Consider the following 72,089-nt stretch of genomic DNA (forward strand, 5'->3'; position numbering starts at 1 on the left):
TGAGACATGTTTTATACTCGAGGACGTGATATTTGGCTATTATATTAGATTAAATAAAATATATATCAATTGATCACTGAGTAAATGTAGCATAAAGTTAAATAATTATTTACCCAAAGCATGGACACCGCGCGCGGGAAGGGTAGCGGCGCGGCGCGGTGTTTCTTTGATAGCCGCGCCGCCGCGCCGCGCCGGCCGCATAGTATGCCTACTTGCCTAGCCGCGTAATTTATTTAGTGTACATGATTTATTTATTTAAAGGGAAAGTCGAAAAAATTAAGTACCTAATTTAATTACATAATTATCATGAGAATCAATCAAAATCAAAATTGTTTTATTTCTGAATAAATTTAAAATAAATGTTTTCAGAATGTCCTACATGATGCCTACCACCGGTTCGGGAATCGACTACAATCGAATACAGAGTTCTCCTTATTGAATATGTCTCACCAGTCATATTGTATTCTAATCTTGATGAAAATTAGACTACAGTGAGAATACATAGAGAATACAGTGAGTACGACTTTAACGACTCAGGCATTGTTGATTTTCATAAAATAATGTTGTTTCATCTACTTGAATACAAATAAATAAATAAATGTTAAATACTAGCTGTCCCGTTGAACTTCGTGTCACTTTCAAACCTTCCCTAGACTTCTACGAATATTTTAAGACTAAGATTAGCCCAATCCGTTCAACCGTTTTCAAGTTTCAGCGTTACTAACACAATTGAAAATCCATTTTTATATATATATATATATATATATATATATATAGTTAAAAACAAAAACATAACTATCCACAGCCGACCTAAAACCTCGTAGAACCTCCACTGTTTTTTAAAGCAGGTTGAAAAGCTTTAAATATTTTTGTTTTCTTTTAATGAAATAAAGGGGGCAAACGAGCAAACGGGTCACATGATGGAAAGCAACTTCCGTCGCCCATGGACACTCGCAGCATCAGAAGAGCTGCAGGTGCGTTGCCGGCCTTTAAATAGGAAATAGGGTAAAAGGGGAGAGAAGGAAAGGGAATAGGGGATGGTAGGGAAGGAAATATGGGAGGGTAGGGAAGGGAAAAGGGTAGGGGATTAGCCTCCGGTAAACTCACTCACTCAGCGAAACACAGAGCAAGCGCTGTTTCACGCCGGTTTTCTGTGAGCTCGTGGTATTTCTCCGGTCGAGCTGGCCCATTCGTGCCGAAGCATGGCTCTCCCACGTCAATAACTTACAAGAAATTAATTTGTTCGTCAGTTGGAAACATCAACACATTCGTTTACTTTAACATGTGCACTCTCATTTTTGGAGAGATACAAAGTGTTCGGACGAGCAACACAAAGAAGTGTGGATCTCAAAGAAACATGAGAGAAAACACGCGATGAATGCTTAACGCCTTGTTAGTTGTTAGTGAGATTAAAGACGTTAGTCTTGATATGTCTTTGCGAAAATTCCGGTCCTCGCGGTACGCGACTACGTCCGTCGAAAATGCCATATTATGTCGGCACTACATATAGGCGAACGCGTTGGCCGACGCGTTGGCGGGCGCGCTGGCACAATGTGTAGAACGGGCATTCGCGCGTTGGCGGTAGGTATTTCGCCTGTTCTACACATTGTGCCAGCGCGCCCGCCAACGCGTCGGCCAACGGGTTCGCCTATATGTAGTGTCGACTTTAATTTAGCGACCGAAGCCGCCACTGCTTTAGAATGGTGTAGAGAAAAATGAAACCTATAACCAAGGTCTTAAGTCGTAAAGCCACATTTACACTCCGGGAGTGCCAGCAGAAGTAGAAACTAATAAAATACATAAAAAATAGATATTCCAAGTCGGAAGTCTACTAGTAGTACGGAAGTCGGAAGTCGGATCTAACGCGAGTGTAATTTTTTTTACCCGTCTCAAAAAAATTACATGAACACTAAAACATCTTCACTTCAAAAATAAAAAATATGAAAAATGTTTAAATTGTCTGAAAAGGACTAGTCATATTCGAATAGTATTATGTTTCTCATTGCATAGTAATTATGGTACATAATATTACATAATAGTCGGGGTTCCGTAGAACAATTTTTTTTAAACTCAAACTTAATTTTTTTTATTCAGAATAAATTTTTGCAAATGTTCTCTGGAAGTCTACATGATGCCTACCACCGGTTATGGAACTAGCCCGGCGAGAAAAACCGGCATAAGGAACTCGCACGGGGCCCACTTTTTTACCAAAAAAGTGAGAAAAAAATTAATCTTATAAAATAAGGTTTACAATGTTGTAACTTAAAATTATACAATTTATTACTATCTAGCTAATTTTTTGTGAGTAACATCATTTTGGTAAGACGAGGAACATTTTTATTTGCGAAAAATCTCGAAAGTGGTAGCTAACTTTAATCGGTTCTGTAATCAACAAAATTTGACTTCGAAACCTTAAAACGGAACCCTAACCAGCAGATTTTTTTGCATATTGATAGGTTATTAGTTAAATTATAATTTGAGAAAAACATTGTCCTGCAAATAGAACAATCTATATTTTAGGACCATCAAATCAAAGTATGAAATCCTTCTATCTCTGTTAGCTACCACTTTCGTGATTTTTTGCAAATGAATATAATATTGTTGTGCGTCTTATCAAAAAATTAACTTGATAGTAATAAAAAAAAAACTATAAAGCCCACTGGTATCTAAGGAATTGAAAAAAAGTTTTCTACTTGCAATGTCTATCATTTTTTGATTAGCATTTTACAAACATTTATGTATGTATAATGTAATAGCTTTTTCGTAACCTCCCTACGAATTTTGTAGTAGGTCTACGAATTTCGTAGCAGGTCTACGAATTCTGTAGCAGGTCTATGAATTTCGTAGCAGGTCTACGAATTCTGTAGCAGGTCTACGAATTTCGTAGTAGATCTACGAATTATGTAGCAGGTCTACGAATTTCGTAGCAGGTCTACGAATTCTGTAGCTGGTCTACGAATTTCGTGGCAGGTCTACGAATTCTGTAGCAGTTCTATAAATTTCGTAGCAGGTCTACAAATTTTGTAATTGGTCTACGAATAATTCTTTAGCAAGTCTACGAATTTCGTAGCAGCTCTACGAATAGTGTACTAGATCTGCGAATTTCGTAGCAGCTCTACGAATAGTGTACTAGATCTGCGAATTTCGTAGCAGCTCTACGAATAGTGTACTAGATCTGCGAATTTCGTAGCAGCTCTACAAATTATGTAGCAGGTCTACGAATTACACAATTATATTACAAACGAATAACAGTGCCTTCACAATAAGTCGCCAGTAGTGCGGCAGCAGCGCGACTTCTATACTAAAAAGAGCCGCGCGGCTGTTTTTAGTATTGAAGGCGCGCTGCTGACACACCCCTGGCGACTGAATATGAAGGCACTCTTATTGTGTAATTCGAAACGAATTATACAAAAAAAATTCGTAGACCTGCTACACACGAGGTCTACGAATTGTGTAGCAGCTCTACGAATTGTGTAGCAGGTCTACTAATTTCGTAGCAGCTCTACGAATTGTGTAGCAGGTCTACGAATCTTGTAGCAGCTCTACGAATTGTGTAGCAGCTCTATGAATTGTGTAGCAGCTCTACGAATTGTGTAGCAGGTCTACTAATTTTGTAGCAGGTCTACGAATTGTGTAGCAGCTCTACGAATTGTGTAGCAGGTCTACTAATTTTGTAGCAGCTCTACGAATTGTGTAGCAGCTCTACGAATTGTGTAGCAGGTCTACTAATTTTGTAGCAGCTCTACGAATTGTGTAGCAGCTCTACGAATTGTGTAGCAAGTCTACAAATCTTGTAGCAGCTCTACGAATTGTGTAGCAAGTCTACGAATCTTGTAGCAGCTCTACGAATTGTGTAGCAAGTCTACAAATCTTGTAGCAGCTCTACGAATTGTGTAGCAAGTCTACGAATCTTGTAGCAGCTCTACGAATTGTGTAGCAGCTCTACGAATTGTGTAGCAGGTCTACTAATTTTGTAGCAGGTCTACGAATTATGTAGTGAGGTCACTAAGATATTTTTTTGAGGTTGTAATCATAATATTGACTAAAAATTCTCTTGATTTGTGTAGAAATTACGTTATTGTTAAATTGTAAAAAACTTAAGTTGATAAATTATATACCATTCTCTCAGACATTTTTACATTATTTCTAAATTATAAATCTAAGCTACCTGTTGCCCGCGACTTTGTCCACCTCAGTTTCTGTAATTATGATCGAGTGATTAAGATTATTAAATTTTTTTTCAATCCAGTGCGATTAAGAATCGGACTAGATCGAAATTTCTTAATGGGGCAAGATTCAATGTATTGAAATTGTAGGGGTAGTTATCACTCATTTTACTTCTATAATATTATGATGTCTGAAGTCCCAACTTTGGTTATACATCATTGTTAAGCTGTAATATAACTCATGTTTCGGGCCCCGTGAGTTGTAATAAATTGTCTAAAACTTTTGTTTATTCTGTCCAACTTTTGTTTAACTTTGCCTTCGAATTGATTTTATTAGCATTCTTCCGAAATCATTATCTTCCATCAATTTATGGGACCCTGGTAGCAATAATAATAGTTGTTGTGTGAATAAGAAATATGATTTTTATAAGACCCTGGTAGCAAAGTTTATGTCGTGATAAAAATATTATATAAATCTTTTTATGAAGTCCATGCAACCCACGAAAACGCACCCCACCACTTTTTGGGTGAGCCACCCTTTGACTGTGACGCTTTTTCTTAATTAGTCTATTTATTGTAGTGTGCGGGTGCACATTAGTGTGTATCGATTACACATTGGTAAAAGCTTGCACACATAATAGCCTATTGGCCGATACACCGCGAGTTGACAAGCAAATATATGTAACAAAAATATATATTCAAAAATGTAACTATATTATTTTCAAAATATAGTCATTTTCATACTAATTTTTGTGATGTTTGTTATTTTACATTAATTAAAAAAGACTTTGGTGTTATAATAAGGGTTATATGAGTTATTATTTAACAAGCGCTTAGGTAGAGTTTACCTAAGCGCTTGTCATCATCATTATGTTATTCAGACCGTACACATGTTTTTTGTTTTTCAATTTTTTAAATTAACACGGAAACAAAAAAAACAAAACTTCAAAATACAAAGGATACATTTTTGGCAACTAAATGTTGCCCTGTCACATCGTACGTCAGATCAAACGTAATTTATTTATGATCCTCATAAAAAGTGTGAAATTGTCACGGTCTTTACAAAATGTGAATTTATTTTACAATATTTTATACATTTTTCGGGGAGCATCTTTTACATTTGGGACTTTATGGGCCCGAAATGTAAATATTGTATTTACATCATCATAAACCTTTCATCCCGTAAGGCGGACCCGCGGAATCCTACCGTTTTATGATTTCCTAATTATCATTTACGACATAGGCTGGTTTGATGGTCATAATTTTGAAATATCTTCTTCTTATTGTGTTAAATAGAACTAATTTTTTTAAAGTAACGTTATGCAGAGCAGCTCTTTATTTTTTATTTAAATCGTATAGGTAGTATCTTGGCCCATATTATAATATTATATGCCTTATAAACTAACATACATAACATATTTTATACTAAAACTAACACTAAGCACTAACACGTATTGTCTGCGACGTGGGGCGCGACGTGTTCGGAAGTCGTCCTCGGAATCCCTGTAGACGACTCCAATCGGCAAAACTCCTCCTTCTCGAAGGTCGGTAGATGATGCGTCCCGCCCTCACCACAAAGGAGCTAAAATTGACTTTGTGGCGAGACGGGCTTCGCTGCGTAGTATCTTGTTACTGTAATTTTTACATGTTTTTCGTTCAAAGTAAATTCATTTTTGTATTGCTTTAAAATTACAACGCTGTGTCGTATATTACTTCAGTATACGTATACAGGTTGTAACAAAACTAAGTACTTTAGGGTACTGAAAAAAATGCTCTTTTAGCACTGCTACTTTCACAGTGAACTCTATATAAAGAACCCATACATAACCTAATGTATTATCACTTACTTTTTTACACCTTGTATGATATATACAAGATGTTAGTGTAAACATCGTTATTCTTTGAACCATCAAATGAGCCCTGTCAAAATGAACAACTTTTTCTATGAGAACAATGCTGGGAACTCAAAAAAATCCTTCTTCATACAAACTTCCGATCCGGGCCTCCGTATGGGTATGAAGACAGCTTTTTTTTAGTTTCCAGCATTGTTCTCATAGAAAAAGTTTTTCGTTTTGACGGTCTCATTTGATGGTTTCAAGGATAATGGTGTTTACACAAGCTACTCCAAGACTAATCTAGGTATTCCGAACGGAAAAAACCTGATGTGTGTGGTATTTGTACGGAATTTTTCATGATACGGTTTCCGAATCAGGAAAACTGATGTATGCCTTTACACACTGTCCCCGCGTTCCATTTGATGTTAAAAACGATCAAAACGCTAAAAATAGGAGGCATTTTAAGCGTTTTAATCGTTTTTAACATCAAATGGAACGTGGGGTGTATACTGTGTAATACAAAAAATTTAATAAGCGTGTAAAATTAAAAAGAAAATATTTCAATCAAACCCTCTTTGTTCTTGCTTTAATCAAATATTTTAAACAAACAAACACGCGGGCAACAGAAAGTGTCAGGAGTTAAATGGTATTTACATCGTTAAGTTTAATTGCTCGAAACAATGGGTCTTGTTACGGTGAGATAGGGTCGAGATTGGCGTGGCGCGGCGTGCGTCGCCAGTGGACGCCCGTTTCCAGTTCATTTCCAAATAAACTCCACTGAAGTAATAACAAAGTTTGCTTCGAGTAATATTCTGTACAACAAGGTATGATTGTTGGATGTGCGAAATAGAAATAAATACTACGAAAGACATAAATCCTCATTCATTATGATTACTTAACGACTAGTTTAAAAGAAAATGTAAACCATAATAGGTCTAGCTCACAGACATAGATCAAGATAGATACCGCATGTCCCTCCATTTATACGAAAACGAGCGTGCCACTTTTTTCCTACCTATTGTGACGTACCGAAGATAAGAAACGTGTCCATTATCAAGGCCAACGTTTCTATTTGAATGTCTACAGCTCAATACGGCACTTTTAGACATTTAGGCATTTTTAAAATTCCAGTACATACACATGCGGCATCTATCTTGATCTATGTCTGTGGTCTAGCTTATTTAAGGTGGGTATTCTAACAAGTTGCATTCAATAATTTCATCAGTGAATTTTTAAATTAATTATAGGATTTAACATGATGCATCGCAAGCGTCTCACTTAGCAATCCCATATTTTTATTATTTGTTTTGTACCCTGGACCATATATTTTATGAATCTATTTACAAAAGCCGTTGAGGCACTTCAATATCACAATACATACGTCACGTTAAATTCTCTTTTTGTCAGATAATTAAACTGCCATATCCATATCTCCTTACAAGATGCCTTGCTCACCATAGCATAATTTTATACACGTAGTTTATGAGGTTACTCTACGGTCATAACTCACCAACGATCTTCATTATAAACTTCCTCTGAACGAAATTAAAACGTCCAACCTGATATATTAATGAATTTTATTGGCCGAGGGAAACTTATTGACCTGCGCTACACGAACTCCTGCCCTTTTTTGTAGCCCTGGTAAATATTTTTGTTTTACAAGATGTTCATCAAAAGTTGCTGAAGAGATTCCATAAGAACCATACACTTTTTCTTGATGAAAAATAATGTTTCTTTCGTCATTGTCTATATTTTTGACCATCAACCCAGTATTTAGAGGCCTTTTCGATACAAATAAACTGAAAGTAAAACAAAACGCGCCAAAATTGATGAGACTTTTACTACTTGTTACTTTCTTCAGAAAATAAAGTACTTTTGCCCCTGAATAAATTTATGGCTTTCACTTGAGTGAATGTTCATTCGTATAAATGCTTCACTTTTCTTTGAATACAAGTTATGTTTCATTTTATGTTAAGATGCATCACCTGAATAAAAGATGCTGAATGAATGAAAATGAACCAAAAATTAACCTATAATCTAAAATAAAATGAAAAAAAAACAGAGCTTAAGACATTTTAAAACTCGCTCTACGCTGTACACAAACTTTTAATTAAAATATCAAGTCAAATGAAATAAAAATTGAATAAAATTATCAACAGAATCCACAAACTTGAGTATCTTTCAACGGCTGAATTAAATTTTTCCCAACAAAAGGAAAGAGAGTTGTTTTAATTAATACTATTTTATCAGAGTAAGCCAAACTTAAGCTGAGTTAAAACCCGGTAGCTGTTTGCACAGTTTTTAAATTGATAAACTGGTCCGGCAAACTCTGTTTTGTCATATCAAACTTTATAGAAATATGCTTGAGAGTTGAGACTCATAAGAAATTCTTCTGAGCGAGGAGTTTCAGGCCTAGATAAGCACAGAGAAAACCTGTGACGCCTCAAATGTGAAAAAAAATCTTAATTCAACAAAGAATTAAAATTATTATTAAGCAATATACCAAAAATGTGGCAATTCATGAGAAACGCGCTATTAAATAAACATACACACAGGAATCGCCGCGCACGTTAATGGAAGCCATTAAACCCACATCACACTTACATCCCCGACAAGTTTGAAGCGGTGTAAGAAACTAGGTTCAGTAGCTCTATTTTTAATGAAAAAATACCAGAAATATTATACTCGACTATATACAACAAATTTATACATGGGAGAGCCATGCTTCGGCACGAATGGGCCGGCTTGACCGGATAAATACCACGTTCTCACAGAAAACCGGCGTAAAACAGCGCTTGCGCTGTGTTTCGCCGAGTGAGTGAGTTTACCGGAGGCCCAATCCCCTAACCCCTACCCTATTCCCTTCCCTACTCTCAACTTTTCCCTTCCCTTCCCTTCCCTACCCACCCCTATTACCCTATTCCCTCTTAAAAGGCCGGCAACGTACTTGCAGCTCTTCTGATGCTGCGAGTGTCCATGGGCGACGGAAGTTGCTTTCCATCAAGTGACCCGTTTGCTCGTTTGCCCCCTTATTTCATAAAAAAAAAAAACAACATCGTCAATCTTGTATACTGTAGAGAAAAGATATTTTGTATGACAGTTCCTCTTTTTCTAATAAATTATTATTCATATTAACATAATTATCCTTTAATACAAAATAAAATAATAAATAGTGCCTAGTAAAACTAGAAGTTTCGAACTAACCATAAATAATATTAGCAAGAAATAACAGTTATTTCTTGCTGTTTATGTTACTTTTAAAAAAACATACTGATTTCAATTGGTAAAGAATGAGAACATAATTATATTATTTCTCAACCTAGATGAAGAAAGTCGCAACACCAAATTATGGTGTTTTTCTGAAACTTTATTTTTTATTTCACAACGGAACCCTAATTTTCTTCAATATTGTTATTGATTCCATCAACGTGGGGTTAATACAGGCCGTAAATATTTCACTCCCGAACACTCGCACTAGTGGTATTCCCCAGCGTCTGCTTTGATCAAGGCGCGTGCTCTGATAAAAAAAAAACCTGTTGCACTCGGGGACTGCCGCGGTAAAGCATAGCATTTTTTATCAACTTATGCAATTATAATTCGCATACGTCTAGTCACAACCACACAAACAAGTTAGACGATGCACGGCTTTCAACGCCGCACCGCTGTGTTGATCGGAGTGGGGGTGTTAGGTTTATTTTCGTTACGGTATAAAAGCTATGCAATAACTTAAAAACCCTTGCAATCCGGAAGTCCCTGGTAGAAATGAAAACAGAACGGTAGAAGACGCGCGGTAGAAAGAGAGAAGATAAAATTATTTAATATCTTACGCCACGTGGTAGGAAGATAGAGAATATCCACCGTCTTACGATTTTTCGAACAGGTCACGTTTTTTGACGAAAGTTAACAATAACACTCATATAAAAAATGCACAAATACTCTAAAGAAGTTTTCAATTCAATAAGTTCAGCCCTTATTTTACAGACGTTTATATAATTTATAGGCTCTATAACATTTTACAGCTCAGGTGACCATAACGATAACTATACCTTTATTACTGTTTTCATATCTTCATTTACTGCAGATGTGATGTGTCTTTTTCACTTTTTTTTTTTATGATACGTAGGTCCCCCATCTGTCTAGGAATCAACTTCTGTGATAGTACATTCAGTTCGATACTAATTAATCTAATTATTAACATTTTAACGGACGGGCTCAGGGACATAATTATTTTTGTGATTACTTATCTATAAGTTAATGACGATTTTGACATAATATTAAACTTCATACATTTACTGTCAAACTCTTGATTATTATTCTTTTTTTTTTTTATGAAATAAGGGGGGCAAACGAGCAAACGGGTCACCTGATGGAAAGCAACTTCCGTCGCCCATGGACACTCGCAGCATCAGAGAGCTGCAGGTGCGTTGCCGGCCTTTTAATAGGAAATAGGGTAATAGGGGAGGGTAGGGAAGGGAAGGGAATAGGGGAGGGTATGGAAGGGAATAGGGTAGGGGATTGGGCCTCCGGTAAACTCACTCACTTGGCGAAACACAGCGCAAGCGCTGTTTCACGCCGGTTTTCTGTGAGGACGTGGTATTTCTCTTCTCCGGTCGAGCCGGCCCATTCGTGCTGAAGCATGGCTCTCCCACGTGCTTATAATAATTAATAAATGCGGATGAGTAAAAAGTACTGAGACATAATTATTATATTACTTGATGGAGCCCGCTACTCCATTTGCGCCAAAATTCGTTTATTGTGCGAGAACTATATATTTTTTGGTGATGAAAAGTATCACACGTCCTTTCCCGGGATTCATAATATGTCCATGCCGAATTTCAGTAAAATCGGTTTAGCGGTTTGGGCGTGAAGAGGTAACAGACAGACAGACAGACGCACTCTCGCATTGATAATGTTAGTGTGGATTATTTTCTATACCTACCATTCTTGCATGCTGGCCAAGTTCCGTGCTCAAAGGTCCCTCGTCCCGCACCGCCGCGAATTATGCATCATTAACTAATAATGTACAGGGTGGTACATAAGATTCTCCATACTCGTCGATCTATAAAAACAATTATCGGGGGTTAAAAATGAATTTTAAATTTTGTTAGTCTCGCTACAAAGCGAGGACGGCTGAACCGATTTGGCTCATTTTAGTCTTAAAATATTCGTGAAAGTCCAGGGAATTTGGTAGCTTTATATTAATTATTATGGGGAAGACACTTTTAATAATTTTTTGCTAGCATCGATCCAAAACAACTGGACTTTGAAAGGCATAGGCGCAATAGAAAAAGCATTTTTTGAATGTCGATATCAGTCATAAAGTTAATATACCTAGCGGAATAGAGCAACAATCTCGAGCTGTCAAACGAAACCGAAATTGGTTTCACTGTGTGTAAAAATATGTGTACGTATACACTTACACAAGCATGATTGAACATTATTTCTATGAGATTAAATTGTTAACGTGCGGCACGTGCCGACTGGACGTCAAAAAAAGAGTTCTGCTGTCATGTATCACACGTCTCTTTTTACCACGCAGTGTTACTGATAGTGGCATCTCTCTTGCTCAAGCCTTTGTTTCTCTATTCCGCTAGGTATATTAACTGATTCCAGAGCCCGTTTACATTATTCCAGTAGTAATCTAGAGCTCAATTGGAAAATTTTAAACCATAGCGATGATGCTAATAAATAAAAAAATATAATCATATAAATATTTTCAAAGTATTATACTAGCAAACGTGAAACACCCTATACGAGGTGTTACAAATTATAATAGCATTAATTTATAACGCCGATAAAATCGAAATATGGTTCCCTCGGAAATGAAAATTTAACCAATACATGATTTATGCACACTACATAAAAGGATATATTTTGTTTGCACAAAATTATCAGTTTTCGCTTGAAAACATTACTATCAAATGCAATAGGGTATTCCTATTTAATATAAATCACCTTACTACATATTATATTTCCCGCCAATCCGGAGACCGTACCTTTATATTTTAGGGATCTAATCTAAATTGAAAAAAAACTTGAGAGGTGTCAAGGGACACCCGAATGGAACGAAGTTATTTCTTATGTTCAAAAAACCTGTAAACACACTCAAAAAAAATATTTAAAAAAAACGCCATCTAGTTGACGCACAGAAATACTTACTATCAACGCCCTCTGCCTCAACGCCTTCTGCCCCTAACATGCAGGTACTAATAAAAAAGTTTCAAGGTCAAATACCGTTCTTCTAGCCTTCAGATTTACGCCGAACGCGCGATAAGGAACTTCGTTCCAAATGGTAGAGTTAGGTACAGTCTCAATAAAGGACACAGGATAGTTTTATAATAAAATCTGAAATAAATGAATTTGAATTTTAATAATGGCGAATTAAAAACAGTTCCCTCGTGATAGTAGACTTTCAGTCAAAAAGTCTGTTACAAAAATATCCATTCTAATATAATAAAATATGCAAAAATGTGTTTATCTGTTACGTCTTCGAAACGATTTTGCTGAAATGAAGATAATTTTAGTCCTGGGAAATGACATAGGATACTTTTTATTCCGGTAAAAATGTACGGTTCTCACGCGATAAATGAATTTTGGCACATTGGTGCTGCGGGTGTAATCAGCGGGGCTAAAATGGTCGCTTTGAAGAATCATAATATGAATCATATCATCATTCATTTTTCAAAAATTAAAAATGCAACTCTGCTTGCAATTCATTTTTGCAAGCAGAGTTGCATTTTTAATTTTTGAAAAATACTGTTTTGACACTGAAGTACTGATTTGACATTTGTCAGTTTGACAGTTTTAACAATTCATTTGCTGAATTGATTGAGAGGAATTGCTAAATGTGACCATTTTTTAGCAGGTCTAGTACATAATATACACGAAAAATATAAACTTTTTTCTATCACAGTGGGGTCAAAAATCTACAAAATATACACCACGCTTTACCAGGGGGAGATATGAACTCCCCCTAAACCAGACCCCCCCCGAGTCTTAACTCTTGAAGCTTTTTCTTTATACCTGCTTAGGGATTTATATTCATAACTTTTGAGAGCGAAAAAATATAAAGTTTTTGTATGTATCATAGCGAGCAAGTTTTACGTTGGTTTTTAGAGTTCCGTACCCAAAGGATAAAAACGGGACCCTATTACTGAGACTTCGATGTCTGTCTATCCGTCTGACTGTCCGTCTGGCTGTCCATCTCCAGGCTGTATCTCAAGAACCGCTATAGCTAGGTTTTTTGAAATTTTCACAGTTTGTGTATATATGTTGCCGCTATATCAACAAATACTAAAAACAAAATTAATTAAATATTTAAGGGGGGCTCCCATACAACAAACGTATTTTTTTTGCTATTTTTTGCTCGATATCAATAATGGTAATAGGAAGCCACTTGAAATATTCACAGAATACTCAGTTTTATTTATACTTTAATAATTAATAATAAAATTTTAATAAAATAAATAATTAAGATGGGCTCTCATACAAAAACTAATTTTTACCCATTTTTCCTCTATAATGGTACGGAACCCTTCGTGCGCGAGTCCAACTCGCATTTTTTGCTTTCATATTCACTATACAATACTAGCTTTAGCGCGCGGCTTCAAACACGTTTTAAAGAGGTCTTACCTTACCGATTGAAAATAGCGTCCCTTGCGTTATACTCTTTAACATTAAAATCGGTGTAGTTAATGACCGTCCCAGGTAAATAGCATTTACTAAAAAGTAAATGTAAGATTTTGTAATACTAGTTGACCTGAATTCAGTATCATAAATTCAGCAAGTTATATTTAGGGTCCTAAAACAGGCCCCTAAATTCAGGCAACTAAATTTAGGATCCTAACGTTAGGATCCTAAATCTGGATCATAAATTCAGGCACCTAAGTTTAGGATTCTGAATAATTCAGATTCCTAAGTTCAGGATCCTACATTCAGGATTTCAAACAGGAGTTTAAATGTAGGATCCTAAATCTGGATCAAAAATTCAGTATCCTTAATTCAGGGATGTCTGAATTGAGTGTAAATTCATAACAGATTTTAGGATCATAGAAAATCTAGGAACCTTTTCGGGAAGCTAAATAGGTCGCCCAAATTTAGTTGTCTATGAGCAAGAGTGGACTATTTCAAGCCCTCAAAACCCCTTTTGACAAACAAAAAAGACTTTGGTATTTACAATGTAGTGATGATAGTAGTAAAGTTAATAGACACAATAATAAGAGTAGATCTGTTTTATTACTAAAATAGAACGCTGGAGAAAATTCCAGAAGCCATCCAGACGGGTACCAATTAACTGAGCGAATGTAACTGGAAGTTTGCATATTCCTTGTTTAGCTCCAATCTTGCAGAATTTCGATATTGCAAAATGCGGACTCGCTCTAGCTGCTAATGTCAGAGCCTTTAGCCAAATTGGCTACGATAGTTTCGATAGCGAAGGGCGAAATAAGCTGGCGATGCTTTAAACTGGAACTCTAAATCATTTGCAAATCAAAATTGTTTCAGCATTTGAGCCACTTGAACTAAGAAACAAAAATAAATCGGCCACGCGAGCTGAACTCGCGCACGAAGGGTTCCGTACGTCGTAGAACAAAAATAGGCGAAAAATTGTTTTGAATGTATAACCCTTAAAATATTACAATAATTATTATTTTTAAACAAAAAATTTAAACCGACTTCCATAGTAAACTGCCTCTAAAAAGTATGAAATAATAATTCTTACTCTATTTAAGTGCCCTTTATAGGATTGGCCTAAATATCTTTACTCAATCTTTATCACTTTGAAGTCGGTATGTAGCTATGTCAAGAATCGCAGAAATTTTAGGAGCTGGTATCGACTTCAAAATTATAAAGATTGAGTAAAGATATAGTTGAGGCTTAGGCCAATCCTATAAAGGGCACTTAAATAGAGTAAAAATTATTATTTCATACTTTTTAGAGGCAGTTTACTATGGAAGTCGGTTTAAATTTTTTGTTTAAAAATAATTGTTTATCTCTTTTTAGCTATCTCCATTAAGCATATTATTACGTAGTCACTGGTGGATTTTATTTTATATTCTACTAGCTGTCCCGGCAAATTTGCCATAAAATGATTTTCTCTGTTTTCCTGTTTTTTTCTAAAAGTTTTTTCAGAATTTTTTTTCTACAGACCTCACGGAGCCCAAGACGTTTCCAACGAATGCAAAACCGTGGCAATCGGTTCGTGCGTTCTGGAGTTATAGCGTCACGAAGGAAAGCCCGACTTATTTTTATATATGAGACTAGCTGTTGCGCAACTACGTCCGCGTTAGCATAGTATAATAACGGAGATGGATAAATTTGTCCTTTTTATAGTCCCATTATGTAATAAGCAACATTTGCAGAATGTGGGGGGGGGGGATCTTGGTGGGGCTGCGCCCCCCCAAATAATGCGGGGGGTAAGGTCAGCACTAACGACGTGACAGCATTTACAAGAAGAAGGGGAGGGGGTTGGGGGGGCTCAGCCCCCCCAAGTTCAGCCTAGGGCGAAGCGAAGATATACACTGGTGCAAAATGTTACTTTTTGAAAGCGTAATCCTTCAGAAAAAGTTTAAATCACTAGATATTTCCATATAAATTGCAAGGAGTCATCTCGATTCCTCATGGATTGCATCATCAGATCACCACTTTGGTGACCATGGTACCAAATCACGGCTGTATCCTATACAACAACAAAAGAATTTTGAAAATCGGTCCACAAACGGCGGAGATATCTGCGAACAAACATAAAAAAAGAACATATATACGGTCGAATTGAGTAACCTTCTCCTTTTTGGAAGTCGGTTGAAAACAATTTATTTAATTTTAATCTTATCATTAATCTATATATTAAAACGCAAGCGAAAAACTTTGTATCCCTTTTGACAAAAAATGCGGAATCGTAGGTGAATGAAATTTTGCACAGTTATAGTTTATATGGTGAAGGAGTGCATCGAGCTAATATTATTTTGAAATAATGCTTTTATCACACATTTTTTTAACAAATAAAACATTACACATACTACAAGAGTGACAAACCTATACATACGAATTATACTCTTTTATTTATGGTTGAAGTCTGTTGACAACAAGTTGACAAATTGAAAATGGATTATAATTTATAGGTTTTTTTCACAGACTTAAGTTTTTTTATTGAACCTTAGATATGTATTATTAGACAATGCTTACACGGCCAGTCGGAGATCCGCTGAGTCCCTGAGAGTAGAGTTGAAAATATATGATAAAGTCAATATTTTTTACAAAATATAGGTAGTAGTCCTAATGTCGTTGGAACTAATGTCGAACTTCGACCATTGGGCGATCTCTAGTTCTAATTAAATGAAAAATATAAGCAGTATTTTGTGAATATTTCAATTTGCCATTATGCCATTAATAATTACGGGCTAAAGGGGCCAAAAAATGACTTTTACTACATGGGAGAGTATTAGTAAATTCCCTCTTCCCTTCCCCCTTCAAATCCCTTAAATATTATTTTTATTTTGGTTTTAGTATTTGTTGATATAGCGGCAACAGAAATACACAATCTGTAGTTTCGTGAGCGGTAACTAAGCGGTACTTGAGATACGGCTTGATGACAGACAGACCGACAGACAGCGAAGTCTTAGGCGGTACTTACTAGGGTCCCGTTTTATTATTTGGGTACGAAACGGGATAAGTATCTTTAACACAAAGTAAACGATTATATTCAGATTTCAGATATAAAGTTATATACAAAGTCTATATTATTTTAGTACAAACACTGTTTGGCACATTATCCTCCCGTGTCCCGTGTGACATCGGAAGACATCAGACCCGCTCGTGAGATAACCAAAATATGTATATTCACTATTCAGTAATCTTGTATACAAACTATGGATTTGTACCATAAAGTTAATATACCTAGCGGAAAAGAGCAACAATCTCGAGATGTCAAATGAAACCGAAATTGGTTTACATCTCTGTGTGAAAATATGTGTACGTATACATTTACACAAGCATTGAACATTATTAATTCTATGAGATTAAATTGTCAACGCGCCGATAAGTGCCGACTGGACGTCAAAAAAGAGTTCTGCTGTCATGACTCATGTATCATACGTCTCTTTTTGCCACGCAGTGTTACTGATAGTGACATCTCGCTTGCTCAGGCCTTTGTTTCTCTATTCCGCTAGGTAGGTATATTAACTTTATGGTTTTTACAATATTATCTAGAACTACTCAACGACGCCATAGTAATATTATTGTCGCTTAACGCCTCCGTGGTCTAGTGGTATATAGCGCGGCTCTTGATTCGGAGGTCGTGGGTTCGATTCCCGCGTTGGAAACATGTTATTTCCAAGTTTGGTTCTTAGGACAATGCAGGCTGATCACCTGATTGTCTAACAAGTAAGATGATCCATGCGTCGGATGGGCATGTAAAAAGTTGGTCCTGCGCCTGCACTCTCTCGCCGGTCGTGTCGGTCTTCCGTCCCACTGGGTTATGAGAGTAAAGGAATAGAGAGTGCTCTTGTGTACTGCGCACACACTTGGGCACTATAAAATTACTCCTGCGTAGCTAGCCTGGTTTCAATGAAACCGGCCACCGTCACCGAAACCGGTGTGGGAGCTATTATTATTGTCGCTTTATATTAATTTGTTTGGTACATTGCGCATGATACACTTCATGCTCCAATCCGTTAAAATCTTGTTGAAATAATACTAAACAATGCAGTGCAGAGCGTCAAGTCTTGTTATGAATTAATCAAGTATTTTAATGAAACACGCGAGAAATAAAAGCAAACGAGTTAAAAACTTACGGAATGTCATTAAAACAACGACAAATTCTTCATTGAAAAACTTTCCGTGCATTTTATTTAAAGGAAAAAATATGAATAGCATTACTCTTTAAGAAAATGATGCTCGGGCGAGGAGCGGTAATAATGTCGTGCTCTTCCATTTTTTCTCAATTCGTTTCTTAATATTAAAAGCTGGAAATTATGAGGTTATGTTGAAACGAGTTATATACCTGTTTCGTTCTTTAAGTTTTTTATTTGTGCAAAATCAAAAGCTGCTTATCAGAAGGACAGGAGTTTATCTCTTCAACAGCGGTTTATTCGTTGCTAGATGAGGACCACAACTCCGTTGCGCCAAAATTGGTTTATCGTGCGGGAACCGTACATTTTTATATTTTAATTTACAAGGACAATGCAGGCTGATCACCTGACTGTCTGACAAGTAAGATGATCCATGCGTCGGATGGGCATGTAAAAAGTCGGTCCTGCGCCTGATTTCTCGCCGGTCGTGTCGGTCTTCCGTCCCACTGGGTTATGAGAGTGAAAGGAATAGAGAGTACTCTTGTGTACTGCGCACATACTTGGGCAATATAAAATTACTCCTGCGTCTGGCATGGTTTCAATGAAACCAGCCACCGTCACCGAAACCGGTGTAGGTTTTATTATACCCAGCAAAAGTTCAGCCGTAACAGACAGACAGACAGACATACTTTCGCATTTATAATATTAGTATGGATTGGTTAATATAATTTAGACATTAGGACTACTGAATAGATAACCATTAATAAAAAAAACTCAGAAACCAAGTTTTATATGCGTGACACATTATAATTGACAATAGTAGGGAAGTTACCCAACAAAAATTAATCGATAATTTAAAAATATCGAATCAATTCGTAAAGGAATTGCAATCGAAATTATCGATTTCGTACTGACATTTCAGTGGTGCCGGCGATTTAAGATGGCCGCCCTTTTTTTAATCGATTTAATTTCGATTCAACAGTGTCAATCTCTATTGACATAGGTTCCGTTTCATGCATCTGACAATGTTCAAATGTTTTCGTAACAATAATTTTATACTCCTATTTCATAGTTAATAATATAATTTTATATTAATAAGTTAGCATTTAGCAACTTTTCATTTTTATTCATTTACAATTATAAAAAACATTTGTTTTTGTAGATGGAATATAATTTATTACATTTTTTTTTGTTTTCTTGCAAAAAAACCCGTAGCAAGGAACATGAAAACTGTCACCCACATCATCTTAGAACGCACAAACTATAGTGACATTTGGTAAGTTTTTACGCCGGTTCTTTGCGCCGGAATAATAAGCGAACTGGTAGTTGACATTTCATTAAATTAACGCTTATCAAAATTCCATTTTAGGATAAAAAATATACTTTGATTGACAAGTTAAAATTTGTTATTGTACAATGTACAGCTAATAAAATATTTAAAGTTTTATAAAATTATACATGAATTATATTACACCCTATTTTAAACCGTAATTGAGAAAATCTTAGCAGATAATTATAGAACACGTGTATGAAAATTAATATTGTATCTAGCTCAAATTATTTTTCCCTGAAGTTGATACTGATCAATCAGACGAGCTCGGCTCGGCTTCACCTCCTAATATTAGGTACATACTTTTCTACCACAATGAAACATAAAAAATATGTATATATTTTTTATACCTCAATGCTGTATTTCAACCAAGTACGCCCTTCGTCAAAAACAAAGAAAGAAAAGCCATTTTAAAAGAAAAATAAATAAAATAATTCTACACAAGATTTTAATTAAATGTGTCCCTGAACAAGCCTCTATTCCAACCTCCATTTTGATCTGAAAGCGAAAGGTCGACTTTTAAAACTACCCGCAATTAATAAACTTTCATAATTGAATACGGGCTTACTGGTTCAAAATATAAAATACTCTTTATTCCAAACGCTCAAGATTCAAATTTGCGTACGATTTAATGTTATGAACGTCAAATATTACTCTTTATCACGACGGCATACGGTTCAAAATTGTTTTGAACACGTATTCGGAATACGCAAATAAAATTACCGGGACATATTGATCAAGTTTTAATGATATGGATCTGATTGAGTTATTGTCGAGAATAAGGGCGTGTGCATAATATTATGGAAATTTCATTTCACACGTATTCAATATGCACATACCCTCATTTCATGTCGAGCCAGCAACATACGAGTTCTTGATGGGAATAATATTTTGTAAGGAGAATAATAAATATTTTACTTGGGATTAAATGAAGCAAAATTATAGATATTATAAACAATAATTAATCAATAGAAATTACATGATATAAGGGTAGTTTAATGATAGTTTAAGCATAATATTGTTGGAGCCTTTAAAATATAAAAGCTACTTTACGGCTATTTAACTAGGTTTATGTAACACATTCGTCTTGAAATATATTTTGTAGACGTCCAGAGAAGGTTTACAAAAGGAGGCAAGTGTTACGAAATTCACCGGGTCATCTAGTATATTTTATTAAATGTAGATTTAATTAGAAGTAATCACAGAAATAAATCAAGATAGAACGACTAAATGAGTGGAGTACGCATGTTTCAATCTTGCACAAGTGAACAAAATTTGTTGAACGTTCTTTTACGGCCGTTCCCAATATTTGATCTATCTCTGGTTTTGCCATACTAGAGATAGGAATAGCTCAGATTAGACATTAGAGACATATATTTTATGTCAATTGTGAGCTATTCCTATCTCTAGTAGGGCAAAACCAGAGATAGATCAAATATAACGGCCGTTAGTCAGCGCGCATATCTCGACTTGATTACACCGGAGCGGTTGTGCAAAAATGCCTCATTGTGCAGTGTCTAATTGTAAAAACAGAAGTACGAAAGTGAATAGTAGTCCCATGGACACACGTGACATCATAGTTGCAGGTGCTTTGGCGGCCCCTTAAAAGGTAATACGCTCTCATCTTGAAGGTTTGTAGGGCGTACAGCCTTATAAACTACTTTAAACTATGCTCCATCCACTTTTACCGTCTCCAGCGTTCGGTTAACTTACTCAACTAATTTGGAGCGAGGTAATAATTAATTTTTCCTTTGACAATAGTATCCCATATAATAGCTTATGAATTAGTGATTGGACACGAAATTAATATCCTGTAACGTACAAAGGCTGATACTATATTATTTGACTATAATTAATTTTATTGATTGTATTCTTGAGTTCAGAAAATTTGGGTATTTTATTCCAATAGTAAAATTAAGCTCCTTAGAACACAATATTATGTTCTAAGACTACTAATTACTCTATAGCGTTGAGACAAGTCACAAAGTTTTAATAAAGTATTGTAACTAGTCTCAAGTTTTGTGCCATAGAAACTTATAAGTACTATTTTAATAAGGAACTTAATTTTTTTTACAGCAAAACTGGCTTAAAACTAAGTGACTTTAAACCTTTAAAATTCCTTTAACTTAAGCGTTAGCTTTTACTGAAACCTCAAAAATACATACCAGATGCTAACAGCAACTTGTTCACGTAGAAAGTTCATCCCACAAGAACTTTACAAATTTTTTTCGTGCTTTAAGAGACTAAGGCCGGTATAAATAGTCAGTACTTAAGATGCATCTCGGTCTCAAGACACGGTTCAGGCTCTGTGATTGGTTGGCTGACAAAATTTGGACCAATCACAGAGCCGAACCGCGTCTTGAGACCGGGTCGCATCTTAAGTACTGACTATTTATACCGGCCTTAGTCTTTTCGTGGGATTCAAAGTACGTATCTGTTTAGGCATCAAAACGAGTGGTAAAGCGTTAAGACATAACAGACATACGCATTTTATGTTATAATACTTGTGTGAATGAAAATGGGTTGTCAGCCTATTTTACACACAAAGGTCAACCCCAGAAATCCTTTCTCGTAACAAAACCTATAAATTTCCCTAAATATTATCTCGAAATATAAACGAAATATAACAAGGAAAATATTTTCTCGCCAATATGGCCGCCGGGGAAAAAATATTAACAAACTTGTGAAGGAAAATATCGAAGTGGACGAGTGAGTCGATATTTTAACCGACTTAAAAAAAGGAGATTATCAATTCGACGCATGTAATATGTATGTAATATTTTCAGAACTGCCCAATTTTCGCGTATGTTAGTCTATATCAGCGCCTGAACAAATGTGCCTTTCATAAGTGTATGTATGTATGTTTTATGTTTGTGTTCGCACATCTCTGGAACTGCCATTCCAATTTTAGTAATTCTTTTTTTGTTGTACTTTGTATTGTTCAACTTAGGGAATAGTGCAAGTTTCATCAAAATCAGTAGTTTTGGAGATAAAAAGTTTTCATTTTCAATTACGTACAACGTTGAAGTCGGTTTTATCATTTTAAAATACAGTTATTATATTTGGAATCGATATTACAAAGAACCGTGTAATTTCTTAGTTGCTGATGAAGCTCAATTCATTTAAAGCTTTTGTATGGCGTGAGGTCTGAGAAACACGCGGTATACTAATATAAATGCGTATGTGTATCTATTTGTTACCTCTTCACGCTTAAACCGTTGAATTGATTTTGCTGAAATTTGGTATGGAGATACAGTGAGTCCCGGGGAAGGACATAGGATACTTTTCATCCCAGAAAATGTACGGTTCCCACGCAATAAACATATTCTGCACAACGGAGTTATGTAAATATTATAATATGGTTGTTTCCCGCATGATCTTCATAACGAAGTTATCTAAATCTATATATTTATTTATATAATATAATGTAAGAGGACAAACGAGCAAAGGGGTCAATTGATGGAAAGCAACTACCGTCGCTCATGGACACTGGCAACATCAGAAAAAATACGCTTTTTTCTTGAAGGTTTGCAGGTCGTATTGGTACGAAAATACTGTCAAAATTTCAACATGCACCGAATTTTATTAGATTATCCAGCAGTGGAGCTCTGATCAAGTTTTTCAAGTTACAACTTGGCGTGAGTGTAAACTTCAATTTAATCAAATCTGCCGCTTCTTGGGAGTTGATATTTCAACTGGATTTAGAAAGCTTATTCCGTAATATGAATCTATATCAATGTCGTTTTAGTTTCGAAAAGTTAAATTGGTTTTTATAATATTATTTGATTGCAGAAATCGCATCGATTAAAAAATTAAGTATTTATAGGTCTATGTTTTCAGTTAAATAATTGCAATCGCTAAGATTCACGAAAATCGGTCGAGCCGTTTCAGAGGTATTCAACCACGCACCCCATGACACGAGAATTTTATGTATTAGATAATTATCCTAAATAAAATTAAGTACTGATAATGAAAATTTTAATTATGATTAGATGACTCCGTTACGCCGAAATACAGAATAAAAACTATCCAATGTCTTTTCTGGGTACGTAAAATATATCAAATTGCATCAAAATCGGTTTAGCGATAGACAGACAGACAAATACACTTTCGCATTTATAATATTAGAACGGATTCATTTAATTTTAATAGGTACCAGAATAAGGACGTTTTAAGGTAAACAGTAAGGGTCAGATGTAACTCGGTAAACGTCTTCAGTGCTAACTGAATCGGCTAACTAGCGACAGGGTTAAAACTAAACTTAACCCTTTTAGGGTTAATTATGACTATCAGCTCAGAAGAGTTAACTGTCGTAAATAAACATGTTAAATTCGTAGTGTATCTCCAATCTAACGCCCGGAGACCTTGGTCTCATTTTAATTATTACTTTAATTTAATTTGGATTTTGTTATTAGTCTTAGTGCAGCCATAATCATTTTCTGTCCAGGTAATCATTAAATTCTTATATCTGAAAAATAATAAATGACCAGTTTAAATGTATGCTATGAGGGTCGCGCTTAAATTGGTATTTGTCAGATTGTAACACATAATAATACATTTTTCTTGAAAATGTCAATCAAAAATCACCATTACGTGCCCATTTCAGATTTTCTTTATTAAAAGGCTATTTAAACGTTTTTCGTCCCTATTTATTACACCAAAAACTATAAAATCCGCTTACATTAAAGTTCTCCAGTTAACACAAAGGTTGTCTGGATGAAATCGCTTTTAGCGATAAGATTGCCTTTGCCCACATACCTAGTTTTAATATTATCTAAAAGCGTGTGTTTATAATGATTTCTTAGGCTTACGCGAGTATCACTCATTATATTACAAGGTTCAAACACTTACGGATTCTGTCGCGGAGCACTTTTATCCATCCCGACGTTTCGGCTACTTTACAGCGGCTGTGGTCACGGGTGGACTGAGGTGACAGGCGTCCAATTTTTTGATTGCGTTCCGATCTACGCAGAACGAACTTACAGTATCATGAAGCCGAGGTTTCCTAGATTTGTGTTTTAGTTTATTTATCACTCGATCCCAACTAGATGGCAGCACCCAACCATCTTCGCGGTTAAAATTAGGGTGTTTTTTTCCGACAGAATCCGTAAGTGTTTGAACCTTGTAATATAATGAGCGTGTAATTATTTTTTGGTATTTGTGAGCAATAAAATGTATTATTATTATTATTCTCAAACTTTATCCATTTAATAAAACGCAAAGCCATAAGTAATAAGCCGATTTCAGCAAAACTCACGACAGTAATAAAATTAGGAAACTAATAACTTCAAAGTGAAATTCCCAAAGATATAGTAATTACAGAAATTACAATGTGTAATATTAATTTGTATGTTGAAAACGTGAGGGAAATAATTATGATGCTCGAATGTGCGAGAAACTCATATAAAATGTCCGTGTGTATGTCATGTGATAAAACTAGGTATTTCTTTCTATTTATTTGTTGAGAATAATGAATTGATTTTAACCTTAAAACCTCAAAAGAGCTTAGGATTAAAAATACTGAAGATTTATTATTGTAAAGGAAAATATTATTACGAACTATAGACATTATGCATTAAAAACCTGAATTGCCTGAACACTGACGTACCTTTTCGTTTAGGCCGGTAATGCCTGTGGACTAAGGACTCCCACCGCGGATATTTAAAAGGATGGTAGTTGGTGGTGGACGATGCCCTTCCCGCTAAAACTCAACGATACACCAACAGCACCTAGCTGAAGCCAAATCCTCCGCGATTCTAAGTACCTAGTCTCTATCTTATATATAAAATTCTCGTGTCACAATGTGAGGCCGCGTACTCCTCCGAAACGGCTTTACTGATTTTAAATAATTTTATGCATATTCAGTGGGTCTGAGAATCGGCTACTGGGTACTTTTTATATTGATAAGTGCATTTGTTGAATTAATAATAGTAAATTATTACAACTCGAGACTGACGGTGACCATTGTTTGTGCGACGGGATAGCGATGGACGTTGCCATGGTGACATACTTATTTAGTCACTTCAATAAAATAATTCGGGCGAAATCCCTATCCATACTTCCATATTAATATTATAAATGTAAAAGTGTGTCTGTCTGTCTGTTTGTCTTTTTTGCTGAATTTGAATTTGAAAGAAAATTTTGCTGAAATTTGGCATGGAAATACTTTGAGTCCCGGGACATAGGATACTTTTTGTCCCGGAAGAATGTACGGTTCCCGCGCGATAAACGAGTTTTGGCGCAAAGGAGTTGCGGGCGTCATCTAGTACTTTATATGGCAAAGAAACGTTTGCCGGGACAGCTAGTATAATATATAAAAAAAAATTATAAAATGATGTGTCATTATATGAATATGGAATATCATTTCCCACATGACTAGACGATCAAAGTGCTTCTGAAAAGGATGAAAATCTCACAAAATAACTGCTACTGAATTGTAGCAGCGGCTACAAACTCTGAAGAAAGCGCAAGACCAAAAAATACCACCCACCTAAGACCAACACAAAAGCTACAAAGTAAACGATAAGCCTCGACGAAATATGTCCAACGGGATTAGAACCCGGGACTGATGGTGCAATAAACACCCTGACCACCGCCCCCCATATATTACACCCGCGACAGCAATACACTCTCTCTTTCGCACAATTTATGAAGACAGAGCGGCGTTTCTAATTTTATTGTGTGAAAAAATGGGACATGATACAATGAATAGAACGAAATAAAATGTTTAGAAAGTAAGGAAATATTCATTGTTTAGTTTCTAAATCATAATATTTAAACGTTCATCTTAGCGGCTGTGTAGAGGCTAAAAATATTGAGATCTTATTAAAATTCAAAGATGACGAAAAATTTGAATTTTAATAAGAAATTTGTACCGAAATCTAAAACGGCTAGACTACTTAATTATAACTAAGACCTTCTTAGGGCAGCCACCAATTTACATTTCATTCGCTCCAAGTAAAATATGTCGAGATAGACACTACTTCGATATTTATAATATCTTGTTTATACTAGAAATACAAGAAAGAGAGGCGCGTCATTTCAAGTTGAACAAACTTTATCAGCCATGAAACGAAAATAAGATATTTACTTATTTTTCTAAAATTTATATAACTTTAACAAAAAAATGGTCCTTATTATGTGACCACCTGTAAAGTATCCTCTTTACAACAAAAAAATAATCATCAAAGTTCACAAACGGCGAAGTTACCTGCGAACAAACAAAATAAAATTACCCACGGTTGAATTGAGTAAACATTCCTACTTTTTTAAGTCGGTTAAAAATATACTTAGACTATTACAATTTACAATGTCATGTAGGTAACAAATCCCTTTTTTTAATTCAACATTATATTAAACAGACAGAACCCACGGTATATACTAGTCGTCCCTCAATGCTGCATTTCAAAGCGCCAACTTCGTCAATGGCGGGTAATGTCATAATACAAAGTTCCGTGAAACTCTCACAGACATGTGCAAAGAACGAGACACTTCAAGGAAATAAAACCTTTTTCGTCATATATACAAATTGAAAATTGGAACACCTTTTCACAGTATTTTTTGTGATTCTACCTTATCATACTGGCGATTAGCAGCGATTTCAAAGCGACACGACTGCGCAGCGTCGTCGCGGCGTGGCGTGGACGCCATTTTGTGCACTCGTCTACACAAATTATTATTATAATATATAGTAGACTCGTCTAGGGAGTGACGTCAGAATTCATTTTGCTGCTGTGTGATCAAAACACCGAAGGCAAGCTGCGTGCACGCCGCGCAATCGCGTCGCTTTCAAATCGCTCGCTAATCGCCAGTGTGATAAGGCCCTTAAAGTGAGATAATATACTTAATCAGAGATAATATTATGAGTGCTTAGTCTTGAATGTCTACATTAACGGCTTTGGTTTTTTTTTAATTATACTGAGAGGAAATTTTAATTCATGTATCAAGAGTAACTAAACTAAATTTGATAAAATTAAGCACAAATGTGAAAATCAAAGAGTAATTTTCGCAGCTTTACTGATATTCGAATATTTTGGTAAGTACGCACAAAATGTTTGCGTTAACGATGTTCAAATTATTTTTATCATGCGCACAAAACTGCACAAAAAATCTAAATATACGTAAAAATTCATCACATTTTCAGTCGGTCAGAAATCTGACCAAAAAACTCGGCATACGTTGACCCCGAAACAATTTGGCCGTCGCCGAGCCGGCCGCAAGCCCACCCTTATCCGGATCAGGCCCTAAAAAACAAAAGCCTACCTCACTAAAAACTTATGTGAGAGAATCGTTTAATGTGGCATACATTACTTGTTGAATATGATCAATTTAGAAACCAAAAACTGATGTTTTACAGTGCTACGAGGATACTGTCTAGTGACATCACAGACATAGATCAAGATACATGACGCATGTCCATCCATTTGTATCAAAACGAGCGTGCCACTTTTTTCTACCTATTGTGACGTACCTAGGTCAATGATAAGAAACGTGTCCATTATCTAGGCTAACGTTTTTATTCGACTTTTTACAGCTCAATACGGCACAATTAGACATTTAGGCATTTTTAAAATTCCGATTGACGTCCGATTCTGATAGCATACTAAATAATAGACTTTTGAACGACGAGCATTGCTCGTCGTTTGGGAACGCGATATGGCACGCGAAGTACATACACATGCGGTATCTATCTAGATCTATATATGTGAGTAACATCTATAAAATCAAAACGATAAAGCGAAAATATTAAATTTAAAAGTGCAAGCTTGGGGCGTGAATAAGTGACATTCTTGTACTGTGTAAATCTGATTAGAATAAAAGTCACGACTGATCTTTCTATTATGCTGTACAAAAAAACTTTAGGCGGAAACCTTGCTACGCATTCTGAATTTAAAGCACAAAGACAATATTTACGCGATGTTATTCAAGATTCGCCTGAAAAAAACGAGCAGACCATTGTATATTTAATAGTTTTATTAGTAAGGGTGCGTTTCCGAGGTACGTTGCGAGGAATATGTTTTTAAAAACTAATTTAAGCTTATTTTGCCTAACATTTCTAAGTGCAGCGATTTCATTGGCTCTTAATAATAGTATTTGAAAAAGATAGTATCGACTTCACAATTGTACGTAATTGAGAATCTCTAAAACTACTGAACCAATTTTGATGAAACTTGCCTTCCCTGAGTTGAAATGGTTCAACTTAGGGAATACTGCAAGTTTCATCAAAATTGGTTCAGTATGGACCTAGTATAGCAAAAAGACGAATTATTCAAATCGGACTTGTAGTTCCGGAGATATGCGAATACAAACATAAAAATATTCATACATACATACACTTTTGGAATTTGACACATTTGTTTAGACGCTGATGTAGACTAACATATACGAAAACTGGGCAGTTCTGCAAATGTTACATACATACGCGTCGAATTAATAACCTCCTTTTTTTTGAAGTCGGTTAAAAACACCTCGCAATCGCACGCTGTATTTTCACTAAAACTGCGTTGCGAGAAGGATCGGTACGTGGGAGAGCCATGCTTCGGCACAAATGGGCCGGCTCGACCGGAGAAATACCACGTCCTCACAGAAAACCGGCGTGAAACAGCGCTTGCGCTGTGTTTCGCCGAGTGAGTGAGTTTACCGGAGGCCCAATCCCCTACCCTATTCCCTTCCATACCCTCCCCTATTCCCTTCACTTCCCTTCCCTTCCCTTCCCTACCCTCTCATATTACCCTATTCCATATTAAAAGGCCGGCAACGCACCTACAGCTCTTCTGATGCTGCGAGTGTCCATGGGCGACGGAAGTTGCTTTCCATCAGGTGACCCATTTGCTCGTTTGCCCCCTTATATCATAAAAAAAAGGATATAAAATTGTTTCCCCTGTCCAACCAGCAATGTATCAAACCCAGCTTCACACTCACACATGTTATTAAAACTTTCATCGCGTTAACGACACTACAAACTGCGACCGCAACTTATTGATTTATTCTACTACGTGCGAATAACTACCCAATTCTAACGATAATAAATGATCTAACTTTTCGGGTTAGAGATATAAATAAACACCCTTTCAGATTCGTGAATATTGTGGTTAGAATCGAATGACAATAATAACTGTTGCTCAATTTATACTCAATATTATACAGCGCTAATACTTAAGTATCTTTCTCCTAAATCAACTCAATGCTTGTAACAAATGACATCGAAAATATGGGTCCAGCAGTTTTTCAAATATTTGATACAACCCTATAATTGTATTAGTTTGTGTACCCTAATTGTATACCCTATAATTGTGTGGTTAATATACGGCAACTTTTATCATATTGGATCCATTTATTCCGAACTATTTAATAATCCATCAGATCTGTCTATATCAAAATAGATCTAGCTAGAAATTAGAAGCTCCCAAACCAAACAAATTCTATATACCCTTCCAAAATATTATTTTCATCCATTCATAAGCATACATTGAAGCTAAGTTTGAAGTAAATCATCGGTACTTATTCCTAGTCTTCTTTACCTAGGATAAAATAAATACGACTAAAGCTTTAGTCAAGCGCAAATCTCATTTTTGTGAATTTGCACTGACACGCTAAACTTAAAGCGATACAGACGATTTTATATTTAACTTCGAACAGGATAAGTGTAAATGTACCGTAACTTCGTGAGCACCTGTAACAGCTCCGAGTTGCAAGTTCATTCACAACTTCCCCGGCCAAACTCGTGCTGCGGCTTAACCACGAATACGGTTTAATTCAACTGTAACCAGTTTCATGATTCAGAGGATTCGTTACATGTTGGGCCATAAAATAGAATATATTAACTATCCATACTAAATAAATAAATGCGCAAGTGTATCCGTTTGTCTGCTACCCCTTTAAGCTTACACCACTGATTTGGATGGGTATGCTGATACTTTTAGTCAGGCAGGCAGGCAGATAGACAACCGGACGGACAGACAGACACACTTTCGCATTTATAATAATATTATCAGTATGGATTTAATTTATTGTAAAAAACTTGAGTAGTATTTGATGCAATAAGTTATATATTTACTGCACAGTACCACAACAGCGTTATTGAGAATTAGGATTGGGTATTTCGCATATTTGCGCTGCAAACACCATTTGGCTTATTTCAATGAAACGGAAGCCAATGTTCGGTTATAACTCCATTACGCCGCCGCAACCGGCCGTTTCGACGATATCCCGATTTCGCAGTTTAGCTATACCGCTGTGGTAAATTTAAGTGTTGCATTAAAACCGTACCAGTCATCATGATCATCGTATAATTTATTATACATCTACTTATACGTGGGAGAGCCATGCTTCGGCACGAATGGGCCGGCTCGACCGGAGAAATACCACGTTCTCTCAGAAAACCGGCGTGAAGCAGCGCTTGCGCTGTGTTTCGCCGAGTGAGTGAGTATACCGGAGGCCCAATCCCCTACCCTATTCCTTTCCCTACCCTCCCCTATTCCCTTCCCTTCCCTTCCCTACCCTCCCCTATTACCCTATTCTCTCTTAAAAGGCCGGCAACGCTCCTGCAGCTCTTCTGATGCTGCGAGTGTCCATGGGCGACGGAAGTTGCTTTCCATCAGGTGACCCGTTTGCTCGTTTGCCCCCTTATTTTCATTAAAAAAATAAATAACATAAATCGATGTTACTAAAATATCATGATAATTTATAAATACTTTCTACATCCGAAAGAATGTCTATATTATGTCTGTTATCCATTTAACATTGCTCTAACTGTTTGCCTAAACACGTTGAGTGGCTTTAATGAGTATAGAGATTATCTAAACACCAGTGACCTATTTAATGACCTACAATTTTAAGTCCTAACTAAGGATGATTTTGAACACATCAAAATGCGCAATCCTCGCGTAACTATGTTTTTTCTTTTCTGTTTTTTTATGAAATAAAGGGGGCAAACGAGCAAATGGGTCACCTGATGGACAGCAACGTCCGTCGTCCATGGTCACTCGCAGCATCAGAAGAGCTGCAGGTGCATTGCCGGCCTTTTAAGAGGGAATAAAGTAATAGGGGAGGGTAGGGAAGGGGATAGGGGAGGGTAGGAAAGGGAAAAGGGTAAGGGATTGGGCCTCCGGTAAACTCACTCACTCACTTTTCTGTGAGTCCGTGGCATTTCTCCGGTCGAGCCAGCCCATTCGTGCCGAAGCATGGCTCTCCCATGTCAAATAATTTTTAGGTGCCATCAAACTTAGCGTTTTACGTGCAAACTTTTTTACAATTAATATATTAATTGTTTACTTACACAATATAAATTTAATTTAATTGTCATAAACGACTGCCTACGGGCGGTTGACGTTAACTGTAGTAATGTCCTTTGTCAGGGGCACAAAGGGCCCCAACATTTAATTACTCGCTTAAGCCTATTTTACCTTGATTAAAATTAAACTGTCAAAAATCTAGTTCTAACCGGTTTTAAGTAACTTTTGCTGTTGATTTTTCGGAGGATTTATACGTAACCCCTTTCTGTTAAATATTTAAACCTACACAGCGAATATGTATAATATAGTTTACAATATTTTCTACTTATCTTTGCTATACATTGTTCTAAACGTAATATGACAGAAAAAAACAGTGGAGTTTTATAAAATTTAGTAAGAGGTTTTAAAATTCCTTGTGCCTAGAAATCAATTAAGTATTTAATAAATTTTATTCAAAGAAAATAGTTACCATAATATAAGACGTAATGATATTATCTTCAGAAAATTACATTACAAAAAACACATATTACTTAAAATGTTTCCTCATGTTTTCCCTGTAAATAAGCGAGTAATACAAACGCATTGAGTAAATTAATGTTAGCATAAATTTCCTTATCAACGTAATAAAATCTTTGACAATTATTTTCAGCGGAAAAACAAATAAATTGTAAGTAATAGAGTCAGACGTGGAAGTAGAGGGGTGTCAAATTCCAGTTGATCTATGTGCCCCGACTCTACTGCTAATAGTCGTGTATGGTACAGTTTGTATATTATGTATAATTGGTAATATATATAATTGGTAATAATATTTTTCTCGATTGGATGTGTTTTTTATTTATTACTGCTATTGAAGTTTTTGGACGAAAACACTCTCTATTTATGAAGTAGAGAACCATTTTTCATAAGTATGGATGTTCTTTGAGTCCCTGGAAGGTTTTAAATAAAAACAATTTAAACCATCCAGGAATTCAAAGAACTCCATACTTATGAAAAATGGTTTAGAATTAAAGCGCGGTAAAGTAACAGATATTATACAATAACATAATATAGTAGGCCGGATTCCCTAGAACCTACGAATAATAAAAGAACAAAATCTTTTTGATTACTATCAAGCAAATTTTTATGTGAGTATTTGTTTTTTATTTTGATAAGACGAACAACATTTTTATCTACTATACTACAAATAGAACAATCTATATTTTAGGACCATCAATTCAAAGTATGAAATCCTTTGTTAGCTATCACTTTCGAGATTTTTCGCAAATAAATGAAGCTACTGACAAAAAATTAGCTTGATAGTAATAAAAAAAAATCTAGGGAACCCTAACTAAAGAGACTCAAAGAGAATGCAGTATGAATTTAAGACTTGCAGACAGACTCACTTTCGCATATTTTCTATAAGTATGGAAATATTTTCAAAATCTAAACAGAAAGAGGACATCTAAATAACATTTCAATGGAAAAAAGTAATACAAACTTAAAGAAACAATTTTAAAAGTTTTTCACGCGTGAACCTACATTGAATTTTCACTTTAAAATATGAATATCTTACCATGAAAAGCATAAGTTTAGGTTGAGAAAAACCGCACGCTTCTCAGAAGGAATAATCCCGTACACTATGTTGTATACTATATGTAGTACCACAAGCGTAGAATTAGTATGCAAATGTATGCCCGCTGTATATCTTGTTGGTAAAACATTCTAAAACTTTTACGATACAAGAGTCTGTTTTATTCGTACAACTTATATTGTAGTAAAATTATGTTATTACTAAGTTTTGCATGATAGTGTAGGGTTTTCAAGAATTTTGTGTTCAGCACTTTTATTCTTATATCTAGATGACGCCCGAACGTTCGTCCGGGAACCGTACATTTTTCCGAATTAAGAGTGTTTTATGTCCTTTCCCAGGACTCAAAGTATCTTCCTAACAATTTTCAGAAAAAGTTTTAGTGAAGCGTTTAATATAATATAATTATAATATTAGATAAAAGTCCATAAAAATGTTATCCAAATGCCATAAGGTAAGTGTAATTGGTTATCGTAAGGAGGTAAGATGCAGACAGACAAACAATTTTATATTTTATAACATTATAATATTTATTATATTATATACTATGATATAAAGATCACAAACTAAAATTAAGTTTTTCAAACAAGGAGATTTTATATATATTTATTTAGGGAAAAAATACAAAAATTTGTCTATCTGAGAATGTAAAGATTTCACTAAGTATACAAGTATAACTAATGGAAAGCTTTGTATTGCTTTGTATAACAGCATTTACCATACCACCCCTAATAGTTGGGGAGGGGAAGAGAGGATTTCGGGACAAGCTCGAGCGTGTCAGATTAAGCTTGTATAGGCTTCCGACATGTGTCTAGTTATCATGATATTATAGAAATCAGATTTCTCACGTGGTGGGTTAACATTTTTTTCTTTTAAATATTAAAATGTCATCAGATCGGGATTGAATCCCCTACCCTATTTTCCTTCCCTATCCTTCCCATCCCTACCCTCCCCTATTACCCTATTCCCTCTTAAAAGGCCAGCAACGCACCTGCAGCACTTCTGATGCTGCGAATGTCCATGGGCGACGGAAGTTGCTTTCCATCAGGTGACCCGTTTGCTCGTTTGCTCGTTATTTCATAAATAAAAAAAGATTAAGATAGGGGATTTTTAGTATATCCCAAAGAAGCTTCCATAAAGCACTGACGATTCAAAGGTTAGGTAATCCTGTAGGAATATTTTAAAATATAAAAAAATAAAGCTTCATATTTTCCTAACTAAGCTTCGCAGATATTTTATTTTGCACTAAACTAAGTAATTCAGTACTTGTTGTCTAAAATATATTTATAATTTACCTAAATAAGTAATTTTCTGAATATATTTTCTTTTTCAAAACTTTAAAATGGCTGCAGTTTCTGAACCCACCGCTAAAATAAAAAACGCTTTACCTGATGTACAAAACCTAATAGGTCTCCATGACGCTCGAGTGTCTACAAAATTAGCACCTTCCCCTCCCCTACAACATATAACATGAACACGACATTTACGATGCCTCGGGAAAATTATGTTACACCTTAAAAATACATAAAAGTAACTTTATGACACATTTATGTGTTATTTCTTATGTTTACAGAGCCGCCTGCTACTTGCAGGACGCAACGAGATCAAAATGTGTTTGTTTGAAATATACCAGTTCTATACAAACATATTTCGATCTCGTCAGTTGTGAAAATTTTCATTTAACTAGAGATCGCCCAATGGTCGAGATTCGACCTTAGTTTCAACGACATTAGGACTGCTACCTATATTTTGTAAAAAATATTGACTTTATCATTTTTTTTCAACTCTTGTCTCTGAGCCGTGTAAGCATTGTCTAATAGTATCTTAGATTCAATAAAAAAAACTATAATCCATTTTCAATTTGTCAACTTGTTGTCAACAGACTTCAACCATAAATAAAAGAGAAATTTAAATAATTCGTATGTATAGGCTTGTCACTCAAAAATCTGTCATTTCTCATATTGTGTGTGTATTGTAGTGTGTTTTATTTGTTAAAAAAATGTATGATAAAAGAATAATTTCAAAATAATATTTGTTCGATGCACCTATGTTTCCCCATTTTTCGTAAAAAGGGTTACAAAGTTTTTCGTTCGCGTATTAATATTATGATTTACTAATTAATACTAACCCACTCTTTTGAGTGCATCAGTTACGCAACCATAAAATATTATATTACTTGTCTCTATATTTTAATGTTTATTTTAATTGACTGAAGGATTTCAGAAAAAATTTGAAGAATTGATTCAGTCCTAATTCAATTAAATTTAAATAACAATAAAAAATGATTTGAAGGTTAATAACTCAATTTTTAGTAAGATTTTTAATATCTAAGTATACAAATTATGCTACGACCACTGTATAGATTATATTACGTAGGTTATAGGTATGTTTATGTTATTTTAAAATTACACGATATTTTTAAAATCAATAAGAATCCACAAAAATATATTCATTGTATACGGACTAAAACTTACGTAAGGTTTCCCGTCTCGCCTATCACAAAAACTCTTTCGTAGTCCAACTTATAAAAACTTTTGTCTGTTTGTCCCCAATTAAAAAACGCTATTCTAAGATTTCTTTTATGTCTTTGTTCACATTCAGAGAACTTTGTGAATAATATAATGATCTTGAACAAAACGCTATCTAATAATAACTGCGCAAATTTTCGCTACAAATAATTTGAAGAGTAGAATAATAATTTAATTAGAATTGAAATAAATTACACAATTGATATTATTATGTTACTTTATTGTAATAAATTACTTTTAACGTCGTCCTTGGCTGCGGCCCGGCAAATTATTTTTGTAACAAAATAATTTGATTTTTACGGTGCGGGTTGGCGTGAGAGATTGTATTTTTTTTAAAATAAATACCAATATAGCATACTAGTACTTACCATCTGTTCCTTTATAATTTATTCGGCGGGAACCGTGCATTTTTGTCTAATTGTGTCCTTCCTCGTGATTTGCTCTATGTCAGCGCCAAATTATATCAAAGATGGTTCGGACATATAATTAAAGACTTTGAGAAAAATTCAAGTACCTGTTGCCGTTATTGATATAGAGCAAAAAAGGCCAAAAAAGTCACGTTGGTTGTATGAGAGCCCCCCTAAATATTAATTTTATTTTTATTTTAGTATTTGTTGTTATAGCGGCAAGAGATATACACAATCTGTGAAAATTTCAGAATTATAGCTAAAGCGGTTCTTGAGTTACAGCCTGGAGACAGACGGACAGACAACAAAGTCTCAGTAATAGGGTCCCGTTTTTACCCTTTGGGTACGGAACCCTAAAAAAGTGGTGACACTTAAAAATAAAACGTAAGAAAGTTACATAAGAAAACAGTTAATTCTCGATCGTTCCTTCTACTTAGCACCTTAAACGCTCACATATTTGAAAGCGAAGACTTGGCATAAATTATAGGAGGGCCATCGAACACTGTAATGCATTCATTTTGCAATTCATGAGGTGCTCCAAATGAGTGGTGCTTGGGCCGCTTCAGAGAAGTGCCCCTAGATGTTTTTACTTGAAAAATGATAGCTCAGGTAGAGAGTCGAGAGGCATACCGGCTAAAGTAAATAGTGGAAATAATAAGAGACCTTAAATGATGAGATTATAACAAAGAGTAGGATTTTAGTGTTTATTTATAGTTTTGGAAGAATAAATTCTGTATATTTGAAATTAATGCAGTATTTTTATTGTTGGCAAAATCATAAGAATAAGTAGGGTATTGCACCCCTATTAAATTTAAAATTAAGTACCGTTTTTACTTCATAATTTTTTTTTACAAGATAGATTAAAACAATAACTATAACTGAGTCGATGTATTACTTATTATGATGGTAATAAGTAATACCATCATAATATCTTTGGAAATCCAAAGACGCTACAAAAGAAGTAGCGTCTTTGGATTTCCAAAGACGCTACTTCTATTGTGGTAAGTTTTATTCAAGAAGAATAAAACTTACCACAGTCGTAAGACTTAACTCTTTTTAAATATAACTTTCGTAAGATACGTATCAACTTCAAAACTTGGTTATATTTTACTTCAAATTAAAGGTGATCGCACATTTATCATTAGTTGTATAAAATTATGTGAAACGTCGCACATTCATCCGCACCGTATGCGCCGCATTTCGTGTACTATGAAGGGGGTGACAGACGTGCGAGTAAGTACGCGGACTTATGGCTCGACGATCTTAATCGCCTGTGTGTCAGCAAAGAGCCACGAGCCGCGAGCCTGGGGGTATGGTAATCCAGTGTGAGCGATTCTCGTGTGTCACTGACGCGAGCCGAGTAAGTTCGCGAACTTAAAACCCGCGTACTTTAAGTTCGTACGTCTGTCAAACACTTGACACGCGTTTAAAGCATGCGGCGACGCATACGATGCTAGTAAATGTGCAATCACCTTTAAGCTTACCTAGTCTCACAAACAGTAGGATAAACGTGTAACATCGGGCTATGCGGACGTCCGGGTAAGTCGCGTATAAACAGCAAACGTTTAAAAGTATAAGTATTTTAATGGCGGAACACCCAGATAAGCTTTGTAGATGTACAAATTGAACAGAAATGGCAACAAAATTTGGATTTTTTAATGAGTAACGTATACACAAGCATCTTTCTAAGAGATTAAATTGTCAACGTGCCGATAAGGGCCGACTGGACGTCAAACAAATAAAAAATGGTTCTGCTGTCATGTATCACATGTCTCTTTTTACCACGCAGTGTCACTGATAGCGCCATCTCGCTTGCTAAGGCCTTTGTTTCTCTATTCCGCTAGGTATATTAACTTTATGCACACAGACTAGGGGTTAAAAAATACACTGAAATCACGCTTTCTATAATAAATACGAGTATAGCAAATTTAAATAGAAAAGATTTTAGAATTTTTTAGAAACACTTCGCGTCTCCTCCTCGCAATCTCCGCTCTATACTTAGCTGGTGTTTGTTTAATACCATGGCATTTACGCCGTATCTACCGTATCCCAACTCTCGGATCCGGGCTATTGGCGTGTCCCGGGCCAATATCGCCGTAATCCCGGCACGTGCGACTGCCGGGATGCGCCGGACTTAATCAAACGATTATAAAATGTATTACTGTAATGCGTTTGAGTAAAGTGCGGTTGTACAGCACGTAGATTGTACTATCAGAAAAACTGATTAAGGGGGTGACTAACCCTAAAGTGTCGATTTTATAATTCATATTTATACTTGAAAATATGCCCCGATTTGTTTCATTTTCTAAAATTAGATACTACATTATATTTCCAATAATTCGATCTGAGCAAAAACACGATATCTTAAAATTTTCTCGATAGAAAAAAATCACAAAGATGCATCTAATTTTCACGAATTTTTCATTTATTGCCATAACTGTGCATCGAACTGAGTTAATATTTTAACACATTGTATAAAATGCTACCACTGAGATATCGACCAAGCGGATTTTTAAAATGTTGTATATATTTTATCGAGTTATTGAGAAAAAACTAATTTGGTGATGAATCCGCGTCGTCCTTTTTCACCTGGCATATGAAAGACGGGCGTGAGTGTGAAGAGAGAAGGACAATGTTTGATTTTTTGGGTTAGTCGCCCTCTTAATAGGGAAACAAAATGGCGCCCGCAATGACGTTGTGCAAAAATTCGTTTATCGCGTGAGAATATTTTTTCGGAATAAAAAGTATCCTATGTCGTTTCGGAAAACGAACAGAATACTTTTATTCTGACCTATCTCTATGCCAAATTACATCAAAATCGGCTCAGTGGTTTAAGCGTGAACAGGTAACAGAAGACAGACAGAAACATTTTCGTTTTCATAATATTAATGTGGATGGGTAACATGCCTACATTTGGTCGGGCCATGTCAAGCTCAGATGACAAATCATGATTTTCACTGATTTAACATAACCCGGCCAAATAACGTAGATTCAATTTCTTTGAAAGAACATCGCTCATCTCTTTCATTCCGAACTCATACTTTGCTATCGCGTAGAACCTATTTTCGTTAAGTTGCCTTTGAGTCATCAGTGCAAATGTCCAAATTAGCATACCATACTCATATTCTTGAAATAAACTCGGTCATATTGACATTTCACTGACTTCTCGATATGTTACCGCGTACAGGCTGTAAAACTAAAGGGTGCCACACATTAACAGTCCGCCTGCAGGCTCTGGTCGGCAGCTGCCTGACAATCATTGACCATCGATACAAAATCATCCGAAGAATTGTGAGTCTGTGGTCCGATCAACGGCCAAGCGACGGCCTGCCGGCGTACTGTTAATGTGTGGGGCCCTTGAGGCTTGGTTCACACGGCACCATCCTGTCGTTGAAGCACAATCGACGTGTACATAGATTATATTATAGTATGCGCGCGACTATAAATTATTCGTTAAGACGTATACTGCAAAAAACGTGCAGGATTGTGCCGTGTGAACCAAGCCTAAGAGTAGGTTCACACGGCACTATACTGCAGGTTGTTTGCAGTTTACGTCTTAACATTCATACATCGATTATATTGCAGCAAATCGTGCAGTACAATTGACGTGTGAATGGTTCTATATAAATTGTATGTTTGCAACTATTTATTCGTTAAGACGTATACTGCAAAAAAAAAAACGTGCAGCAAACGTGCATGATAGTGCCGTGTGAACCAAGCCTAAGGCTGGCCGCAAACGCACGTTTTCCGTATTCGATTACCGAATTCGTTTTCTGTATGTCGTCAGCGACTTAACATTATAAGGTTTTTTCCAGTAGGTTTCTCCGAACGCGCCGGCTTGCACTCAAGACGTACGTGCGGAATTCGTTCCGTGCGGAGAAAAACAAACATGCGGCATGTTCACATGTGAAAAAAACTAACGTTTGCGCTAGTCTCACAGAATTCCAAATGGTAATTCTGCATTAGGAAAACGAATACGAAAAACGTGCGTATGCAGCCAGCCTTACCTTACGAACCATAATATTTTCTTTGAATTAAAAAGTATTTTCTCGAGCAAAGACGTCAAGAGCTCTTGAATATCTATTCAATGTTTATACTTTATACTCCAAGAGCCGAAGCGAGTAATTACCTTAAAAAATTCATCCCTCGTTCCACCTTCTATCTTACTAAAAGCGTTTTCAGATTCCTTCACACACATCCACACAAATATATTAAATACCTGGAACTCACATACCTTTTTCTCAATATTTAAGTATTTATATGAATAAAATAAATTTTGCTAAGCAGCTGAACGAAGAATTAAAAGATAAAACAAAAGCAAGTATAATGAACTTTTTCAAACTCTATTGCTCTTATTACTTTTTTTTTCATCATCATCATCATGTCAGCCTATATTCGTCCACTGCTGGACATAGGCCTCTCTCAATGAACGCCATGATGACCAATCCAACATGGACCCTCAACTAAACGGAGATCGTCGTCCCACCTAGTTGGAGGTCGACCTAACACCCTTGGTCTCCATTCCAGAGTAAGTTTACTCCAGCGATCATCTGTTCTTCGCGCTACGTGGCCAGCACATATTATTGTGTTTAGTATAATATTTTTATAATATTTTTTATATAATATTTATTATCCTGAATCGTGGTTGAAGCCGGTAACTATCATTTTACAACTTTACAACATAAGAAGCTAGCTTGACAAACACTCAAAATATATTTACAGTTAGTTTAAGTTTAAATAGATTCTTAACTTTTAAAGTGACTGTACTTTAAGAAGGCGAAATTGGTGCCGAGTGACCTGACCTGGCCTGACTTGGTGATGATTCCGCGTCGTCCTTTTTCACCTGGCATATGAAAGACGCGCGTGAGTGTGAAGAGAGAAGGGCGATGTTTGATTTTTTTATTTAATTCGTCCTCCTAACACACCTTCAATGGTTTGTCACCAGTCACCAATCACCACCAATTTTCCAAATACTATCAAACCCAAAGCCTCTAGATTATTAAATATTTAGAGATCTTCATTAATTCAGCATCAATTTCGACGCGCGATAAAATAATGAAAAAGAAATTGCCGTCTACAATTATTACTTTTTTATTATAAAATATTGAGAGCGTGGCTCGGATTACTAAATCATTAGACTTTAATTGCTTCGGTTTAATTAATACAAATATTCTGCTGATAATTTAAAAATGAAGGTGTATTTTTATATATTAAATACTATATTTTAATAATGATAATATAGTTCTTGCCTAACAGGCTTACGTCCTTGATATCAAACTATTCTTTAAAGACCATTTCAAGACGCTGAGAGTGCATGTATTGAGTAGAAGTATAAGAACGGTTTATAATAATACGACAGGGTGATTGCATATCTTGCGAGTTGCAACAGCAATGCAACAAACATTTGACAGCAGATATTTAACAATACTCGATGTACCTGTAAAAAATTTCGTATCTATCCAATTTGTCAAACGTGACAATTGTCATTTTTGTTTTTTAGATACGGTAAAAGGGCATGCGTCGCGGGCATGCCTCACGTTCGCTGTTGACTGCGCTATAACGCATACCCTTGACGAACAGAAAAAGGCACAGTGTGGACAAAGCTAATCGCCATATTATGATGTCACGTTTGACAAATTGGCTATTAAATCAGGAATCAATTTACGCATATTATGCCACCTATAAGCACCAGTGGAAGGTCAATTTCAAATTAGTAGCTTTAGAAATTGCTCAACTAGTTGACACTCATAGGCCGTAAGGCCGTAATATATGTGGGAGAGACATGCTTTGGCACGAATGGGCTGGCTCGACCGGAGAAATACCATGTTCTCACAGAAAACCGGCGTGAAACAACGCTTGCGCTGTGTTTCGCTGAGTGAGTGAGTTTGCCGGAGCTGAGGCCTAATGCCCTACCCTATTCCCTTCCCTACCCTCCCCTATTCCCTTCCCTTCCCATCCCTACCCTCCCCTATTACCGTATTCCCTGTTAAAAGGCCGGCAATGCATCTGCAGCTCTTCTGATGCTGCGAGTGTCCATGGGCGAAGGAAGTTGCTTTCCATCAGGTGACCGGTTTGCTCGTTTGCCCCCTTATTTCATAAAAAAAAAGGTGTAATAATTTTCTGTAGGGCTTTAGTTAAAACGCTTTAGCGCGTTTTCTTTGCGTGTGATTGATTTGGAAAGACTGTTCTGCATTCAAATAATTATAAAATTATTTGAACGCAGAACAGGTAGAATTGAAAACCAAAACAGCACGTTAGCTGTTTGGCTGGAAACGCTCGTACTCGTCGAAAGAAAAAAAATGTAAACTTACAAGGAAATCATCATTTTTTAATAAAAACAGGTCATATTATAAAACGAATGCAAGAGCGCTTGCCGAGTTCTTGGAGCGCTAAAACTGGGACGCGTGTGTATAAGTGAATTAATTTCACCCGACTTTTGAAATTAATTAAAAAGACTTTCTAGGTTTTAAGACGGCATTCATGTCCGCCATCTTGAATGACAATGGCTCGAGAGTTTTTTTCGGAAATGCCAACGGCGTGGCAAGATTCACAGAAAAGTAAATTGAATTCTTAAATTTTGTTGTGATCCGAAATAAAAAAATATTATTATTATTATTATTAAATGTAAAATTCTTGTGTCAGTTGCAGTGTTTGTTACTATGCTGCTAGTCTACGGCTGGACCGATTATGTTAAAATTATTCGGGTAGGCTCTCAAACATATTACCACAATGTATACGGTAAAACAACATTTGCCGGATCAACTAGTTTATAATAATATTAGTCACCATTTTCATAAAAAACATGCAAGTATTACCAAAATGTAGTCATTAATCTCAACGTAACTTTGTGTTTTGCGAAATTGATTTAATTTATTAGGAGATAGCTTTTACTTTTATTCTCGTTCTGGGCGGTAATGGGCGGAAGTGATGCTGGGCGGGGGCGGGGGGTGACGATAGGGCGAGACAGGCTTTTAATGAAAACCGAGAAGCACTCGGCCAGTGGCGCTTTTAGAGCGTTCGCACATCAAATGCTGGTTTTGCATCATTTACTTGATGTTCACTCGATTCGGCGATTGAGCAAAACGATTGACTCGATTGTGGTTTTCGAGTTCGTGATTTTTAACAACTGTGAGGCTGGCCGCATACACATTTTCCGTATTCGATTTTTTAATGTGGAATTACGATTTGGAATTTCTATCGCAAACGTTGCACTTGAAACGTATGTGCGGAATACTTTAAAAATATATCGTTCCGTTCGGAAAAAATCGAACATGTGCGCCAGTAAAATATATTGTATAGGTCTACTATCAGAATCTGATGGCAAAAAGTGAGAAAATAAATTGACTCTAGCAGTACCGGGGTAATTGTAATAAAACATTTTGTAATTTTTTGTTGGCAAATTGCCATCAGATCTTGGTAGACCTATAGGTCTACCAAGATCTGATGGCAATTTTTGAAAATATATTTAAAAAATATAATATTTTCTACTGATTTCATGCATTCGTATTTCCGAATACGGAAAAAGGAATTCGGAAATCGAATACGGAAAACGTGTGTATACCGCCAGCCTTAGACACGATAATTGGCGCGAAAGACTAAAAATTCAATACATAGCTCCACCTGATGGCAAGTAGTAGATAACCAGAAATTTGTTGATGGTTTTTAAAAATACCAGTCTACCAAGGCGCTTCGTTTTTGTCGGGTCTAGTGTCAAATGAAATATCAAAATCCCTTACTCTCTGTATATGTAACTGAACATAGTACAGCCATTTTTAAATAATATTACTTATGGGCCAGTATATAGGGATGCCACGATGTCATACTTAACAGATTATAATTGTCAGAATAGCCGACAACACCGAAGTCAGAGTAGACAGAACTATAGAGTATACCGACTTAGAACTGATGTTGAAATTTTTAAATTTGACGTATTATGACGAAAATCGTCGCTAGGGTTGTTAACTTGTTACCTACGAATTTAAAACTATGACATATTCGCTGGACGTATTCCTCTTTGGTCGTATTGTTGTTTGTGTTTTGGCACATGCGATTAAAATTGTCAGAATCCAATTTTGAAATCTTTATTTTAAATATTTAAAAATAAATTATATCAGCTAGCGCGAGGCACATTCCGTTCATAATCCTAGTGAAACCCGACGAATTTGACAGATATTGAAACCTGTCCGTTTCTTTGCAGTCGAACTACTGGTTTTTATGTCTATTGTGCCGAAGTGGCCTCATTTTTGGTCACGTTTTTCGACTCAAGTCTCGAAATGCCATGTTTACCGTTATACATGTAATGATTGAGAGCAAATGTCTGCCTTACCCGGAAAGAGTCGCAGGCCGGCCTTTTAAGAGGGCTTACTCTCTTTTCCTTAACGTTGGCAGGTCCGGAAATACTGCTGGTAACATCCCAAAGTGGATCCTTAGGGTTGATTCCATAAAGTTAATATACTTAGCGGAATAGAGAAACAAAAGCCTGAGCAAGAGAGATGCCACTATCAGTAACACTGTGTGGTAAAAAGAGGCGAGTGATACATGACAGCAGCACTCTTTTTTGACGTCCAGTCGGCACGTGCCGCACGTTGACAATTTAGTCTCATAGAAATCATGTTCAATCATGCTTGTGTAAGTGTATACGTACACATATTTTTACACACAGATGAAACCAATTTCGGTATCGTTTGACAGCTCGCGATTGTTGCTCTATTCCGCTAGGTATATTAACTTTATGGTTGATTCAGACCGCAGCGCGACGCGTAGACGCATTTCTAAATTTGTATGGATTAGACAGATTCGCAAGACGTCTCGCGCAATTGAAATAAATCTGTCAGATCTCTTCAAAATGCCGCGCCTCGCCTCGTCTTGTCGCGTTGCGGTCTGAATCAACCCTTAGCCTAATGTTTGACGTGATTTGTCGAGACCATCATAATTAAAATATTTTTAATTACACCTAGCTTTCATCTCAGCATTTCACAATTATCTTCCGCAGAGGGAGTGGTTACATTAAAATATATGTACACAGCACATTTCGGTTGCGTCAAGCGATTTTGGCTCTTACGTGCGGGGGTTAAGGTTGTATATTTCGCGGGAGTATTTAACCCCTGATGTTTGGGTGAGTTTGTTTGTGGAATAAGTTGTCATAATAAACCGTGGCATGTAAGAGCTTCATGTGCGGCGCTTATAGCTAGAAACACACGGGTCCGTATTGCGTATACAAAAGGCTGCGTGGAATATCATTAAGAGGAGTCCACACCGCCGTTTATCCATACAAATGTTGTCCCCTGTTTCCTCCCTGGATAATGCCGGTAGGGTTATGATTTTTTTCCTGAATTTCTATAGACCCTATTAGCATGTTTTCATTTTTTTCATAATTTTATTATTAAAAAAGATTATTAAGAACGTCCAAAAACCCAAAAAAATTGCCAGATTTTCCTCTGTGTTCAAACACCCAGGAAACAAAACTGGCTAAAATATACAAAAAAAAATAAAACATAGTAATACAGCTTAATTCTCAATGAAAAAAGTACTTAAATCGGTTAAGTTTTGGAGAAGGAATCAGCGGACAACGAATCGAAGATTTTCTGTTCTATTATTAGAACTTTTGTCGTGTTGTCTCTATCGCGCTCTGTGGTGGGAGACTTGAGATTGGTGAGACAGCAATACATTTTCAAATACCTATTTTCAATTTCTCTCGCCCTTGGTGTATCCTTTTAAAGAAATGTCTCAAATGGGCCTCATAAACTACTGATTTTGACGAAGTTTATCAAGGATAAGATTATAGAGTTGATGGAAAGACAAAGCGTACTTTTATCGTAAGGTAGTTTACGGTGTAAAAAATAAATGAAAAAGAAACCAAAGTCTAACTTTACATAAACATACAATTATTCATAATAACACTCACGTCACCTATCTTTTATCTACGAAACACTTATTATCACTGTAATCAGTATGGAATATTATCATTTAGATTGCGAAAATCATAATATTTTAGTATATTATTATTATAACGTTATATTGCCGAAAACATACCCGTGTATTTTGCATCGATGATGCGGTGTCAGTGCAAATTTGCGTCCAACTAAAAAGCTATTTATTTTCAGCAAATAAAATGAATTGAACGGACATGACAGGTTGAAAAAGTGCACAGAATGGTACGTTTGATTTTACTCAATTTTTCGTAGACTTCTAACACTTAGGTTGGGTTGCACCAACTAACTTTAACTATAACTGTAACTTTGAATATAACTTTAACTACAATGCAAAATGTCAAATCTTTGGTTAAAGTTAAAAATGGCCATTAAGACGCGATATTTAACCATAACCACAGAGCTCGACAAGGTTTTAAATGCACGTGGCGAATAAAGGAACTAACGCTGTCATCATACAAAAACGCCATTTTTGACAGTTCTGAGACCAGCAGCGCTCCCGCCCACGTTCATTTATAACCTTGTTGGACCAGCTGTCATCTGTCAATTTCTCCGGTCAAAGTTAGCCTTAACGATAACCATAACTTTCACCTTAACTTTAACTTTAACCACGCCTCTGGTGCAACCCAACCTTAGCAAATGAGCTGAAAGCGAGTAAAATAGTATTTATGTGTAAAACAAATAGTGCTTATCGATTTAAAGCAAGCAAATTCTTGTGTAAAGATTTTTTATCTTCGTTGTGCCATACATTCACCTTCTTTTTTAATGTTTATTCATCTGAATAGTGTAATAGTATACTCAATAATAAATTCGTGGTAAAATTACATTTCAAAATCATAGTTAAATTATCAAAAAAATGGATTATAAAGTTATTGTGAATAGTAAAATACGTTACTATGAAATAGTGAAAAAAAAAATTTTTTTTTATAACAAAATTTCGCGATCAAAGATTCCATGCCAACCATAATCAGTGGCGTATTCAGTGTCAGGGGCGTACTCATATTGAAATATTATCAAAGCGGGGGTTCAGGGGTTCGGGGGTTCGGTTACAATAATTGCGGATTCCTGTCGCCTCGTGCTCGCTGAAGTATTCTAGCGGATTCCCGAAGATATTGCCATGAAAATACCCGGTCGGATATTAAAACGATCTATGTTTGTTTTTAATCTCTTTTTACTTAGGGATTTTAGCACACACAGTGGCTATGTCAATCCCATCTTGCTAGTAAATCAACTTAAAACTAACTTCTTATAATAAAGGAGTACGTACAATAATGTTACATAATCATGTGTTATAGCTAAATATCTACGAATAATAAAAACTAAGGAATCGTAACTCCCATACTATTACCGTTTTAAAGGACAATGCCAAAAAAAAAACACATAGTCGATTAAAATAATTTAGGTACAGCAAAGTAGACCATAAATAGTAGATTGAAAATGTGCAATTAATTTTTTTCTAAACCATAACCGAAACCGATAATTTGAAAAAATATATCTGAGATACACAGTGTGGTATCTACTTCGAGTTAACTAGTTATTTCCTTTGTTTTTGTGATCTTTCTCGTGAAAGCGATGTTGATAGACAATAATGTACAATTAAATAGAAAAAAAAAATCGGCCACGTGCGAGTCGGACTCTCGCACGAAGGGTTCCGTACCGTTATAGAGCGAAAGTAGGGAAAAAATGTTTTTTTGTATGGGAGCCCCCCTAAATTATTTATTTTATTTAATTTTGCGATTAAATATTAAAGTACACACATGATTGAGGATTTCGTAAAAAAATCATGTCTACATAATACAGCCATTATAGATTAGGAGCCAAAAAGGCCAAAAAATCACTTTTGTTGTATGGGAGCCTCCCCTGAATCTTGATTTTATTTAGTTTTTAGTATCTGTTGTTACAGCGGCATCAGATATACACAATCTGAGAAGATTTCAGAAGTCTGGCTATAGCTGTTCTTGAGTAAGAGCCTAGAGACAGTCAGACGGACAGACATCGAAGTCTCAGTTATAGTGTCCCGTTTTTACCGTTTGGGTACGGAACCCTAAAAAAAGTATGTCAAATATAATATATTTTAAGAATTAACTAAACCACAAGTGGCTTCACTCTACATCCTCTATCGGTTGTATCACGGGGAGTGCTCTAAGAAATTGTTCGGAATCATACCACCTGCAACTTATCGCCATCGCTCCACGCTGCACGCAAAAAATATACCATCGGCATCAGCTCTTCCAATGTTGCGAGTGTCCATGGGCGACAGTATAGTTGCTTTCCATCAGGTGCTCGTTTGCCCCCTTATTTTATTTAAAAAAAAACGATCATGTAACCGATATCGTGTACTTTAATAATCCTAAAAAACAGTACATATTGTATACAGATTATTTTCTATACCAAACTAACATTCTATACTGTCAGATATAAAAGTGATAAAATATATTTAAACATTAAATTCATAAATACATAATTACAACACTGTACATCTGTATTAAAAATGTTTTTACTACGTACTAATAGCCACACTATCGTTTGTAGCATCGCGTCGTCCTGAATATCATATACATTCCTATAAGAAAAGTCAATTAGTTACGATCGTTTTTAAAGTACTCGGTGATTGTTTAATCCAAAAAGGATATTGTATTTGGGATACAGTATAAGTAGTCTACTACACCACATATAAATGGTATCAATCGATTACGGGTTTTTGATCCATACATTTTTGGGCATTCGTCTTTGGTTCCTTTTGATCTGTCATGTAACGTCAGCCTAGTACCTCTCAAGGTCACCTAAATATTGCAAATGTATTGAAATGTGTACCTAAGGTACACTTTTTTGACAAGTATAATTGTGGAGCATGTTTTTTGACGGAGTTACTTTTCCTTAGTTTTTATTATTCGTAGCTAAATATACCTACTATATTTACGATATGTTGCTCGCGATATTATCGTTCTGAAGTTCAGTCTTACACTTATAGTACCATCCAGGAAATTGATTCCTAGGCAGTTGACAGACCAACGTTATTTAGTCGGATCATGTCAATTCAATGTTAATTGTGATTTGTCGGCTGGGTTTGACGTAACGCGACCAAACTTGAAACAACGTAGGTCTCCCATCTGCCTAGGAATCGACTTCTCGATGGTACCTACGGACTTTTCTGTTTGTCTGTCTTATAGACTTTCCTAGATTATTTTCATTACAGTCTAAGTGTTTTTTTATAATATGTTATGGCAAAATATATCTACAATTTATTGCTCACAATATAATTCTCGTTCAGTCTCTCCCTTACAGTTTAGTTTTATCCAGTTGTCCGTCTTCATTTACTTTCTTAGACATTTTTCATGTAAGCATGAGTGTTCCTATAAGATTCGAGGGATTCTTTATCGAATCCTGAATCAACCAGTTACCGGTTGGTGACAATGGGACCACCTGTGGGGTACATCCTATAAAATAAAACCGTAAGTAACAAAATCGACTTACTCCTTAAAAAGTTATTCGTGGACATACAAAAAATAAGTTGACATGGAAGTGCCCAAAAAATTGTGGTTTACCCAGAAGCTTTGCGGGGGAAACCTTTATTTCTACTGTAATTATTCATGAGCGCCTTCATATTAACAGGTTGTTAAATGTTTAATTTTATATCTCGTAAATTACATAATATTTCATTTTAACAATTTGAACAAAATAAATTCAAATTTTTATAATGTAGGTTTCATGGACCTTTAGTAAAATATTTGAAAAAAATATTTTTAAACAATTACTAGTACATTTTAATTCTATTAATTTACTACATGATAATCAATACGGATTTACTAAGGGTCGATCCACAACAGATGCTGGTATAGGACTTCTTTGCAGTATTTTTGAGGCTTGGAAGAAGTCGCAGGATGCCTTAGGTGTGTTTTGCGATCTCTCCAAAGCCTTCGATTGTGTTGAGCATGCTACATTGATCAGGAAATTGCGCCACTACTTTTGCTGATGACACTTCACTTATTTTTAAAGTGAAGCGACAACAGTCGAACTACGACGAGGTAAACAGTGCTCTCTCAAAAATAGTACATTGGTTTAATCTTAATAACTTACTTTTAAATTCTAGTAAAACAAAATGTATAAAGTTTACTTTGCCCAATGTTAGGCAAGTCCAAACTAATGTAGTATTAAATGATGAGAAGATGAATTTGGTAGACAACACTGTATTCTTAGGTATTACACTTGATAGTAAATTACAGTGGGGTTCTCACATTGTTAATCTTGCAGGTAGGCTAAGTTCTGCAGCATATGCAGTCAGAAAAATTAGGGAAATTTCTGACGAAGACACGGCACGATTAGTATATATAAGTTATTTTCATAGTAGGATGTCATATGGAATCCTTTTATGGGGAAACGCTGCCGACATTAATACAATATTTGTGCTGCAGAAGCGAGCCATACGTTCTATTTATAAAATCTCTGAGCTTTAGAATCTCTGAGAGATCAATTTAAAGAAATTGGTATTCTAAATGTTGCTTCTCAATACATTTTGGATAATGTAATATTATAATATGTTAGAAAAAATATAAGTAAATTTAAAGTTAAAAGTGACATTCACTCTAGGAATACTAGAAATAAGCACAAGCTAGATGTGTCGGTGATCAGACTTAGTAAAGTCAGTAAATCTTTTAAAGGTCAATGTATACGCCTTTACAACAAAATCACAGAAAACGTTCAAAATCTTTCCATTAATAAATTTAAAAAAGTAGTTAAAGAACGTTTGTGTGCCAATGCCTATTATAAGGTCAATGATTTCATAAACGATGGCACACCTTGGGAGTAGGATGGCTTCTTGCAAGGCTACTTCTTCATTATTATAGGACTTATAATTATGTATGTGGATATTGTATATAATATTTAGTTACAAAATTGTAAACTTTATTTTAAAAGATTAATTTTTTTCTCACTTTTTTTTGGTAAAAAAGTGGGCCCGTGCGAGTTTCTTACGCCGGTTCTTCTCGCCGGGTTAGTTCCCGAACCGGTGGTAGGCATCATGTAGGACATTCTGAAAACATTTATTTTAAATTTATTCAGAAATAAAACAATTTTGATTTTGAATTTTGATTTTTGATTTCATGTTCACAGATAAATAATTATACATAAGTAAATGTTATTTTTAAGGTTTCACTTTCTTATAATTAACGTAGGCTTGTTTTCTATTAAGGTAAGGTTTAAAGCTTAAACAGCTTTCTTTGATCTAATAAATTTCCTATCATACTGTTATATTACGTTATTTTCATAACTAAATATTGATTATAGATACAACGCGATTGGCATGAACATGACACTTGATTTCTCTATTGTCTACTTTACGAATTGAATTATTTTTTGCAAGTTTAAAAAGTAAAAATTGGTTTTATTTCTTTTAAAGGCAACTTTGTTTCGTGACTGCTAGATACAAGGAAACCTTAATTCTTCGTTTTATTGCAATAACAAAAACCGTAAAAGCATTTAAAAGCGCACATTAGCAATAAGCGTGGCAATAAAAAGCGGGAAGCACTTTAAAAACGCCGAAAACGGACGACATTAACAGGTGCAAGTGCATTAGTGGGCACCGGCTGAGTACGCCCCTGCACGCCCCCGCGCCTAGCTCCGCGCCTGACACTGATTAATAGTTGTACTTACGTTTTGTGTTATCTTTTTACGCCAACATGGTTTTAGGTTAGGTTGGATGAAAATAGATTTAAAGCAACGAATTTAGTTTGGATATCTATGCTAATAACAAAGCTGAAGAGTTTGTTTAAAAGCACGGATCATACACAGAACCGATTTTGGCATGGCACAGATATTATAGAGGTACAGTAGACCAGAATATAGAGTGAAGGACTATAATATTTATTTATTTAAATCAGGCATCTTGGCCCATAGTATATATATACCTTATAGACTAACATACATACATTTATTCTAAAACTAAGACTAAGCACTAAATGCTATTCTTTGCAGGAATTAGTGTACGCGGTTACCACGAAATTCCTTTCTAGGCTAGTTTTGTATACCAGGACGCCGTCAACGCAGCGTTGAAACGTTTATCGTTGCGGTTTTTTGTAGGAACTACAATGGGGGGCGGGGGAGGTGTCGCGCTGCGTTTTCACAGTCTTGTGTTATCGTACGTCATCGCAACGCAGATGTGGCCATTTATTATAGTTGGGGAGGGGAAGAGTAGCTCGAGCGTGTCAGATTAAGCTTGCATATAGGCTTCCGACATGTGTCTAGTTATCATGGTATAGAAATCTGATTTCTCACGTGGTGAGTAAAACTTTTTTTTTTAAATACTTAAATATTGAAATGTCATCGGATCTGTCAGATTAAGATAGGGGATGTTTAGTATACCCGAATATAGAAACTGGGGACAACATTTGTATGGAAAAAAGGGCGGTGTGGACTCCTCTTAACATAAGGTACATATTTCAATATATTTTCAATATTTAGGTGGCCTTGAGCGGTATCACAGGACAGTTCGAAAGGAACCAAATTTAAAACGGTAATAGTATGGGAGTTAAGTGTCCTTAGTTTTTATTATTCATAGGATGGAAGGGAAAAACAAGATAGGTCTTGGCCCATAGTATATATATACCTTATAGACTAACATACATACATTTATTCTAAAACTAAGACTAAGCACTAAATGCTATTCTTTGCAGGAATTAGTGTACGCGGTTACCACGAAATTCCTTTCTAGGCTAGTTTTGTATACCAGGACGCCGTCAACGCAGCGTTGAAACGTTTATCGTTGCGGTTTTTTGTAGGAACTACAATGGGGGGCGGGGGAGGTGTCGCGCTGCGTTTTCACAGTCTTGTGTTATCGTACGTCATCGCAACGCAGATGTGGCCATTTATTATAGTTGGGGAGGGGAAGAGTAGCTCGAGCGTGTCAGATTAAGCTTGCATATAGGCTTCCGACATGTGTCTAGTTATCATGGTATAGAAATCTGATTTCTCACGTGGTGAGTAAAACTTTTTTTTTTAAATACTTAAATATTGAAATGTCATCGGATCTGTCAGATTAAGATAGGGGATGTTTAGTATACCCCAAAGAAGCTTCCATATAAAGCACTGGCGATTCAAAGGTTATTTAAGCCTGCAGGGACATTTTGAAATATAAAAAAATAAAGCTACATATTTTCTTAACTAAGCTTGGCAGATATTTTATTTTGCTCTAAACTAAATGGTTTAGTCCTTGTTGTCTAAAATATGTTTATAATTTACCTAAATAAGCAATTTTCTGAATATATTTTCTTTTTCAAAACTTTAAAATGGCTGCAGTTTCTAAACCCACCGCTAAAATAAAAAAAACGCTCTTATTATTTTTTTATCAGCTTTACCTAGTGTACAAAACCTACTAGGTCTCCATGACGCTCGAGTGACTACAAAAATAGCACCCTCCCCTCCTCTACTATTACAATGCAATGGAACTTTGCTCTTATGTCATGATCAGAAAGTGTGGCACACATTTGATATACCACAGCGCGTAACATTACGAGAATACAACATTTTTAAAACGTACTCCTAATATTATTGTTACAATTGCCAGATAAAATTCAAACAATATTGGATACACTCGTATTAAAGTGTAACAAAGTATTAATAAATTGAATAAAAACGTAACACGGTATTGTGAAGCGGCAACACCACGGTACTACAATTAAAAATAAACACTTGATTCAAAGTAAATACATTGTTTCATTCCACTGTTTGCACTTTGCTTTCATTACATATTATCTAGTTATGTTTATCTATAAATGATTTTAGTTTATTAGTCGTGTTATATATTGTGTGTATGACAATGATTTTAGTCAAAGTTAACATTTATTGTATCGTTTAAAAGAAAGTATGTCTATCAATCTGTTACTGTTAATGGTTAAACCGCTGTACCGGTTTCTATTAAATATTATCTAAGATACATTAAGTTCCTGAATATATGCACTTCAAAAGATACACTTTAGTTTTATCAGTTTTATATACCTATAAGGATTTGTAATCTGTGGTTTTATTTAAAAAAAAATCACGCCCGCTATAAACAAATTTCAGCGCAACGGTACGACAGGCAAATTGCGGGCCACATCCAGAATATATTTTTTACGAAATATCCTTTCTAAATTTTTAATTTATAAAATGAACGAGGACACGAGCTGACAGAACACCTGATGTTAAGCGATAGCAACTACGCATAGTTCATTACTACACCAAAGGAGTTACAAGACACCTTTCTAGCAGTGTGAGTTGCATTCTTAGTATTTAAATTACCTACACTCTTAAGTTACCATTTACCTCACATACTAGACAAAACACATGCCTTATTTCATGCCTGTTTTTTCTGAGGCCATAGTGTTAATCCTCCAGGTTTCGTTCCGGAGCATGTCCCTGTCAAAAACACTCTTCGTCAAAGCATGGCTAACACAAAAATAGTAAACGCTCTTAAAATCCCTTTACGCCATCAAATTTCGAGGCACTTTATTCACAGAATATAGTGTCAGAAATAAAGGGGCAGTTTATTTGGTAGATAACGGGCGGAATGCATCAAGTGGAGCACTTACGAGTGGGGGATATAGTGTATGATGGATTACATTGTACATATTATGTGTTGTTTGTGACGAACTGAAGTTGTCATAGACCCTAGTATAACTTAGTCACTTTCTGTGTGTGCTGCGCAACGTATTGTAGTGGATAGTATAAAGTGCCTGACAGACGTACGAACTTAAAGTACGCGGGTTTTAAGTTCGCGAACTTACTCGGCTCGCGTCGGTGACACACGAGAATCGCTCACACTAGATTATCATGCCTCCAGGCTCGCGGCTCGCGGCGGTCGGCTCGCGGCTCGCGGCTCGCGGCTCTTTGCTGACACACAGGCGATTAAGATCGTCGAGCCATAAGTCGGCGTACTTACTCGCACGTCTGTCACCCCCTTGATAGAGAAAAGTGCAGGTTCACGGTTCAGTTATCTACTACGTCTATGCGTAGATGACTAAACCGTATACATCTTCCGGGGTTTTTTTTTTTTCTTTAAACTTTCTTTTATTAAGTATATTTTTAAAGCCTTTTTGTGTTTTATCGAGAACTATATAAATATCTGGCCCTGAAATTTATCTACGCTATTCAAAGAAGTAAACCGTATTTCCTATACTTCTAGATCATTATCTTCTCTTTTTTTATGAAATAAGGGGGCAAACGAGAAAACGGGTCACCTGATGGAAAGCAACTTCCGTTGCCCATGGACACTCGCAGCATCAGAAGAGCTGCAGGTGCGTTGCCGGCCTTTTAAGAGGGAATAGCGTAATAGGGGAGGGTAGGGAAGGGAAGGGAAGGAAATAGGGGAGGAAAGCGAATAAAGGAGGGTAGGGAAGGGAATAGGGTAGGGAATTGGGCCTCCGGTAAACTCACTCACTCGGAGAAACACAGCGCAAGCGCTGTTTCACGCCGGTTTTCTGTGAGCCCGTGATATTTCTCCGGTGGAGCCGGCCCATTCGTGCCGAAGCATGGCTCTCCTACGTGATTGCATTATCCTCAGGATAACGGCGGATGTAAAAATGAGCATCGTTAAGTAGCTGCTCTTACTGGTTGCCTCACAAAGCAAACTTTCGCGTAATGACATTACTAACTTCGGCCTCAAGTCGTGGCCTAAGTCACAAACGTTTGCAGAATATTTTAATATGAAAATGAAAGGGGATGGAAGCTACCATTAAAAAAATATGGAAAAGTAACTCCGTCAAAATACATGTTCTACAATATTATACTCGTCAAAAATGTGTACCTAATGCTAAGTATTCACACACGGTTTTGCTCGATAATTTTACTCCAAATTGAGTAATAATTACTGTGTGGACTGCAAAACTCACAGCTCGAAGGCTCGATGCGAGCCTCGAGGAGGCGAATTTAATATATCGATTTAGAATAAAACTATCGACTAATGCTGAATGTGTGGATGAAATCCCGAGCCGCGGTTTCTGCTCGACGTTATTGGCTCGATCGAGCAAAACCGTATGTTAGTACTTAAGAGGATACACCAGGGGCTAGAGAAATGACAAAAAAGTACGTGTAATATCTATAGCTGTCTCCCTTACCTCAAGCCTATACCGCAGAACGCGATAGAGACAACTACAGAAAATCAACGATTCGTTGTCCCCTGCTTCCTTCTCCAAAACTTAACCAATTTAAGTACTTTTTTCATTAAAAATTAAAAAAAGGCTTGAGTTGTGTTCCTATGTTTTTTTTTTTTTGTAAAATGAAGCCAAATCTGTTTTCTGGATATTTGAACACAGCAGAAAATCTGACCATTTTTTGGGTTTTTGAACGTAAATATCTTATTTAATAATTAAATCATGAAAAAAAGAAAACATAGAGACATTGTATTAGTGGCTGTAGATATTCAGGAAAACAATTATAACTCTACTAGCATTATCCAGGGAGGAAACTGGGGACAATATTTGTATGGAAAAAAGGGCGGTGTGGACTCCTCTTAACATAAGGTACACATTTCAATATATTTTTAATATTTAGGTGGCCTTGAGCGGTATCACAGAACAGTTCGAAAGGAACCAAATTTGAAACGGTAATAGTATGGGAGTTAAGTGTCCTTAGTTTTTATTATTCGTAGGATGGAAGGGAAAAACAAGATAGGTCATTTTGGAATTTCAAAAGATAACAGCATTTTTAGCCTTAACATAACAACGTTGAATGTATTGTTATTCAGATTAAGTACAATAACTGCTATAGCAATAAGTATCGTCCCACTTTTTATTATTATTATTATTACTTACCTTACTAGCTGCTGATAGATCTGAAAAATAAACAAATAAATAGATTATTGCTAAAATTAAGCAAACTAAAAAATCTATTAAAAAACTATAAAAAGCACCCTCTTCACATGAAAAGGCGATTCACAAACAGTATTATACAATATATTACAGAACTCAAGGATACAAATAAAATCTAAGAAATAAAAATCGCTCCTGCTTCTCGATTGTGCCATCGCGACATCGCCACGGACGTATCTACAAAACTTTACAAAACTATTTAACTAAAAGGTACGTTTGAAAACATTTTCCTTCAAGGAATTATTAAGTACTTAACTCTTTACGCCGGTTATAGGCGAGACCGTGCAAGCTGCACACGGACTACTATTAGCTTTGGCATCGGCTGCCGTGGATGAGAGGTTATGAACTTTAGTTTCTCCACTTATAATACTATAAGCAGAGAAAAGGGGGTATGAGTACACACTTGTATCCCCTAACTTATAAAGATATACTATAATATGACGGCCGGAACTCTAAATGGGGGTTAGGATATAATTATATTGCTTTAAACTCATGGTAGAGCTACAGTTCACTACAAACAGACCGACGAATGATTCCACGAAGCGGATCGTATTATCCGATTTCAAAACATCAATATTTGAGTTCGGTATGGATTACACCGGGACAACACGGATCACAGTTTGCTTTTGAGGGTTTTGACCGACGACGAACCGTAAAGGAAGGGTAATGATTGGTTGTGTATTTACTTTTCATCCTATTCTGCTATGTGTAGCGCCTAAACTGTAAAGAGTATTCAGATAGTAGATTATGAAGTTTTTATACTTATTGTCAAGGTCCTAAAAATTAAAAACTAGATGACGCCCGCAACTCCGTTGCGCCAAAATTCGTATATCACACAGGAACCGTACATTTTTCCGGGATAAAATCCTATGTCCTTTCCCGGGACTCAAAGTATCTCCATACCAAATTTAAGCAAAATCAGTCCAGCGGTTTGGGCTTGAAGAGGTAAAAGACAGACACACTTTCGCATTGATATAATATTAATTCATGAAGCCCTAAGCGGCCGCATCCGGCCGCGATAACAATAGATAAGCTATTGTGTCTCGTTATTCCAAGATCGATGGGTTATAAATTATTTATATTAGTATGGTTATGAATAACGTGACCATACGCTCCGCTTTGGGCGGGACAGTCCTGCTTTCAGACAGTCTGTCCCGCTGTACCCCGCGAGGCCGAAACTGTCCCGTTTTTGTTAACAGACCAAACGGCAATTTAAAAGTATTTTTATGTTTGAAATGCCTGTAAGTAACGCACTCCTATTCAACAAAATAATGTGGTTATTCTGCCATAGACATTAGATATTCGCAAAACACTCAATCAATATTGTATTTACCTCTATACTTCCATAATTAACTTAACTTAAACAAACTTAATTTAATTGGGAGGTGTGGGGGGGGGCGATGGGAATCCGTAGATAATAATAATAATATCTATGGACTCTTCACACCACGTCAGTCTGGCCCCGTGGTAAGTACCTAAAGGACTTGTGTTACAGGTACCAGATAACGGAAATAAATTTAACACTGTTATACTATACATATATTTAAGATTTTTATTATATCATACACAATATATTTAATACATATCCAGACCCGGGAACATTGAAAACTTTTTGTTTTCCGTCGGCGGGATTCGAACCCGCGACCCCCGGCTTGAGCTACCAACACGCTCAACACTGAGCCACAGAGGTCGTAGATGACCCGCTCTGACAAAGATCATTAAAAAAATTTCATCGCTTCGTGTTGCAATGTGAACTGACCATACAGATTGCACGTACCTATTACGTGTTATACGTACCTATATACGTGGGCACAGCATTACCGTGGGCCAGCGCCGCATATACCCGCCTATTAGCCCCCCAAAAATACAATAACATTTTAAGCAAAATTGTCTACTTCTTCTTAGTGTTCTAACTTAGTGTTGTGGCGTTTCCAAATAATTTTGCTTTGATTTCTACAAAGCCTGTATTATAATACAACACAGAATATTATATTCCATGAAATATAATATTCTATTAAATCCTAGTCAATACAGTTCGCCATAACTTAGAGCCATTGTCTCCTCTGTTCTCTCCAGACGCCGCGCTGATCGCGAGATCTGTTACCGTTGTACGAGTTAAGGCGCTGTTACACTAATACCGAATACGACAGTGAGAATTTATGGATGTTTAAAAGAAAACTAAACCGCCGTGAAACAGCGCTTGCGCTGTGTTTCGCCGAGTGAGTGAGTTTACCGGAGGCCCCTACCCTATTCCCCTTCCTACCCTTCCCTATTCCCTTCCTTACCCTCCCCTATTCCCTCTTAAAAGGCCGGTAACGCACCTGCAGCTCTTCTGATGTTGCGAGTGTCCATGGGCGACGGGCGTTTGCTCGTTTGCCCCCTAATGTTATAATTAAAAAAACACTCGTTTTTTAATTGGAGGAAAATGATCTAAATTCCTTTTTGAGTGCTCGAAGTCAGGTGAGCCCTGAGGGGGAAGCAAGTTTGTGATTGTTGGGTTAGAACATTACTTATTTTACTTAATCTAAATTGAAAAAGACCTTGTGTGCAGAGTCTCTCAGGAACAGACAGACACGATGGACGAATTTATGTCCAAAATTGTGTCGGCGTTGTGAGTTGTGATGCAATGTTATAATTATTTCGACGTTCTTTTTCGTAACATATGATTTTGCATTTTTTACTCTTGAAGTTTCAGTTTAAAGAAAATTAAAATAAAAGCTTAAAATTTCTGTCGGCCTTAGGTTTAAATAGGCAGTAGTTGAGCATTCCCTGTATATCCAGGAATCCGGCTTCAAATCGGTTTGTGTCAGATTGGCCCCATGGCATTTAAGGCAATTTGCAGACGACGGGGCGGGGCGGGCCGGTCAATTTCGCCGCGTACGCCCGTCGATGTGTGCGGCTGCCCGCGCCGCGTACACACATCACAAGTAGCCGTTAGCCGGTTTGTGCGATCCAGGGCGGGCAGCCGCGGACATGCGCCTCCAGTGCCCGCCAGGCACCTGCGGCGCGGTTTTTTTGCCCGCCGTGTGCGTTGGTAATATAGGATTCCTTTTGTGCTATCGTTCGCGGCGAAATTGACCGGCCCGCCCCGCCCCGTCGTTTGCAAAGCGCCTATAATAAGTATAAACGTGAAATCGCACCGCTATAACGGCTCCTTAGGTACATGAATCACTGCTTTGTGGGCTCACAGCTAATGCTCTTATATTTTATAGAGTCAGACTCGTGTGTCATTAATTATAAACACAAACGCTTTATCTCCGTTTATGGCCTGTTATTTAATAAACCCTGTTTGTTTTAATGTTTTAAGTTATGAAAGGAGATAGCAAACAATCAACAAATTAACTGACTTTCTATTTTGAACGTATTAGGGTTTTTCAATCAATTCTACGTATGAGGGTTTTTCAATTAAATCTACTTCGATTTAGTCCGGTTTGGTAGAAAGCATTATTTAGCAAATTTTAATTACATCAAACTTAGATCGAAACTATATTTAAACTTTTTTTAAATCTATGGACACTTCAAACCACGTCAGCTTGGCCCTGTGGTAAGTACCTGAAGGACTTGTGTTACGGGTACCAGATAGCGGAAATATATTTAAGATTTTTATTATATATGATACACGTCATATTTAATACTCATCCATGACCCACAAACTTTGAAAACTTTTTGTTCCGTCGGCAAGATTCGAACCAGCCGGCTTGAGCTACCAACATGCTCACCAACTGAGTCACAGAGGTCGTCAAATGTAGAGTTAGTTTATATTAGCATTTATATTAGTTTATATTAGATTAGCATAAACGACATTATTGCTTTGATGACTAACGGCCATTCCCAATATTTGATCTATCTCTGGTTTTGCCCTACTAGAGATAGGAATAGCTCACAATTGACATAAAATATATGTCTCTAATGTCTAATGTGAGCTATTCCTATCTCTAGTAGGGCAAAACCAGAGATAGATCAAATATTGGGAACGGCCGTTATAGAACTCATAAAAACTACCTATTACGCGTGTAGCGCCGCCTTAACAGTAATGAATATCTGCTACTATCATTATATTATACATTTTTAATATATTTTTGCCCTCTTTTATTAATTTATATACAAATACTTGTGTGCATCGCAGTTAGAATTTTTCAAATCATTCAGTGAAAAGCTCTTTGTGAGTATTACAATGTATTTTGTACGGCAAAATGGTTACCATACAAAGTTTCACACCGCATTTTTTCAGTTTTTTAGTTTTCATTCGCAAAACCTTTTGTATACTTACAATGCGCAGCTAAACATAAACATTGATTTTTTTAATAAAGTTGAAATTTTAGATCTCTTTGGCTGGAAAGCGGATTTCTTTTGTCGAATAAAAACATATCACAACTTTATAAATTTATATTATTTTTATTTTAGTTCAAGTATTATTAACGTCATCATAGTATACAAAATAAACAGAAAATTTACCTATTTCCCAGGATAAGGTCTGTATCTGTGCGTCTGTATGTCTTTCTGTTACCTCTTTACGCCCAAATCACTGCACCAATTTTGCTGAAATTTGGTATGGTGATACTTTGAGTTCCGAGAAAGGCCATATGATACTTTTTATCCCGGAAAAATGAACGGGTTCCCGCGCGACAAACGGATTTTGGCGCAACGGGCATCATCTACAGTCTATCAAGAAAGAGTAGACGCAGCATTTTCTTAACGTAATCACGCTCAAAAGGTGGTTTTTAGGGTTCCGTACCCAAAGGATAAAAACAGGACCCTATTACCGAGACTTCGATGTATGTTCGTCTGTCCGTCTGTCTGTATGTCCATCTGTCCGTCTGTCCGTCTGTCGGCCTGTCCGTCTGTCCGTCTGTCCGTTCGTCCGTCTGTCCGTCCGTGAACCATAAGTCCGCGTACTTACTCGCGTGTCTGTCACCCTCGTCTGCGGTCTGAATTGACCCTTAAGAAGGGTCAATTCAGACCGCAACGCGACGAGGCGAGACGAGGCGCGGCGCGGCATTTTGTATGGATTTGACAGATTTCAGTTATTACGTCAGACGTCTTACGAATCTGTCAAATCCATGTATATAATAAATTAAGAAATGAATCTACGCGTCGCGTTGTGGTCTGAATCAAGTGAGACACATTTCAGAATATGAAATATTATTACTATGGATTTAATTTCCTTTAATCACGTTTAGAATTTAAATACCAACTAAACCCGATGTGATTTAGATTGTAGTTAATTATATCCGTCCCAATGCAGGATTCAGTTAATTTTCTCCATCCCAATGTAGGAATCAGTTAATTTTCTTTGAACCCGAGTCACGGGGTCCTCAATTTGTAACTGTTCGGCTTAATAACTTAGTTAACTGATTTCGAGTGACATGTTAATTTTGATTACGTTTACATTCAAATTTGAGTTAAAGGATAACTATAACTAATTTATTAAAAATAATAGTTACCATTTGTGAAATATGTATTTGTGAAAACAAAAAAATATATTTTTTTCTACATTTTGATTAAGTATACCTCATAATAACAATAATTATTATTTACTATATGCTAACCGGTTAATGGTCTTATAAAAGTTTCAATCTCTATAATATCTTTAAAAGAATTTACTCTAAAGAATTTAAACGTGGGAGAGCCATGCTTCGGCACGAATGGGCCGGCTTGACCGGAGAAATACCACGCTCTCACAGAAAACCGGCGCTTGCGCTGTGTTTCACCGTGTGAGTGAGTTTACTCCCAATCCCCTACCCTATTCCCTTCCCTACCCTCTCCTATTCCCTTCCCTTCCCTACCTTTTTAAGAGGGGGTAGGGTAATAGAGGAGTCTATTACCCTATCCCCTCTTAAAAAGCCGGCAATGCACCTGCAGCTCTTCTGATGCTGCGAGTGTCCATAGGCAACGGAAGTTGCTTTCCATCAGGTGACCCGTTTGCTCCTTTGCCCCCTTATTTCATAAAAAAAACTATAACTTCAATAATTAAATTAATTATTACCTCAACAACTTTTTTCACTAAATCTAACGCCGTTTTATTTTATACATTAAAATGTATATTCTAGAATCTGAGACAGTAATCAAAGAGGTATCAAAAACAGGAACTCCGTTTTAGTAGACTGTACTAGATCTAGACTTTATAAATTGTACTAGCTATAAAAAGCCGAGCTTTATGAGGGCTCGCGTCGTTTTTCTGCGTGGTAATAATCTTTAATGCAGTTTTTTTATATTTTAGAAGTAACCCAACCTTGACTGACCGATGATAACACAGCTACATATAAATAAAAAATATTTTGTTAAAGCACAAATCAATAGGCTGATAGTTTTTCCGTAAAGTGTACCACAAAAGCTCAGGTTGTGGGATATATTAGGGCTCGCTTCGTTCGCCCTGATAAAAATACAGTCCATCAGGGGTATTCCAGCTAATCCCATCCACAGAAGGAGTAACCACAGTGTAACCGCTGTGAATGCTATCAGAGCGGGGAAAAGTTAAAATGGAGAATGTTACTAGGTATGCCAAATTGCTTGAAATTTTGTCACAGAGCCTGTGTGTATACAAATACACACAGGCTTTAAGCTTAGGATAAACCTACGAAGCTGACTGCAACAAAAACTATAAATATATAGTTTTTGTTGCAGTCAAAAATACCTAGTAGTTTTGATTTTATAGGGATTCAAAGTTTCGAAAAATATCGATTCCCGCTAACAGTCCCGCGACCGCTTGTGACGTCATAGCACAATTCTGCCGCGCGGGCCCCATACAATAAACGTGATTTTTTGCTCTATCTCAACAACGGCAACAGGTAGGCACTTGAAATTTTCACCAAGGTCTTAATTATATGTGTACTTTAATAATTAATAATAATATTATAATAAAATAAAAAATTAAGGGGGGCTCCCATACGAAAATCACAATTTTTGGCCTATTTTGCTCTATAAACTATATTCTCTATTTTAGACGTCGTGTATTTTAGACGTGGGAGAGCCATGCTTCGGCACGAATGGGCCGGCTTGACCGGAGAAATACCACGTTCTCACAGAAAACCGGCGCTTGAACTGTGTTTCACCGTGTGAGTGAGTTTACCGGAGGCCCAATCCCCTACCCTATTCCCTTCCCTACCCTCTCCTATTCCCATCCCTTCCCTACCTTTTTAAGAGGGGATAGGGTAATAGAGGAGTCTATTACCCTATCCCCTCTTAAAAAGCCGGCAACGCACCTGCAGCTTTTCTGATGTTGCGAGTGTCCATGGGCACCGGAGTTGCTTACCAGGTGACCCGTTTGCTCGTTTGCCCCCTAATTTAATAAAAAAAAACGCCCAAAAAAAAAAACAACGCTAAGCCCGCATCTTATACCAAGCGCAAGGAAAAAATTGTGGGACCTCATCGGACTGTAGAGGGTGGTGAGTCTGAAGCGAATACGTAATAGCTGTAATAGTGTGAGATTTGTCTGTCTATGTACCTATGTCATAGAAGCTTCGTTAAGGAGAGAAAATAATATAAATTACTAGCTGTCCCGGCAAACGTTTCTTTGCCATATAAAGTATTTCGCCCGTATTATTTTATTGAAGTGACTAAATAAGTATGTTACCATGGCAACGTCCATCGCTATCCCGTCGCACAAACAATGGTCGCCGTCAGTCTCGAGTTGTAATAATTTACTATTATGTATTCAACAAATTCACTTATCAATATAAAAGTAGCCAGTAGCCGATTCTCAGACCTACTGGATATGCATAATATAAAATTTGGTAAAAACCAGTAAAGCCGTTTCGGAGGAGTACGGTGACTAACATTGTGACACGAGAATTTTATATATGTTACCGGCCAAACCCGATTTCAGGACAAACCAGTTTTGCCTAGGCTCAACTAGTTCTTCCTATACGCGATAGAATTAACTGGTATGGCCTCGTTCAAACTAATTTGTCCTTAGCCTGATAGGACAGACCAGTTTAGGCTAGGCCAAACTAGTTGGTCCTAATATCAATACGCACACTCTAGGATAAACTAGTATGGCCTAGTCTAAACATCGTAGTATATCTAGAAAGTGAAAATAAATGGATTAACTGAATAAAATACTCCGTGATTGGAAAAATAATAATTTTTATGAAAGTAGTAGCTTTCATTTTCTTAGCCTGTTTCACAAGATTTTGTGCTGCAGTTGTTCTAGCTCTATGAATGTCTATTTCAGATAAATAAACTTTTTCTTTGTTCAGCAACGTTATCATCACTGTCTTCTGTCAGGGTAACATTGCGATCCTCTTCTATTACCTTCCTTAAATCATCTTCATCCTGAATATTATTTATGATTTCTTGCCGCAAAGAGGAAGTCTTAAGTCCTACTCTGTGTTCTATTCCAAATAATGCCCTGTATGGCGATTGCTTTATCCCTGAAGGGTAAGTGAGGTTTTTCATGAACTGAATATAATATTATGTCAAGCCTTATTTCGTTGAAATGTTGTCCTTCATCCAAGAGACTATCATATTCTCTATATTATCTTGATTGGCACGTTCAACAGAGCCCTGGCTTTGACTTTGCCTAGGTTTTCCGTGCACAATTTAGAGTTCGGGCCACAGACTGGCAAGACCAATGACCCCGCTATTTTTTTTTACTATTTAGACTGGGCCATACCAGTTTATCCTAGAGTGTGCGTATTGATATTAGGATCAACTAGTTTGGCCTAGTCTAAACTGGTCTATCCTATCGGGCTTAGGACAAATTAGTTTGAACTAGGCTATACTAGTTAATCCTATCGCTTATAGGAAGAACTACGAGTAGTTGAGCCTAGGCAAAACTGGTTTGACCTCAAATCGGGTTTGGACGGTAACATATATAAGATATAATTTATAGAGGATGTATCTCTATAATACTAGACGACGCCCGCAACTCCTTTGCACCAAAACTCGATTATCGCGCGGGAACCGTACATTTTTTTCGGAACATTATATCCTTTCCCGGGACTCAAAGTATTTCCATGCCAAATTTCAGCAAAATCGGTCCAGCGGTTTGGGCGTGAAGAGGTAACAGACAGACAGATAGACAGGCATACTTTCGCATTTATAATATTAGTATTAGTATGGATTTCGCCCGTATTATATTATTGAAGTGACTAAGTAAGTATGTCACCATGGCAACGTCCATCGCTATCCCGTCGCACAAACAATGGTCGCCGTCAGACTCGAGCTGTAATAATCTATTATTTATTCAACAAATGCACTTATCAATATAAAAAGTACCCAGTAGCCGATTCTCAGACCTACTGAATATGCATATAAAATTTGGTAAAAATCAGTAAAGCCGTTTCGGAGGAGTACGGTGACTAACATTGTGAATTTTACACGAGAATTTTATATATAAGATAATGTTAACCGACCATAATAAGATCATGTTTAGTTTAAGAATTTACTTCTTTAAACTTCTCCGCCAAAAAGTAATTTTCGGGGAAGAAAACAGGAATTTCCAGTGAAAAGAATAATTATTATTTTAAACTCGTGTTACATCAACAAAGGTAATTTGGAGTTTTCAATACGAAAGAACAAAGACCGCCTTTAACTTTCAGAATTGATAAACTTTTTCCCTGTTTAAAGTTAAGTATTAATAATTAATTTGTTATTAATTTAAACACAAAGTTTGCACTAAGTTACTTTTGATAAGTTGCTGTAATTACAAATGTTTTCACGAAGTAAAATATTTACCGATTCCTTAAATTCTTCCTTAAAATCTTTGGTCTAAGAACTCCACCAATTCTTTGTATATTGACCTCTAATAATAATATCTATGGACGACCTCCACTACCTCAATCCTACGATTTTGACGATTACAAAGAACTACGTTTACTAAAGCGCCGAAACAATTTTAATTTTTTATTTATTTATTTAAATCAGGCTACGTAGGCCCATACAATATATACCTTAATGACTAACATATATAAAAATTATATAAACTTAACAACTACACAATATTATCACGAATTAACGGCGACGTGACGCGCGCTTCATTCCGGAGTCTCCCCCGGAACCTTCGGTAAACCACATCAGTCGGCCAGAATTCCTCCACTTCAAAGATCAGGAGAAGATGCGTCGGTACTCTCACCACAAAGGAACTGAAGTTGACCTTGTGGCGAGACTGCAGACGCTCGACCCTCAAGTGAAAGGATGTCTTCTTACTGATGTAGTCCACGACGTCTTCGACCTCCATGGACCAGTGCAGGCGGGATATGTACAGGGGCGTCGCGGGGACCTCGCTCCGCAGACGCAGCTCAGGTACATATGGCGCGGTGCCGCGATGGTTGCGGGCGGTGGGCTTCTTCTTCCTTCTCTCCACCAGTATGAAGCCCTCCTCATCGCACATCCTGCTCTCGTCCTTGCCAGGTCGAGAAGACTTAGCCTTGCGGCTCTTCGTAGCCTTGCGGCTCTCCGTAGTCTTGCGACTCTCCGAAGCCTTACGGCTCTCAGTTTCCCCATTTTTATGCGCCCGCGTGGGAGGCGCGGGGCGACCAGCAACAGTCGCGTAGTTTTGCTGAGTCGCCTGTGGACTCGGCGTCGGCGCAACCGGGAGAGGAGCGCGGGCGGGGGCGGCAGCGGCGGCGTTCGTTGACCCGTCCGATAATGCTGACGGGCTAAACGTGATCGCTTGTGCGCCTCGGCGATGAGTGGCGAATGCGGCGTCAGCTGGTGACCTACATAATGAATTATTACTTTTTAGTTGTGATAATTCATTACGTAGATCACTAATGATAGCTTTTGACGCCTGCAATCTACCCCAAACTCCGGTCAGCTCCTCCTTCAGGAACCTGATGTCCTTCAGTAGGCTGACGACGTCGACGTGGTCCAACGTGACGGGCGGCAGCTTGTGCAGCTCTTTAGCCACAAAACCCGGCACCTCATCTGGATCAGTCTGCTTCAGCAGGGAGATGATGTCCTGCACGCTCCTTTCAGTTCCGTCTCTTCGTCGCGACGGCATGTTCGCGCTCTGGCCGAGCGTCTCATACAGCAGCTGCTTCCCCTTGCAAATCTCCTCACTGGTGAAGGAGGGCTTGCAGATCTGCATGATGCTGACCTCATCCATGGTGTCGATGGCGTGTTGGATAAACGCCAGCAACTCCTTGGCTACGAGCGCCATGGTCACGTGCAGCGGCAACGTGCCGCGCGATTCGCGAAAATATTAATTAAATAATATTTGCGGCGTGTGTAACGTGGAGCACGACCGTTCGCTAGCTCGACACATTACACATATCTAAATTAATGGATATGAACATATTTTAAGTCCTGGAAAAGGACGTCATATAGGACGACAGTTTTTATTTAGGGTCCTTGGCGGACCATGTTTTTCGGTGCAACGATAATACTGGAAAACCGACTTACCAAATAACAAAAAAAATAAAAATGTTCGTGATAACAATCTAAATAAAAAAGTAAGTTCTTCTACATTCTAAAAAACATTAAAAAAAGCTTTTAACTCTGAAATACAAATCAGCGATTTGCTCGTCGGGGCAGTACAAATAGTGTTGTATTTATGAGGCGAAGCTCCATCTATTTCGATACAGCCATTAACCTAACTAATGATAGTTCGACTCATTTACTGAATGAAACCGTAAAAACACTGTATTTTAAATAAAACTATTACTTAAATATATAGCTGCAAATAATTTCAACATTCAAACTTGCAGTGTAATTAATGAGAAAATATGGCTGTCTATTTGTTACCTCTTTACGTTTTAACAGCTGAACCGATTTTGACAGTTTACTATAAAGATTACTTTGAGCATAGAATAGATAATAGTACAAGTTTGATTCCCTGGAAACGACACACAGGATCATTTTTTATGCATGTATAATGTATAATTGTATATGGCCTTTAAAATCATGTCGGCCTGACATAGGATCCTTTTTATCCCCAAAAATGCACGGCTCTAACGCGGTTCCTACTAGCAGAATTAAGACTTCGAAAAAATAAAGAAAAGTGGAATTTGACAAGAAAACTCCTTTAATAATTTCTAATTCCTAATTAAACTTTCGGAATTTCGCTAAGGAATTAAAAATAATTCCTAAGGAAAACTCCGAAACTTTACAACTTTTTTGCTTCCCCCTTTAAACTAATGGCTAGTTTAGCAGACTTCAAAACACTTCAAAGGAAAGTGTGATTTGGAATTATTTGACTTGCACTCAGTCTGCTAATGGTCGTGCAGCCTGGGGCCATTGAAAGACAATTGCAACAGCAGACTAGCAAAAACATCCGATGCCTAATTAAGTTGCCATTTTACTCCATGTGATGTGTCGATAAAATAATTGGTATCGATGTTTTCAGATTTTTTTTTCTCTTGAACTAATAATAATCTTTTAAATTAAATTTCAATATATTTTGTCTTTAACTTTAAAATTTATTGTGCACTTTAAAACTTATTGTACAATTACTTTTGAATATTAGTTAAGTCAGTATTTTGTTGTAATATAGCGTATTTTATAATTTCAAGCCTAAGCCGCAGTAACAATTTAGAGAGACCTTTTATTACGTTACCTTGTGTGGACACGAATTTACAGTAAGTATTTTGTATTAAAAGCACCGTTTCATAGTAAAGAAAACCAAAGCTGAATGTTTTTTTTTTTTACATTTAGTCTTTATAAACATTTCATTTTTCTTATCAAAACCCATTTTTTTACCAAGTAAATAAATGTTTTAATAGTATTTCCCTGAGTTATTTTGTTTTAAAAAAGATTTCGTCTTTTGAAAGTATGATCACAAAAGATCTGATAGATTAAAGATAAGTAGCATGTTTACTGAATCAGACTCTTTTAAACTTTTTCAAATCCATTCCACTTTGATCTCGCCCGGTGAAAACATCTTCAATACAAAACATCCTTATTGTGATTAAGTCAAATAAAAGGTATTTTTCTTATATAAAGGTATTTTTCTTTACAAACTACCATTTATATTTCTTTAAATTGTGATCTTTAAAATAATATTAGCGTTCGTACGTATTATAATATGTTTTTACGGATTACCTTTTATAAAAAATATATCTTAATTAGTGTGTTTAAGGCTTAAGCCATATTATGAGTGAAGTTTTATCAGGGTTTGAAAGTACTCTTGACAATATTAACACGTTAACTGCGTAGACCCAAATCCTTAACCTAAATTTAAGTGCGTTACGGGGATGAGCACGCCCCTTTATGAAATTAATTATTATGCGTTACGGGTGCAAAAGTGCCCCGTACACCCGACTTCATTTAAACCCCTCTAAAATTGTCAAAAATAGTATTATCATTGTTTTTCTTATACCATTTCAAAGAGTATTAACTGAACTACACTCTCCTTACTCCGCACGTAGGTACAATAAAAACAAAAATACATATAATGAAAAATAAAGTGCGGGGTGCTTCTATCCCCGTAACGCAATTAAAAACAAAAAATACGGGATTCCAAAAACCCTTTAACGCACAGAATACATTTTTATCGATAAAATGTTAGTGATGGGAGTAAAAAAATTAAAACTATCGATATTTTAAATAGATGATACTCGTATTTGTTTATTCATAATAATTATAAGAATGACTTTAGGGAACATTCCAAACAAACATATTTTTATATAAAAAATAAATTATCTTAGAATTACTTAACACTTCGTTAATGCGAATAACCGATAGTATAGAAAAAAACTTTACTGAATTCTAATGTTTCATATTATAACACTGCAAACAATATGCTTTATTACACTGACGACAAAGTGTTTTAACTTTCTTTACTTTGTTATCTGCTTCCCGACTGCTCATAGATTTTCTTAGCTCCTCATAACAACCTGAACATTTTTTTTTCTTTTCACTAATTTCAAATTTATGTTTAGATTCAGAAGGCTCCAAATCATCAGATTTAACGTTGATCAAATTTGTGAAAGAATCAATGATGTGTTCAACAAAACCTTTTTTGTTTGTTTAGGGTTTCCTGAATTTAATACAACATTTTGCAATTGGTGATAGGTTTGACCAGTGCTAGGGCTGGTGATCACATCGTATCTTGGACTTAGGTTTCGCTGAAGGACCTTGCGGAATAATGGTGATGATGGTGGTCGTCGGGATAATCGTGAAGATGTTGATACATCATGCTCATCGGCTTCTTCATTATTTTTACCATGAGATAATTCCAACATACGCCGCGAACGCTTCATTTTGAAAAATAGTCGATAAACACTTTGCTTCTTAGGACGCGCCTACGCAAATGAGCTCATCACCCCGTACGGGGTAAGCAATAATCTGTACGGGGTGATATAGACCCCGTAGACGCACTTAATTACAATTTTTACTCGCTGGTCGCAACGGGGCTCAAGAAACCCCGTAGATTATTATACCGATTCTTGATTCAATTTCAAGCCAGGAACATAAATATCTATTCATCTCATTCATACAACAAAAATCCTCAAAAATACAATCCCCGCAAGAACGAGTAGACACTACTTTTTCAGCACCGCACTGACTGATGTCAACGTACGGGGCGCGAAAGTACCCGTAACGCAGTGAACGTGTTAAAATATACCGTATCCGTTGAATAACTTTATAAAGAGGACTAAAATTATTATTTGTAAAAAATCGAATCCTCAATACAATAGTAGGTGTTCGCAACTCCGTTGGTCAGAAATTTGTTTATTACGTGCGCAACTTGTGTCCTTTTCTGAGACTTATATCCAAATCAATTTAGCAGTTTAATCATGAAAATGTAACAGAGAGACATACAGACAAGCTTTCGGATTCATAATAATAGTATAAATTACCAGTAAAATAACATCGATAAATTTTTATCGATATCTCCGATCACATCACTACAACTCTTTGTTTTTTGAGAGCCCCCAGCGCCCTCTATTCTAGTTTAATTTTTAATCACGAGCCAGTTTTGACTTTCGGTACTTGTTCATTGTTCTCTAGTGTTTTTATAATAGTGAGATAATAGAACAATGTGTAGCTCGCATTTCAGCTCTAATTAACGACCTGCAAGACTGAACTTGCTATTCAGGTATTGTTACCTTGTAATTTATGCAATCCTAGTCCTTTTAACGCCCTTTTAAAACAAACGTAAGTTTTTAACTGAAGGTCGATTTTGATAAGTTATTTTACGATACAGTTGCGATATATTCGATGAATTATTCTGGTTTTAAGGAGTTATTTTAAGGGCGGATTCGACCAAACTGGAGTAAAATTTTACTCGAGTATCTTAACCTAAGAGTAAGCTGGTTTTGCGTTTTTCCAACTTCTAATCCAAGAATGGGGTAATTACACGGGAGTAAATATTTACACGGGCTATTTTGGTGGAGTAAATATTAAACTGAGAATAGTTGCACAACAGGGTTCAACTGTCACGGTCGGTGTCATTGTGAACTATAATTGACATTTTATTTCATACTCTTTGAGTAACTTGGTAAAATGCAAACGATAATACCCTAGAGTAAATTAAAGGAGTAAAATTATTCTCATGATAGTTATACTCGTGTAACTTCAAGTTT

This window comes from Aricia agestis, chromosome 12 (genome assembly GCF_905147365.1).
Source record: "Aricia agestis chromosome 12, ilAriAges1.1, whole genome shotgun sequence".
Classification (NCBI taxonomy): domain Eukaryota; kingdom Metazoa; phylum Arthropoda; class Insecta; order Lepidoptera; family Lycaenidae; genus Aricia; species Aricia agestis.